This window comes from Lycium barbarum, chromosome 6 (assembly GCF_019175385.1).
Source record: "Lycium barbarum isolate Lr01 chromosome 6, ASM1917538v2, whole genome shotgun sequence".
NCBI lineage: Eukaryota > Viridiplantae > Streptophyta > Magnoliopsida > Solanales > Solanaceae > Lycium > Lycium barbarum.
Genome location: NC_083342.1, coordinates 126029185 through 126099782, shown reverse-complemented (window position 1 = coordinate 126099782; position 70598 = coordinate 126029185). Strand labels below are relative to the sequence as shown.

General features: G+C 36.3%; 6 protein-coding genes across 9 annotated transcripts; 3 read left to right on the top strand and 3 right to left on the bottom strand.

Annotated features, from left to right (window-relative positions):
* Positions 1–13181: 13181 nt before the first annotated feature.
* On the top strand, positions 13182–16112 carry LOC132598696 (pentatricopeptide repeat-containing protein At1g20230-like). Its single transcript, XM_060311716.1, has one exon. It carries the CDS (start codon positions 13429–13431, stop codon positions 15304–15306), a length of 1878 nt encoding a protein of 625 aa, XP_060167699.1. The 5' UTR covers positions 13182–13428; the 3' UTR covers positions 15307–16112.
* A 1171-nt stretch (positions 16113–17283) lies between these two features.
* LOC132598695 (uncharacterized) lies at positions 17284–22707 on the bottom strand. Its single transcript, XM_060311714.1, has 7 exons — positions 22302–22707; positions 19692–19791; positions 19453–19573; positions 19240–19361; positions 17907–18028; positions 17669–17828; positions 17284–17586 (listed from the first exon to the last, which is right to left on the bottom strand). Exons 1-7 carry the CDS (start codon positions 22426–22428, stop codon positions 17472–17474), a joined length of 867 nt encoding a protein of 288 aa, XP_060167697.1. The 5' UTR covers positions 22429–22707; the 3' UTR covers positions 17284–17471.
* A 7667-nt stretch (positions 22708–30374) lies between these two features.
* LOC132598694 (uncharacterized) lies at positions 30375–40560 on the top strand. The gene is made up of 21 exons (XM_060311713.1): positions 30375–30789; positions 32670–32802; positions 33908–34044; positions 34145–34190; positions 34440–34652; positions 34790–35293; positions 35372–35506; positions 35598–35813; positions 35895–35984; positions 36060–36307; positions 36392–36480; positions 36780–36820; positions 37603–37633; positions 37718–37840; positions 37925–38142; positions 38274–38369; positions 38477–38589; positions 38736–38871; positions 38960–39064; positions 39176–39498; positions 40151–40560. The coding sequence occupies exons 1-20, from the start codon at positions 30515–30517 to the stop codon at positions 39374–39376; spliced, it is 3150 nt and encodes a 1049-aa protein (XP_060167696.1). The 5' UTR covers positions 30375–30514; the 3' UTR covers positions 39377–39498; positions 40151–40560.
* Positions 40561–44516: 3956 nt separating this feature from the next.
* On the bottom strand, positions 44517–51860 carry LOC132598693 (4-hydroxy-tetrahydrodipicolinate reductase 1, chloroplastic-like). The gene is made up of 8 exons (XM_060311712.1): positions 51542–51860; positions 51005–51242; positions 49305–49438; positions 49144–49218; positions 48013–48114; positions 45313–45422; positions 45140–45227; positions 44517–44955 (listed from the first exon to the last, which is right to left on the bottom strand). Exons 1-8 carry the CDS (start codon positions 51713–51715, stop codon positions 44887–44889), a joined length of 990 nt encoding a protein of 329 aa, XP_060167695.1. The 5' UTR covers positions 51716–51860; the 3' UTR covers positions 44517–44886.
* A 2064-nt stretch (positions 51861–53924) lies between these two features.
* On the bottom strand, positions 53925–58990 carry LOC132598692 (cyclin-L1-1-like). Of its 3 annotated transcripts, XM_060311711.1 has the most exons (10): positions 58303–58525; positions 57771–57948; positions 57472–57553; positions 57234–57374; positions 56492–56661; positions 55165–55438; positions 54702–55059; positions 54521–54556; positions 54366–54441; positions 53925–54178 (listed from the first exon to the last, which is right to left on the bottom strand). In XM_060311711.1, exons 2-9 carry the CDS (start codon positions 57920–57922, stop codon positions 54386–54388), a joined length of 1269 nt encoding a protein of 422 aa, XP_060167694.1. In that variant the 5' UTR covers positions 57923–57948; positions 58303–58525; the 3' UTR covers positions 53925–54178; positions 54366–54385. The 3 variants fall into 3 exon arrangements, with proteins under 3 accessions (XP_060167694.1, XP_060167693.1, XP_060167692.1); XM_060311710.1 differs by lacking the exon at positions 58303–58525 and adding an exon at positions 58535–58990 and having other exon boundaries at positions 53925–54441; XM_060311709.1 differs by having other exon boundaries at positions 53925–54441; positions 58303–58524.
* A 3952-nt stretch (positions 58991–62942) lies between these two features.
* LOC132598691 (putative transferase At1g60990, chloroplastic) lies at positions 62943–69031 on the top strand. 2 transcript variants are annotated; one of them, XM_060311707.1, is made up of 12 exons: positions 62943–63215; positions 64548–64649; positions 64889–64922; positions 65269–65342; positions 65432–65497; positions 65606–65670; positions 65821–65908; positions 66017–66082; positions 67390–67555; positions 67754–67837; positions 67912–68039; positions 68324–69031. In XM_060311707.1, the coding sequence occupies exons 1-12, from the start codon at positions 63018–63020 to the stop codon at positions 68492–68494; spliced, it is 1242 nt and encodes a 413-aa protein (XP_060167690.1). In that variant the 5' UTR covers positions 62943–63017; the 3' UTR covers positions 68495–69031. The 2 variants fall into 2 exon arrangements, with proteins under 2 accessions (XP_060167690.1, XP_060167691.1); XM_060311708.1 differs by lacking the exon at positions 62943–63215 and having other exon boundaries at positions 64557–64671.
* The last annotated feature ends 1567 nt before the right edge of the window (positions 69032–70598 follow it).

Here is a 70598-nt window from a genome sequence, read left to right as displayed (position 1 = left end):
AGTTCTACGCCCCGTGGCTGCTATGCAAGGGTGACATCTTTTGGTCATCCAGGGTAAGCTACTTGGTCATCTGTGGCCTCTAAAGGACCCTCTTATTTAATTCTATTTTTTTTATTCGACAGACATTATGTAGCCTTCGGGTATTTTCAGACTATGTTTAGCCCTCTTGTACCCTTTGACCAGATTTTTGGGATGTCGTGACATTTCTAGTTATGATAAATATTTAAGACTTTATAACTTCTTCCTATTTAATTTTTCGCTTATTTAACTTGTTATTGGTAATGTGGTTCACCTATGCGAAGGGATAATGTAGGTGCCACCATGACTCGCAAATTGGGTCGTGAAACTATGGGCCCATTGGATCTATAGTTTGTCCTTCTTCAGACATAAGCTCCATAGATGTTTGCAATACAGCAGCCTTATTCCAGGTTGAGATATCAAGAAATCCTAAGCCACCAGCAACTTGAGGACAACATAACCGTTCCCAAGAAATCAGTGCAGTCTTAGATGTATCAGCCCCACCAGACCACAAAAACTTCCTACATAGAGATTCAACCATTTCCACCACTTTCTTAGGCAATATGAAAACTTGAGACCAAAATACCTGAACTGAAAATAATACAGTTTTGATCAACTGCACTCTACCAACATAGGATAAGAACCTTGAAGTCCATGATTTAATCTTAGTAAGCATTTTATCCAGTTGGGGCTTGTACTGGATCACCTTAGTCTTCTTCGATGTAAGGGGAATTCCAAGATATTTAAAAGGAAGTTCCCCTCTTGTAAACCCAAGAGCCTGAAGAATTTCATGTTGCTCCGCTAGTCCAACACCACCAAAGTAAATGGAGCTTTTATCTGTGTTTGTTGTGAGGCCAGAATCAATAGAAAAAGTATTGAAGCAATCATACATCATTGAGGCAGAACCTAGATCACCCCTGCAAAAGAGTAATAAATCGTCTGCAAACCCAAGATGGGTGATACCCAATTTCTCACACCTGGGATGAAAGTTGAAATTAGGCTGGTTCCTCAAGGTCTTTAATTGTCTATTCAGACATTCCATGGCTAGGACAAACGGGAACGGGGACAGAGGATCCCCTTACCTATGTCCTTTTTTAGCTTGGAAAGGATCAGTAGGTATACCATTGATAATAATCGAGTAGGAGACAGTTGTGATACAAGTCATAATCCATTCAATAAACTGGTTCGGGAAATGTAGTGAATGGAGGATCTGTTCAAGGAATGGCCATTCTATAGAGTCGTATGCTTTCTTCATATCAATTTTCAACATGCATCTAGGTGAGATGTGATTCCTTGCATACCTTTAATCATCTCATGACTCATAATGATGTTATCAGTAATCACTCTGCCAGGAACAAAAGCAGATTGGCTTGGGTTAATAAGCACATCCATCACCTTTTGCATTCTTTGAGTTAATATCTTGGAGATGAGCTTGTATAGAATTGTACAACATGATATGGGCCTAAATTCTGACACTCGAGACGGGTTTTGTATTTTGGGAATTAGAGTGATAGTAGTACAATTGATAGCCTTGTATAAGACACCAGTAGAAAAAAAGTCTAAGACAGCATCAATTATCTCCTCCCCTATAGTTGGCCAAGCTTTCTTGAAAAAACAAGCATTATAACCATCACATCCAGGTGCTTTCGATTCGTCAATACCTTTTAGAGCAAGTACTACTTCATTACTAGTGACAGATTCTATTAAGCTCAGTTGTTGTTGTTGTCTGTCCAGTTATCTTCCATTCCTCATTACAAGGGGGTTTATAGTTGGCAAGCTTGGAGCAGCTGAACCAAGCAAGGTTTGGTAGAACTGTGTGATCTCATTAATTATTGCATCCTCTTTTTGTAGCACTGATCCATCAGCAGCCATGAGGCTCTTAATTTTATTTTGGGATATCCTGTTCTTCATATTAGCAAAGAAAAAAGCACTATTTGAGTCTTCCAATTTCAGCCATTGGACTCGTGACTTCTGTCTAAAGATGCTCTCTTCTATATTGTGCCACTTTTCCAGTTGCATTGTAAGTTCCTTCTCGTGCATTAATAGGCCAGGGTCATGATCATGCTGTCTCATATCAGCCTGCAAACTCTCTAGCTGGTGTCCCAAGGATTATATTTTAGTATCCACTCCTCTAAAAGCCTTTGTATTGATCTTCTTGATACCATATTTCAGATTTTTCAGTTTTTGCTAGATAACTTCCATCAACATGCCTTTCATAGGCTTGTTCCAACCCTTTGTGACCACACTCAAGAATTCAGGATGATTAGCAATACAATTCAAGAATCTAAATGGTTTGTGTCCTCTAGATGTGTCATCAGCCAAGGTAATTCTCAATGGAGAATGATCAAAGAACTTTGGATCCATCACATGGACCTCTAAATGAGGAAATAGGATCATCCACTCGGTATTGACTAAAGCCCAGTCTATTCTGCTGAAAACATGACTATTAGTCCATGTGAACCATCTCCCCAGAGTCTTCATTTCATGCATCTCGGTATCAATTATGAAATCAGTAAAGTTCCTGGTTTCTATTTCTTGAATGGGATTGCCACACTGTCGATCATCAACTGAAAGAAATGTATTGTAATCCCCCATAGCTAGCCAAGGCCTCTGTTGTGTTTGGTGCAACTGTCTAAGATCATCCCACAAACATTTCCTATCTGCAATGGTACGTAGCCCATAAATGGCAGTGAAATCAAACACTATTTGAGAGTTATGCACAGTGGCAGCCCCATGTATATATTGGATAGTGGTACTATATACAGTAAAATCTACATAATCAGGATCCCATAATATCCAAATTCAGTTCCTATTACCAGCAACATAGTTGTGGCACCAACACCATTTCCTCCCAAATTTAGCAACTACTCTTCTAGCATTATGTTCCTGTACTCTATGTTCAAAGATAGCAATTAAAGCTACATTATTTTGTCCTAGATAAGCACTGAACTCCTTTTGCTTATAGGACTTATTTAACCCTCTAACATTCCAACTAATCAAGTTCATTGAGAATAGGTCAAGGTAGCAGTACCACCTCTATCCACTCCAGAGCTACTTAGTCCCATCCCACCAATAATCATAGGTTGTGAACTGATGTGGGGTGCATTCCCTATAACCTGAGGACTAAAACCATTTTGAATATTAATATCAGGCTGCGTAGGTGGTTGCGTTCCTTTGCTAGCAGATTTACCTTTTGCAACCCTCCATTGATTCTCTTGAGAAGTAGGCTACTCGGCCAACTCCTGCACTTCTTGGCCAAGTTGAACCTGAGCTGCTGCTTGTATCTCATCTTCAGGCTTTGATACCCACACCTTTTTTGCATTAGGTGCCTTTTTCTTAACCTTAGGAGCTTCTGCTGGAACTGGTTTCTTCGCATTGCAACTATGCCCAATCATCAAGCAAGTCGCACAATATTGCGGTATCCAATCATACTCAATCCTTTGATCAAACACCCGTCCAACCGGGTCAAGGACCTGTTATCACCCGTGTTCAGAACTGTATGAAAGTAGAACCAGAAACTGGAAAAAAAACCAGTAAGTAGAAAAACGAAAACAGAAACTGTGGAAAAAAAAATTAGAAATATCCGAGACCACAGAATTCACTGTGTGTCCTTAAGGAATTTAACCCCCTCACTGTACCCGAGGTTGCGGATTATTTCCTCCCAGGATAAAACGGATATACCTGTCGCAGGAGTGGCGGTACCTCAAACGCCTACGACTTCGCCGAACTCAAATTTGGCAACGAAACACAGTAAGACTCGATAGTTTATTTCTGAAGAAAGAATGCAGAATTTTCAATTCAAGGAAAAAAATCTCAGTAGTCAAAAATTGAGGCATTGCCTCAGTTTATATAGCCTCGAGCATGCCTGTTCAGAATACGCTTGGTGGCTGTTCGGAGAGGCCATGCCTTTTCCGAAAAAATAAGAACATTGGGGAATTTTTTTTTTTAATTTTATTCAGCCAAAATTTAATTAATTACTAATTAATATTTTACGGCGAAAATAAAATAAAAAAAATTCAGAAAATGAAGATTGAATTTAAATAAATTTGGTCCAAAAATATTATCAATCAATCAGATCATTTGACCAAATCCAAATCCGAAGCCGAGCGACGACGACGGCGCGAGGGGAGTCCCTCTTCTCAACCCTTTAAGAGCTAGAGGAAGTGATTTCTAATATAAGCACATAACTTTCCCTTTCTACCACCAATGTAGTACAAAGCTCCTTTTCAAAGTAACTTTGCTTTGAACTTCATTTTCCTTCCATTGTCTTTTTTTTTCCCTCCATTTCTCATTCACACCAACTTAGCTAGCTTCAATCATTAACTAGCTTTAACAACCCCCCACATGAATGGGGAATGGCTATATGATGGAAAAACATGCATGAAAAAAAACTGTGTGATTCGTAAGCAAGGATTAATCGCATCTGGATAAGTAGATTTCTCTTTGAACTTTCCGTAGTGAACATATGTCGGATATACTCGGTCAATCGGTAGATTTGATATCTTTGAACCGTCGAGCTTTGGTGTATACCTAGACAACCACATGTCACACAATTAACCTTTTAACCATCTTTGGTTCTCATTGTTTTGTTCGTTTCAGCCATGAACACTGCCTGGTTCATAAGTGCGTAGAGAATTGGCCTTACAGAATTCTCCTTAAAGCGGCTTTCACTTCACACTTACATAGGTGATTTCTAAATGTGTCATCCCGTAGATACACTATTTGATATACCCCGTATCAAACTTAGAAACCATTAAAAAGCCGTAATGTTTTATCCTGGTACTGAACATTGTCTCATCACGAGAATGGACTAAAAAGTTATTGTGACAATGTTGAACCGTCATCAATGACTTTGTTTGATCTCTTTGAACCTAGATATTGGGATCTCCAGTCTTCTAGGTAGAGTTACCGCCACGATGACTTGTCCTCGGCCAAAGTCCTATTCCCCTTGATGATCTTTCAACCACCTCTCTAGTTAGGCCTTTAGTTAGTGGATCCGACACATTATCTCTTGACTTAACATAGTCAATTATGAAAATTCCACTAGAGAGTAGTTGTCTAACGGTATTATGTCTTCGTCGTATGTGACGAGACTTTTCGTTGTACATAACGCTCCCGGCTCTTCCTATTGCCGCTTGGCTATCGCAATGTATGCATATAGGAGCCAACGGTTTGGGCCAAAATGGAATATCTTCAAAGAAATTCCGGAGCCATTCAGCTTCTTCACCAGTTTTGTCATAGCTATGAACTCAGATTCCATTGTAGAGCGGGCGATACATGTCTGTTTGGATGACTTCCAAGACACTGCTCCTCCACCTATGGTAAAAACATATCCACTTGTGGATTTAGTTTCAGTTGAACCGGTGATCCAATTTGCATCACTGTATCCTTCAATAACTGCAGGATACCTATTATAGTGCAAAGCAAAGTTTTGAGTATGTTTCAAATACCCCAAAACTCGTTTCATTGCCAACCAATGATTTTGGTCGGGATTACTAGTGTAGCTACTTAGTTTACTTATAGCACACGCAATATCAGGTCGCGTACAGTTCATGATATACATCAAACTTCCCAACACTCTGGCATAATCCAATTGAGGGTGACTTTCACCTTTATTCTTTGCAAGAGCAAGGTTCATATCAATTGGCGTTTTTGCAACTTTAAAGTCCAAGTACTTGAACTTTTCAAGTACCTTTTCAATATAATGAGATTGAGACAGTGCTAGACCTTGAGGAGTCTTATGGATTTTAATTCCCAGAATTAAATCGGCAACTCCTAAGTCTTTCATATCAAACTTACTAGTAAGCATGCTCTTAGTAGCATTTATATTAGCAATGTCGTTACTCATTATCAACATATCATCCACGTACAAACAAACAATGACGACGTGGTTCAGAGTGTTCTTAATGTAAACACATTTATCATATTCATTTATCTTGAATCCATTTGGCAGCATCGTATGGTCAAATTTTGCATGCCATTGTTTAGGTGCTTGTTTAAGTCCGTAAAGAGACTTAACAAGTCGACACACCTTCTTCTCTTTCCCTGGAACTACAAACCCTTCAGGTTGTTCCATGTAAATTTCTTCCTCTAACTCTCCATTTAAGAAGGCTGTTTTCACATCCATTTGATGAATTTCAAGACCATACACGTCGGCTAACGCTACTAACACCCGAATAGATGTAATCCTCATTACCGGCGAGTATGTATCAAAGTAGTCAAGACCTTCTCGTTGTCTAAACCCTTTAACAACTAGTCTTGCCTTATATTTATCAATAGTGCCATCAGCTCTCATTTTCCGCTAGAAAATCCATTTGGAACCTAAAGGTTTATTCCCTGGAGGAAGATCAACCAATTCCCAAGTATGGTTGTCCAATATGGATTCTATCTCACTATTGATTGCCTCTTTCCAAAATTGAGCTTCCGATGAAGACATTGCTTCATTGAAAGTTCGAGGCTCATTTTCCAACAAAAATGTTAGAATCTCTGGTCCAAAGGAAGTAGACGTCCTTTGACGTTTGCTGCGTCTTGGATTTTCCTCATTAGGAACATTTTCCTTTGTTTCTTCCCGAGGTCGTTTAGATTCTTTGCTAGACGCCTCACATTCCTTTTTATACGGATATATGGTTTCAAAGAAGTCAGCATTATCTGATTCAATTACCGTATTCACCTGAATGTCGGGATTTTCTGATTTGTGAACCAGAAATCGATATGCCTTACTATTTGTGGCATATCCTATGAAAACACAGTCAACGGTTTTAGGTCCTATTTTTGCCCTTTTGGGTTTAGGAACTTGCACCTTGGCCAAGCACCCCCACACTTTGAAGTATTCAAAATTGGGCTTCCTTCCTTTCCACTTTTCGTATGGAATCGATTTTGTTTTGCTATGGGGCACTCGATTGAGTATTCGACTAGCTGTTAGAATAGCTTCCCCCCACAAGTTCTGGGGTAACCCAGAACTTATTAACAGGGCATTCATCATTTCTTTTAGTGTTCTATTTTTCCTTTCTGCAATTCCGTTTGATTGTGGCGAGTAAGGGGAAGTCGTTTGATGAATAATACCATATTCCAAACATATTTGTTCAAAAGGAGATTCATATTCACCGCCCCTATCACTCCTTATCATTTTAATCTTTTTGTTAAGTTGAGTCTCAACTTCAGTTTTGTACTGCCTGAATGCTTCAATTGCTTCATCTTTACTCTTAAGTAAATAAACGTAGCAATACCGCGTACTATCGTCAATAAAAGTTATGAAGTACTTCTTTCCACCGTGAGATGGGATTGACTTCATGTCACAAATATCTGTACGGATTAAGTCTAAAGGACTTGAATTCCTTTCAACTGACTTATAAGGATGTTTAACATACTTAGATTCAAAACAGATTTGACATTTCGATTGATTGCATTCAAACTTAGGCAATACTTCCAAACTAATCATTTTTCGCAAGGTTTTATAATTGACATGTCCTAAACGTGAATGCCATAAATCATTTGACTCAATCAAGTAAGACGAAGCAGAAACTTTATTATTATTAGCAACAACCATTACATTCAGTTTGAAAAGGCCCTCTGTGAGGTAACCTTTTCCTATGTACATCTCGTTCTTACTTATTACAACCTTGTCAGAAACATAAACACACTTAAAATCGTTCTTCACTAGACGTCCGGTAGATACTAGATTTTTCCTAATTTCAGGAACATGACAGACGTTGTTGAGAGTCACCACCTTGCCAGAGGTCATCTTCAGCAGTATCTTTCCATAACCTTCAATCTTGGCCGTTGCAGAATTTCCCATATATATGGTCTCGTCGGGCCCGGCGGGAGCATATGAAGCAAAGGCTTCTCTAACAGCACAAATGTGGCGAGTGGCGCCAGAGTCAATCCACCACTCCTTCGGATTTCCCACTAGGTTGCACTCAGACAACATAGTGCACAAGTCATCAACTTCATCGTTTGTTTCAACCATATTAGCCTGACCCTTCTTCTTTTCCTTCTTCGGAGCACGACAGTCTGCAGCTTTGTGTCCGATTTTTCCACAATTATGGCAGTTTCCCTTGAATTTCTTCTTGTTGGGATAGTTCCTTGGTCCCGATGCCTTTTTCCTCTTTTTCAGATTAGTTGAGGCAGTTTTAACAATATGTGCTCCGCTCTATGGTTGATCTCCCATTTGCCTTCTTCTCCGCTGCCTTGTTATCTTCCTCGATTCTCAACCGGACGATGAGATCTTCCAGTGTCATCTCCTTTCGCTTGTGTTTCAAGTAATTTTTGAAGTCCTTCCATGAAGGAGGCAACTTCTCTATCACTGCCGCAACTTGAAACGCTCCACTAATCACCAAACCTACACCAAACAATATGTAAGTAATGGTGTACTGAATACTTTCAACAAAGGTATTAACTAGATTTATACCTTCAGCGAGGAGATCGTGGATGATAACCTGCAACTCTTGAATTTGAGTAACAACAGACTTGCCATCTAAAATTTTGTAGTCCAGAAACTTGGCAGCGATAAACTTCTTTAATCCAGCATCTTCTGTTTTATATTTCTTTTCCAACGCATCCCATAGCTCTTTTGATGTTCCCACATTGCTATAGACGTTGTAAAGATCATCCTCCAGTCCGCTAAGAATATAATTCTTGCACAAAAAATCTGAGTGCTTCCATGCCTCAGTTACAACAAAACGTTCATTCTCAGATGTTGATTCCGGCAGAACCGGAACGTCCTCCTTAATAAACTTTTGAAGGCTTAAAGTAGTTAAATAGAAGAACATCTTTTGTTGCCATCGTTTGAAATCAATCCCGGTGAATTTTCCAGGCTTCTCTGCCGGAGCCGGTGCTGGTGCAGTACGACTGGAGGACGCAGCATTGCTCGTAGAACCAACCACGGGGGCTGGTGTGGCAGTAGCAGTAGCAGTAGCATTCAAATTTGGAGTTTGGTCTCCCATTTCTGTCGCAGGAAACAACAGAAAAATTTAATAAACAGTGAATCAGTTTAATTTTAAAAAAAAAACCTTCGAACTGAATCTGTTTTGATAGCAACAAATATAATACACAACGGTGAAGATTTTATTTCTTCAAACCGAATCAATTTTACACAAAACAGATTTAAAAAAAAAAACTTCAAACAGAATGTAGAAAACTGTATGTTGTATACTTGATGAAGTTTTTATATCTTCAAATCAAGTATCCAAATGAGTAGAAAGTTCTAAAAACTTTAATCTCAACCGGAGTATAAATCTGAAGATTTTAGTCTCCAAACAACATACAAGTTCGTTACATGCAAACAACAAAGATGCAAGTTTATTTTATTTTGTGGCCAACACTGTTTTATGTTAAAGAAAATAACTTTTTTTTTCTATAACGTTCTGCAATCGCTAAACAACAACAAAAGAACACAGAAATAATTTTTATAAATTCCTTAAGCTTGTTATCACCCGTGTTCAGAACTGTATGAAAGCAGGACCAGAAACTGGAAATAAACCAGTAAGTAGAAAAACGAAAACAGAAACTGTGGAAAAAAAATTAGAAATATCCGAGACCACAGAATTCACTGTGTGTCCTTAAGGAATTTAACCCCCTCACTGTACCCGAGGTTGCGGATTATTTCCTCCCAAGATAAAACGGATATACCTGTCGCAGGAGTGGCGGTACCTCAAACGCCTACGACTTCGCCGAACTCAAATTTGGCAACGAAACACAGTAAGACTCGATAGTTTATTTCTGAAGAAAGAATGCAGAATTTTCAATTCAAGGAAAAAAAATTCAGTAGTCGAAAATTGAGGCATTACCTCAGTTTATATAGCCTCAAGCATGCCTGTTCAGAATACGCTTGGTGGCTGTTCGGAGAGGCCATGCCTTTTCCGAAAAAATAAGAACGTTGGGGAAGTTTTTTTTTTAACCAAAATTTAATTAAATAAATTTGATCCAAAAATATTATCAATCAATCATTTGACCAAATCCGAATCCGAGCGACGACGACAGCGCGAGGGGAGTCCCTCTTCTCAACCTTTAAGAGCTAGAGGAAGTGCTTTCTAATATAAGCACATAACTTTTCCTTTCTACCACCAATGTGGTACATAGCTCCTTTTCAAAGTAACTTTGCTTTGAACTTCATTTTCCTTCCATTATATTTTTTTTTTCCTCCATTTCTCATTCACACTAACTTAGCTAGCTTCAATCATTAACTAGCTTTAACAGGACCTTCACAGATTTTGGGAGCTCCTTCGTTACATCCATTTCCGCTAGTAGTCGTGCAAAGGATATGCATTCAATTTTAGTTGTACACTCATCTGCATATATAGGGACTCCTAAACCACTACCAATCCGACTCAAGGAGTCCATACCCCAACAGCTTAAGGGCAAGTTTGGAAGCTTAATCCAAATAGGTATGGTTTGAAGTATCTCAGCTAGAAAATTAAAATCCGCCTACCAAGCCTTCGTAATGATTGGTTTCTTCCCTATGGTATACGGTCCAGCATAAAGAACTTCATCTCTATCGGCTAGACAGCTGAATCTCACTAAGAAATAGCCATCATTATGATAACAGATCTTTAGCTTTGTTGCAAAATTCCAGTGGGCTGCTATGAATCTCTCAAGTGTACCTATTGTAGGCTTATCCCCAACAACATATATAATTAGGGCCAATTTCCATTTTTCATTTTCTCAGTCAACCTTAACCTTGCTAAGCACCACAATTTGAACCCCATCTTTAATAGGGTCATACCTCTAGCAGCCATGCTATTCCCACTAAACAGATTCTTCCATTCTCTCTTCTCAACCGGTTGACCAAGATCGAGGTGTCGTTGTGCAGTTTCATTCACCCCTTCTTCATACAATTTGGGATTCACTGCAGATTGAACCCCAACTAGCGGAGCATCAGGTGTTTGGTTCTGAGCATGGCTCGCCACCACCGGAGCAACAGGTGTATTCACCTGTGGTGCGACCACGACAGTTGAGCTTGGAAGCTTTGCAGCTGTCCATGGCGACCAGTTCTCCTGTATTCCAGATCTGCTCTGCTCCGGTCGAACATTTGCTTGTTTCGTTCCTCTCCCTCGGCCATCTTCTTGAGTAGTAGCAGGCCCAGCAGCCTGGTTCTGATCCTTCCGTGGCCTTCCCCTGGCCATTCCGGCAGAGATGCACAAGCAACGTGCACCAGCGTCGGTCGGCTATTGTGCGCCGAGACTATTAATGAGTTTTGAGTACTTGTTTATTTATTTACAATTTTAGTACTTAAGGTTGAACGAGTGATGAACGAGTGACTTTGTAGGTGAAATATCAATAGTTAGAGTGACTTTTTAATTAGAAAATAAAGTTGAGTCTTTCAGCGAAACACTCATAGTTGACCGGCTTTTTTATCATCATCTAAGATATTAGCTATGTTATTATTATTTTTGTTATATGGGAAAGGCAAAAGATGAATCATTTTTCAATCCTCAAAATAAATTGGAAAATCTCTCCAAAAACATCAAAAAGAAAGAAACAAACAAACATCAACTGCTACAGAAAATAAATAGCTCTAACAAAATACTCAAAAATGAAATAAATTCTAAAGGGCATCGAAATATATAGGTTTAATTAAAAGGAATTTTTACTCATTTTAGCTTCTTTTAAGACCTAATTATTAATATTAACTATCCTTTTATTTAATTATATTTAGTAGCTAATTAACTTTTTTAAATTACAAATGGTAGCTGTATCAAAAAATACATATCCAAACACATATATCTTTCTTTTTTCTCAATCACTACCCATTTCAGATTTTTCATTTCTCAAAACTCTAAAAAAATCTCTCTCCCCTTCTTTCAACCACCACCACCATGGCAGCACCGCCCCGCTCTCTCTTCTCCCTCTTCCTCTGTGCTCACCCCTCTCTCTCTCTCCACTGCCCCTCTCTCTCTTCTCCGTCTCCCTTACGATTTCTATTTAACATAAATGTGACAATATATGAGACGGAATTATGCAGTTCCGCATGCCCTAATGAAAACAAGTTGGAACTTGCTCTTAGCAAACCAAAGTAAAATAATATTATAAAAAACACAACAAAAAAGAAAAAGTTTTCACATAAGCAGTCAACTCCATGTAGTATATTTAAGGGATTCTGTTGCACATTATGTTCTGAAAGAAAAAGACAATCTTTGTTGCGGTGTAAATATTAACACTCCTCTCTCTCTTTTCACTCTGCAGATTTGGCCGTGTGCATTGTTGGTAGCGGCGGTGAAGGACTGATTTTGAGATGGTGACGGAGAAGATGATGACATAAAGGTGGAGAGATTAGGGTTTTGTTGGTGATGGAAAGAATAGGGTTTTTTGGTGGTGGTGGTGTCTCAGATTTGGGTTTTTGATGGTGGTGGTATCTCTCAGATTAGGATTTTGGTGGTGTTGGAGAGATTAGGGTTTTTTGGTGGTGGTAGTGTCTCAGATCTGGCCATGTGTATTTGTTAAAAGCCAAATACAAATACATTAAAAAATCTACATCTCACAAATACACTGTTTTTTAATGTATTTGTCTTTGTATTTTTGAGTGCATTTTTTAGTGTATTTTGTTAATAGCCAAACACATTATTTTTTTGAATGTATTTGTCATGTATTTGAATTTTTAGGTCTTGTATCTGAATGTATATGTTGAAATTCATTCAAATACACGGAAATTTGGATATATTTGGCTTCATAGTAATTGGAATGTACACAATGTATTTAAATACATCAAAAAAATCAGTAAAATACATAAAAAAATCACTGAAATACATAAAAAAAAATAAAGACGCGGAAATACATTATGGCAAAAAAAAAATCACTGAAATACATCAAAAACAAAATCACTAAAATACATCAAAAAAATATATATTAATATCTAATTAATAGCTCCACCATTAAAGGCTAAAATCAAGGATCATGTTTTTTTTTACCTTATTTTCATGTATTTGTTGGCAACAAATACATGTGAAAACATACACTATCTTGTCAAAATGTAGCTACAAATGGTAGGAAGCTACAATAAGGTAGTTATTTGAGTAAGTTTACCTAATTAAAATATGTCTCTAAACTCTTACAAAAGAATTAAGTCATAGAATTAGAAAACATAGATCAAAGTACAGGTATTAATCCTGGGAACTTATATTAACTAACAACAAACAATGTAACAAATAAATCTCTTCCTAAGAAAATATAAATTCTTTTATTTATAGCACCTTAGAACATGGAGTGCTAATTTGAATCAAGTTAACACCTCTTGCTATACATTCATAACATACAAGTGCAAAAACTTGTACTAACATTATAAGCAAAATTTGAACAGAAAAACGTAAAGGAGAGTAATCAAATGGAGATGAACACTTCCATATTAAATTGAATCACCTACAAAGTTCAAATTTTCCATTTATCCCATGACAACAGAAACCAACTTCCAGAAAAACAATGTTGAGACTCCTCTTACAACCATTGTACCAAAACTCATTTCCACCATCTACTTACGCACCCATTTTCCAGTTCTTGATAGGCAAAAATCTCCTCAAACTTGGCCAACAAGTACACGCTCACATGGCCATTCGAGGTATTCTTCCCAATGGATTAATCGCAGCTAAAATGGTTGCCATGTATGCCAGTTCAGGTGAACTCAACTCAGCTTCACATATTTTCGACAATGCCACTGAACCCACGTCGATTCTTTACAATGCAATGATTAGAGCACTTACGCTTTATGGAATTACTGAAAGAACAATACAGCTTTACTTAAAAATGCATTCTTTAGGATTACGTGGCGATAATTTTACTTATCCCTTTGTTTTCAAGTCATGTGCTGATTTATGTAATGTTTGGTTTGGGAAATGTGTTCATAGTTTGATTTTGAGATGTGGGTTGGTGTTTGATATCTATGTTGGAACTTCTTTGATTGATATGTATGTGAAGTGTGGTGATTTGGCTGAAGCACATAAACTGTTTGATGAAATGCCTGTGAGAGATGTATCGACTTGGAATGCGTTGATTGCTGGGTATATGAAAGATGGGTTGTTTAAATATGCTGAGGAGTTGTTTGAGGAAATGCCAAATAGGAATATTGTGTCGTGGACGGCTATGATTTCTGGATATGCTCAGAATGGTTTAGCTGATAAGTCGTTGCGATTGTTTGATAAGATGTTGGATCGTGACTCGGTGGTGAGACCTAATTGGGTGACGATTATGAGTGTGTTACCTGCCTGTGCACACTCGGCTGCATTGGAACGTGGGAGGAAGGTACATAAGTTTGCTAGAGAGACGGGATTGGAGAAGAATTCTTCGGTGCAGACAGCTCTTATAGCCATGTATGCTAAATGTGGCAGCTTGGTTGATGCTCGTTTGTGTTTCGATCAGATAAACCCGAAGGAGAAGAAGTTGGTTGCTTGGAATACAATGATTACTGCTTACTCATCTCATGGTTGTGGGCAGGAAGCTGTTTCGACGTTTGAGGATATGTTGCGAGATGGTATACAGCCTGATGGAATCACATTTACTGGGTTGTTATCGGGTTGCAGCCACTCGGGTCTTGTGGATGTTGGTCTGAGATATTTCGATTGTATGAGTTCAGTTTACTCTGTGGAGCCGAGAGAAGAACATTATGCTTGTGTGGTTGATCTTCTTGGTCGTGCTGGTCGATTGGTGGAAGCATATGACCTCATTTCTCAAATGCCAATGGCAGCGGGAGCAAGCATTTGGGGTTCCTTATTAGCTGCTGGTCGAACCCAACGCAACTTAGAAATTGCAGAATTAGCTGCTAAAAAGTTATTTGTCTTGGAACCAGACAACAGTGGGAATTACGTAGTGCTCTCAAACATGTATGCAGAAGCCGGAATGTGGGAGGAGGTCAACGACCTAAGGGTCCAACTGAAATCACAACGCATTATGAAGAATCCTGGATGTAGTTGGATTGAATTTGAGGGGAAAGCCCATTTGTTCCTTGGTGGAGATACAACTCATCCACTGGCGGAGCAAATGTACATGTTTCTTGAGGCACTGCCAACCAAAATAAAAGCAGCTGGTTACATGCCAGATACTACTTTTGCTTTGCATGATGTGAGTGAAGAGGAGAGAGAGCAAAACCTAAGTAGTCATAGTGAGAGGCTGGCAATTGCCTTTGGCATTCTTAATACAAGTCAAGGTACAGTTCTCCGTGTGACAAAGAATCTTAGAATCTGTGGAGACTGTCATGCTGTTATAAAACTTATCTCAAAGATATATGAAAGAGAGATCATTGTAAGGGATGTGAATCGGTTTCATCATTTCAAAGATGGTTCCTGTTCCTGCAGAGACTACTGGTGACTAAAAATGAAGTGTAATTTATCTGTTCATATCAAAATCAATTAACAAACTCAGATTGAGAATTCCTGAAGTTTCTATGCATCACCGTCTCGGAGACTACCAACTGTAATATCAGCCTTGTTCACCGTCCACACTTGGGAGCAAATTATTGGACCCCAGGGGCATTGAATGTTTATTTGTGCACAAGCTGTCTCCTCATTGAACTATCACCCGTTGGTGAATAATAATAAGTCTCAAAATGATGGGAAGTTCGTTTTATGGAGATTTTTGATGTTGAGGGTGAACTGGTGAAGTATCCTTCCTTGAGAAGTGTTGTTTCCTTGGTTTACTCACTGAAAACTGTAATGATCAACTTTTGGAAAAGCCATGCATTTAAAATCTCACAACATGACTGGTTGGAGGAGATGAACTTTATCACAGTCAATTGTATATCAACTTTGAAATCTCCGGTGTTGCTGAGACACCAATACTAGGAACTTGATTTTGAGGATGTAATTGCCGTTACAGGGAAGCTCAACACAGCAATAAACCATTGGACCTGGTATGGCCTTGCGAATGGTGATGCTCTTGTTTACCTCAAAACAAAGAGAAGTTGAATGTGCCTGAGCAATTTGTTAACCAACATATCGTACTTATAGTATAAAGATTAAATTCAACAATTCCTCAATAAGATTGACAAATGGAATGTACTCGAAATATGAGAATGTAGGTCATGGGAATTGAATTTTGTTCAAGGTTTTGACCGTCATTTATAACAGGGAGTATTCCCTGACATATCCAGCAATTGTACATGAGTTGTTCTCTTCCTTGGTTGCTTTTGTATTAACATCAGTTTCGCATGCCCCAAAAATTAGGATGTGCATTGTAGCTAATGTCTCTTTCCTAGAAAAAAAAACGAAAAAGGTATATAACGGAATGAATCGGATTTGAAACTGCTAGAAGGCTGTGGTTGTCATTGAAATAACGCACTAGCATGCAACACATTTAATAAATTGCAAAATGGAAAATTTCCTGAAAAAAGTGTAATGGGGTGAGAGAGGCTCGAACTCTCGACCTCAGGATTACTCAGAAGCTATGAGACCTACGCGCTAGCCAACTGAGCCACCACCCCGTGTTGTTCATAAGCAATTAATTTACTATACTATGGATGATGAAAGTGGAGTCTACACGGAAGATATGTTTTCAGAAACAGGAACTGTGCATTGCAGCTTTCATGGGACTTTTAATTGAAGTACCAAAGATAACACAACTCTAACCCAATAAAGCTCTTAAAGAGTATGAATTTTAATTAATTTTTAAAAAAAATTATGAATTTTAATTAGTTTAAAAAAAAAAATCTGTTGTCTTTTTATATGATTTCTTTGAAAGGAGAAGCAGAGTTACTTTTCCTTACTCCATAAGAAATTGCAATTGGTAGAGTCTATTCAGCTTCGTGTATTCCCTCTTTTGCTAACATACTTACATTAGCCATAAGATGGTTTAGCATTTTATTGTGTTAAGAAAAGTTTACTATTACGTGTCAGATGGTAGATAGACCAGAACGGTAGAAGGCAGCTCTCCCAAATTCCTTTGTTAGATCAGTCAATGTAAGTTTGCTCCCACTTAAAAGATGTTCACCAAGTAAAAATAAATAACACGTAAGACATTTCAGATTGTTCTTGCTGCATTAGCATACAGTGGTTTTAAAGTTAAATAGTTTATTTTTCTTAACTTCGGATGATTTTTTGGTATTTATTCGCATGTGTTATTTGCCTTCCTCGTGATTTGATGGCTTTGCAACAAAATGGGGATAAGCAATCTGACCTTTGCATGTTCAACTTAAGGAATATGAAGTTGGACCAGCAACCATACAAGCACCACCGATACAGTACAAGCTTCACCAACAACTATGACCAAGGCTATAAGCGACTACTGTTAAGCATTCCTAGAGCATGTCTGATGTATGCTACTGGCAAGGCTCACGGTCCAGACATAATCTACGCGGCAACAAACTTCTTTTATACATTAACACGTGATTCGTATACATTGATGAAGAAAGTAGAACTTTCTTTCTGATGAACGGGAAAGTACTAGATTATTTGTTTTCGACACTTGTTTTAGCCTCTTTTTTTCCTGTTTATAGTAAACTAAAAGAGTTTGTGTCAATGAAATAACAAGCAGTCCCCTTAATGGGATTCCTCAACTGCGACACTTGAATAAGTACAAGTGTGACTCTCCATTTCTGCTCCATTTTGTTTTGCTTTACTCCAAGATATTCTCCAACTTTGATATAAACTGATCCTGTAGGAAAGTGAAATTGAATCATGTAAATGACAATAGCAAGCTGAAAGTGAGGATTCAGAGGAGGGAGAGGCAACTGCACCTATTTGGTTCAATGTCCCTTTTCGCAAGCATTAAGGTCAAGAAGACGGGCACCATTGCAGCACATAAATGTTTGAGTGTGTGGCCACTCACGATATGATGAGTCCAGTTGTAGATTGGCTTATCAGCTGCTTCTTCAACCTTTGCTAAAAGATAAAACCCTGCATTATGCAGAAAAATCTCATTTTATATGCTGCAGGAATGAGGTCATAGAACCCGAAGGACAAAAAAATTCAAACCTGCAGCCCACAGCCAATAAGTGGAATGCGTGTACATCGGAGGCAACAAAATAGCCATGAGTGGGATGGCTAGGCATGGTACAAATTGAACTGCCCCATAAGGACGGAGATCATCAAAGAACCTTCAGAAGGAAAATGTACAATCACACAGCAGTTCTAGCTGAATATACCAAATGATCTCAAGGAAAAAGCTCCAGTTATTTACTATGGATCTATACCATCCACTCCCCTCTGGCACACTTAGAAAAATGAAGATGCAAGAAAAAGAAAAATCACATCCAATATATTATAATTTTGGATAAATCAAAACTGGGACTTAATTCAATAATCTTCCTAATCCTAATCAGGCCTTCTACCAGGCTGAAACTCAAGGAAGATAGTTGGTTCCTCTTAAGGACACCTAACTCTCTGCAAGGACAACACGATTGCAGAGGGTAGTTCAGTTTTTTGGAAAGCTGGCAGAGACGGAGGAGTAGATTCTCCCTTATGGAAAGTGAGAAAAGCAGGTAAATTTTCAGTAAAGTAATGCTATAATGTCCTGACCAACTCAGTTACAGGGGAACTTGGAAACAACTATGGAAAGGGAAACCTCTTGAAGTGGCTTACTTACTTGGATAATCATATATGATGCACTGTCTTACACTACCCTTATGCACCTATTGTAAAGGGGCTTCAGTATGTGCAGTAGATATAACTTATGCCAAAGCTGTGATGAGAACTTTAAGCATATAATTTTGCATTGCTCTTTCAAGTGGCAGTTATGGTATTTGTTTCTGAACCTTTTTGGTATCACGGTGGGTGATACCTAAGGATGTTAAAGGTACTCCAGAAAGTTGGCATGGACAGAATATAAGGAAACCATTGAAAGCAACATGGATGAAGGTACCCTTATGCACCTCATGGATCATCAGGAAAGGAAATACAGGTGTTTTCAAGGAAGATCCGAAGCTAAACAAAGTGTAGAATATAGAGGCTTACAAATCTTGGTTTTTGGTTTAAATGCACATTACATATGATTTTGACAGTCTGATGAACTTCATAAATCCTTACATACTCGGTAGTCTACTATTATGTAATTTTGTAGTATACGGTATACCCACTTGGTGTTGCTTTTTTGAGTAATGTAATTGTCTAACTTATCTAAAGAAAGAACGAAAAGAAGGAACACCAAAGGAGAGGACCCTAAGAGCATATTATATTCCAAGGATACACTTCGCATTTCTTCAACTATTTTTGTTTCTTTTTCCTTTTTCTTTTAAAAAGTAACTTTTTTGGGTGTGAGGTGGCTGGGGGTGGGGGAGTTTATTAGCCATTGTCGAAATAAGAAGCTTACCTCCAATACATGATACTAATTACACCGGCGAGAAGCAACGGAATGAGAGACAGAGTTCCCTTTCTCTCATCTATTCTTTCAATAATAAAGATACCAATGATAGACGTAAATGCAACAGTCATCTGCAACAGTTAGAGATAAACTGTCAAAAATAAGCACGCAAAAGCACATGAATAACAGCTTGCACCTAACATTTAGTACTTAATAACCTACTGGCAATCTATCCCACACAAGACGAGCATCATTTGGCTTGAGATGATAGTATGAGGACCCAAAAGCAACCGCTGCCACACCAATATAGAAGCACGTCCAACCCCAAAGCTCTCCTTGCAAGCTTTCGATGCACATGTCAAGTGGAATTAGCTTTAAGTACTAAACATATAAACTAGAATAACGAATCACAAATTCAAAGCCTTAACCATCAGAAAAGCAGACATATGTTAACAGTTTACCTCAGCTTGAAATAATTACCGTGATGGCAAAGTACAAGACCTATCAGACCGATCACAAGGAAAGGGAAATTTGAGACCACATTCAGTGCATTGGGAATCCCTAAAAAGAAAACGAAGGCATGAAAAATTGCAGCAGCAAATTCTAAATGTATACATACCACCCACTAGCCAAGCAAAAGGAAGTGCTGACATGAGAACAGGACTGGCAACATTCTCTTCACAATTAAAGGTAAATCTGATTTTACATATTGTACAATCTAAACTAGGGTGAATTTCTGTCATCATGGAATTCAAACTTGTTAACTTCCACTGCATTGAAGAGCAAAGAGATAGAATATTTCCTATTTTAGCTCAAATTGAAGTTACCAAATCCGAGTGGAACCTACCAAGGTAAATCCGAAAATCTAATTAAGCTAGAAGCTGTTTTTGGTGATTGATAACCTAGAATTCAGTTTGCGTTTGCAGAGATACATAGTGGACACGGAACTAAAAATAGAAAATTAAGTGTACGGACATGGGTGGAGATTTTACCAAAGGATAGTTCACATTTGTCAATCAGATGAAGCATACGCAATTGGAGCTTATCGGCAGAAACAAATCAATTTAGATAGTCCACCGACGTTCACTATGAACCTTTAGGTACTCTTTATGAGAACTATGAACATTATCTAATAGTAAGAAGTCTAAAACAAATTCTTTTTATATACATTCAAACCACTGTTGGTCATATTTCTCTTTATCAAGAAATCACAGTAGGTATACAGAAGTTTTCTCGAGCCTATTCATATTGTGCCTAACATTATTCGATGATACCAGTGGGACTTCGGGCTCTCTCATTTAGCTAGGTCCACAGTTCCAGAATTTATACGCAAACTAAGATCGATAAAAGGAAGTTTTGTAATCATAGTCCCAAACCCACTGTCAAATCCTACTCAGTGGAATATGGAGGTACTTATGGCAGAACAGAAATTCATACACCATTGATTTGTGTTTTGGGGGTACGAAGGCAATAATTTGGCCGAATCCAAATCCTATATCAACTAGTTGCAACATTGGATGACACCGATAAGGATTGTCGATATTTTGAGGCAGAGGCGGATTTAGGATTTAAACTTTAGGGGTTCAACCTTTTAAGATTCTTAGCGTTGAACCCATTATATTTTAAAAGTTATGGGTTCACAACTACTATTTATTACAATTTTGATAAATTTATACGCCGCATCGAAAGTTAGGGGTTCAGTTGAACCCCCATCTAATACGCTACATACGCTCCTGTTTTGAGGCCCAAAAGAATATTAGAAAGAAAAAAGGTTAGTCAAATGGATTAGGTGTCCATGATATTTTACTTGTGATTTCCTTTAACACAAATCCTCAATAGAACTTCCAGTAATAGAGAACGAAAGATTGGTACTGTACCAATAACCTTGAAGCTTTAAGTAAAAAGGGTTGAGATGAGATGTAAAGTGAGGTTACTGTTATTATCTGGATTCTATTTTAGAGCAACTCTAATTTAGAGGTATTTCTCCTTGTACCTCTTTGAGTAACACTTAAACATTAAAGGCGAGAGAACGACATTTAATTCATGTACGTGAGTACTGAGCTTTTCAAATTCATTATGATCATCCATATCTATAGCAGGAGCTAAGTTTACAGATGTACACTATGCCTTTGGTGAAAAATCAAAGGAAAATTCAGCATATAACAGAGAGAACACAAGCATTCTGCTGCTTGCTTTATTTCCCCCGAGTATCTACTAGAAACTTCTACATTTTCTTGTTATTATTTCCTCTTAACCTAATTTAATCATGTAGTCACAAGCCAATCACAGAAGTCCCAGTTCCAAATGAGAAAATCATCATTATTCTGACATGAGATTGGATCAGAACGGCTATAGGTAGTGTAGCATATAACAGATACGAAACCAATTGAAAATATAAATAGGTTATTGCCATTCATCTTTCAGAAACTTGCACACAGGTAGCGGAATACTTGGCCAGAGTGATCCCAGGGGCGTAGCAATGTATGTCGAAGGGTGGTCAGTCGAACACCCTTCGGCAAAAAACTATGCTATGTATATAAGCCAAATATTACTTTTCATACATATATACTAAACCTAGAAAGTATCCTTGAACACCCTTATTGAAATTTCTGACTTCGCCACTGGTTATCCCCATACCAAAGGACACAGCAAAATGAGCTAATATGTTGTTAAAAATGAAGAAATTTAACAATATTAGCACACAGGGGCGGATGTAGGTCGTGGCCAGGGGGTAGCCGAACCCCCTTGGGCGAATAATATTACCTTGTATATACAATGTAAAAATTATTTTTTATGTATATATAGTACATATTGAACTACCTTGACTTCTTCGTTTGTTAACTAATTTATATTTTTGAACCCCTTAGTGTGGATTCAGGCTTCGTCACTGAGCACACTGAATATAAGTTGAAGACTCCGGAGCAACAGTGAACCGACGACTAAAGAACAACAACAACCATATGAATCATGACCTAGAACTCTAACAGTAACACAAATTGAAAGCTAAAGATCCAAATTTGAAAGAATGAAAAAAGCATATAGTAATTAGTAATATTGAATGATGCGTATACCGAGAAAGTTGCGTTGATCAGCAAAATCATGATATTCTTGAGACTGAGGAATTGCTGGAGTAACAACCATGAGCACTATAAAGCAGATGATTGCAACTACCCATGCCCACACACTTCTCTTCCTCATTTTTGTGCCCTAATTCTGATGAAGCTCAAGTTCTGCTGATTTTCTGCTTTGCTTTTTCTCAATGGAAGGAAACTTACCCGCTAAGTCGCTTCACTTTCAGAAAACGGAATTTTCTTCGGTTTAATCCGTGTGAGTTTTGAGATTTTCCACTTACAACTGTTTAGTTAAAATATTTTCGGAAAAGGGTCATATTTACCCTTGTACTTTTAGAAATAGGTCATATTTAACCACCCCCATCCGATTAAACCCGACCGAGTTACATTCTCTTAAATGGGTGATGGATAAAGAATCCTAAGAGCTAGCTTCTTATCAGATATGTTCTATGATAGTGATGATGATAATGATGCTTTCATGAGCTTGATGATCCTATGTTTATGATCTTATTGATGTTATTCCTCGTGTTGCCCCACCTCATGGTATTAATTCTTTCAAGGCGAGACATAGCGACGATGATTGTTCCATAACATAATCGGAGGTTCCCGACCTTACGTCACTCCGATAGAGTTACAGCTTTTATTTGAGCTTTTATGCATGCTTCATGTTAAGTATATGATGATGTTTACACCGTGCCTAGATGGTCGGGCAGCACCGCTAAGGCAGTCGGCTTACTACACCGTGTCTATATGGCACGGGCAGCACCACTAGTGGGCGGCGTGAGATGATTACCCCAGTCGCGGGAGGCCCGGACGCTGGCTAATGATGTTATTGATTCAGACAGTTTATGTATGTATGTGTGATATGTTTTAACGGTAAAAGTGAGCATGCAAGATTCCGCCTCAAGAGGCAAGCTGTTACAGTTACCTTTTCTTTTATGCTTTCTATATTTCCTTATTATGTTACCATATATGCCTTACATACTCAGTACATTGTTCGTACCGACGTCCTTTTCTTTATGGACGCTGTGTTCATGCCCACAGGGAGACGACGCAGACGCTTAGGAGCTTATTCGGTGGATTTGCAGGAGCACTCCACTACTCCGGAGTTGCCACTTCTTGGTACATCCTTTTGTGTATATATTGGGGCAAGGCAGGGTCTTGTCCCGTCCTTATGATTTCAGTCTTCAATTAGAGGCTCGTAGATACTTATGCGTGGGTTGTAGACGTTATGAGACTTCTTCAGTGTATATGTTGTACATCAGTTTTGTAGCCTTATGGGCCTATGTTTATATATGTTTTGGGAGATATTTGGAGGATGTTTCGTGATAAGTCTTGTGTTGAGAATGATATATGTCTAGGTTGAGTATAGTAGATAGCATGTTGAGTGGTGCTCGGTAGTCAGCTCCGGGTACCCATCATGGCCCCTAGTTGGGTCCTGACATGGTATACCTAATCAATTTGATTTTATAGGTTTTGAACATGATCCCGTTACTATGACCTGATTGATTGCAAATGTGCAGGTTCTAAACAAATTGATTGCTCAGCCATATGAGATCATCACTATTTAAGAGGACCTTTGCCTTTTGATAGCATCCATAATAGAAGCAATATTTTTGTTCCTAGCCATTGGACCATGTGCAATCATTAGATAGCTATATTTCTGCTCTAATAGATCTCATGGGAATTTTGCCTCTTTGATGGATAATATACGCTATTGTAATTTATATTATAAGTATTCAACCTTCACAAAAGTGTGAGGACTATAACTATGTACATTGCTTAGCTGATGTATTGCTTAATCCATTAGGTACTTCATTATGATAAGGAGAGCTTCTTAAGAATGGTGATCGATGAGAAATTGAGATTGCAGGAAATCTGTAATCTGAAAGCTAGCCTATACGCTGCGTACTTTTGGGTTGATTTCAGAGATAATGCGAGTGTGTTTATATTTTCAGTAGGTTTAGAAATAAAGTAGGGTAACTAACAAATACTTAAAGAAATTAAAGATAGACTTAAACAACTAAAAAAAAAACAAATCAAATTATTAAGGAATTAAAACTGAATATTGTTATGTTGAAAATAAGAAAAAAGAAAATTTAGATGTTAATACACAAAATAACAAAAAATAACTAATAAAAATATTTAAATATTTTAGAAAAAATTATTAAACACTTATCTATTTATATAATTAAAAATTAAAATTTAACATAAAATATGATGTTATTTAAATTATAGGTAAAATACTAAATAAAAAAAACTATGTTAAATATAAAGTCGGGAAAATGCATAGAGAGTGTGAGTTTACCAAAAAAAGAAAAATAGAGAGTGTGAGGGTATTATACTTTTAATTAATTTAAAAAATAAAATAAAGTAAATACTTTAATGCTAAAAGTGTTAATATCCCAAACAAACATAAAAGTGTAAAAATAAATTAACTTCAAATGTGAAAAATCTACATTTTGTATTAAATATCATTAATAACCATATATATTACGTCAAGTGACAAGTTTAATCGCATAACAATCTAACAATACTAAATGATGTATAACGCAATAGTGAAATACAAGGAACAAAAAGAGGAAAAAAAGTTCAATCAATTTTTAATGTAGAAAAGTAAAAAGAAAAAAAAACATTTGGACTTGAGATGAGATGTTTTTTCAAATTATAATAAGAAAAGTCATACAATATGATAGAATCACATAACTTACATCTTAATAGATATAACTAAAGTTAAAAACAATTATAGAATTCCAAGAAAAATATTAAAAACATAAAAAAAAAAAAATCTCATGTAGATAATTTTATCAACTAAAATTAAAGCTCAAAATTTTCTATTAAAAACAAAAGAGAACGAAACTTTATTGCTTATTGTAATAATATTAAATAATAGTTATTAAACATATTGATAAATCTCATGACAAAATTGAAAGAAATTTTCTATTTATACTTTGTATGAATGCAAATCACAATTTGATATCCAGTACTAGATTATCTTGACGTTAAACAAATATAAAATGAAAAAATTAATTAAAATATCATAGTAAAAAATGTACAAGATGGATTTAGTGAATATGTGAGAATATTATACTTTGAATTAATATTTTAAATAAAGTAAGTAAATAATACTCAAAAATATTATTAATAATTATTAAAAATTGTGGACAAAAGGAATAATAGATATAAATCTAAAATTATTTGACGTGTAAGAAAACACATATCTTTGTTATCTATATCTATATCTATATATAATATAAAGCTAGGCATAGATAAGATGATTTGACACCTCTTTATGACCAGCATTTATATTTATCTTTTATCTCATTTTTTTGCATTTTTCTCCATTTGTGTACATATAATTTACTAACAAAATAGATTAATAAATGGCCCACAAAATGAATAGGAGTAAAAATCAGCCCACGTAGCAATAAATAAGAGAACAATTCACGAAACAATAAATAAAGAAATCAGCCCACGTAGCAGTAATAACATGACCTTAATGTTAAGTTACCGCAAGACTTGGGATCGTTTGGTAACGTTTTCAATAACAATTACTCTTGCATTTAATTTTCACATTAAATTTTGGGAGCAATGATCTTTCAATATTTTTTTTGGCATATGTATATATATGCTTTTCATTGCTTTTCTACGTACACCAATGTATGCTATGTTGATACAAAAACGACTAGAAGTAATATAAAAAGATAGGCTGACTTATGTAGGTAATTTTCTTTGTCTTCTTTAATCTATTTTTTTTTTCAGTATGGGGAGGGTGGATTTGGCTATGGACAATTTGATTGATATACCTATTTGATACTTTTTACTCATGAACGCTGTGAATACTGAATTTATATGTATAAACAAGCATATAATAGTTTAAATGTCCAATAGGTGACTTCTTTAGGATTATAATGATGAGCTTTGAGTGATAACCATTTAATTATTATTTTTCTCTGCCATGATTCTTAATGTGAATATGCAAAAGGAGGAAATTGAAAGATATTCCTTCATTGTTGAGGTGTATTTCTTATTTATCCTTTATTGCGTTATGGTGAGTTTTGAGTGATACCAATGTATCTTTTTGTCCTCTGACATAGGAATTTGAATAGATGATATTAACTTTTTGGGTGTGTTTTTGTCATGATGATGATTTGAGTGATATTTGTTTTTTCGAACATATGTATAAATTGAATTTGCGGTCATTTTATGATTTTTCTTCTAGAAATTTTGGCAAATATGAGAAAAAGGAGTTATAGATTATTTTTAACAAGTAGCTAATTAAAAATAATATTCCTATGCGTTTAAAATTTACTCTACATTAAAATTCTTTAAGAATGCCATCCAAAATAAAGTTTCACATCATAGGAGAGAATGATGTGATTTGAATTCATAACAGAAACAATTCAACAATAAATTGGAGTAAATTAAGGAATTTGTTTGGTTAATTTGAATGATGGATAAGATCCAGTAAGTTGTAAAGCATGACTGCAATTTTGTAAAAAAATCTTTTAGCAAAGCAACAACAAACAACTAACAACTAACAAGCGCGAACTGAGAAGAAAGGTAAAAAGAACAAGAGAAGGAAGAAATAAGAAAGGAAAGAAAAAATTGTGATTCAAACTGCATCCATTACGTGGCATAACCACATAAATTATTATTTTTCTTATTATTTATTCTTTAATAGAAATTAGTAAAAACATAAAATTAGCTAAAATAAATTTTTGCTATTACTTTTTATTTTCATCAAATGCATGACCTTTTTTTATTGAAATCCTAACTATTCGTAGTATGATATCGAGAAATCTCGTTACTATTATTCAAACAAGCATAAAAGTTGTGCTTGTAATTATTGGAATAATTATTAATTTCTTTATTAAAATTCAAAGTTTCTAAATACAATGCCTAATAACTTTCATGTAAAGAGTATAATTTTTAAATTTTTGAATCAAGATTCTTTTTTATTTACCTTTTCTCCTTCGTACAATTGTTATTTTTTTTTTCTAAATAGAGAAAGATGCAAGATGTTACGTAGGATTTAAGGATCTCCGCTAAGATAGCAACGTGATGTAGCAGCTGTTTCTATTTTGGCACTATATTTATTAGTTGTTGATTTTTGTTTTTTATTATATATTTTTAATTGTGATATTAGTTCATGGATAGTGAATCATATTCGTTGATGTTTGTTTGTAGAAATGTATTAAAAAAAATATAGTAAATCAAAGCTATCGTCCTTTCTAACATTATCAATTTTTGTTTTCTTTCATAACCTCGCGCGAAGCGCGATCAAATTCACTAGTTCTAAAAGGAGAGTGGATAATGATATCGCCAAAGTGACAACCTAATAAAAAGTCATATTAATAATCTAGTATTACAAAATAGTTGGTAATATGATAAAGAAAAATAACGTAAGATATTTGATGATCATATGATTTGTTTCCTTTAATAACATAGAGTTGTTGTTATTGTGCGTATTGCATTGAGAAACAAGATAATATTTGCATATTTATAAAAATAAATATAATCTAATGTAGTCAATTAAGCCAAGTCATAATTTAACATGACTAATGCTTTTAACGTCGTCCGCGCATCGCGCGGGTACTAAAATTTGCAAGGATAAAAAAGAAAGACATTCCAAAAATTTATTAGGTACATGAAAGAGAAAATATATTTTCTACATAAATCAAATGGTTCCCAATTCCAAAAGAGGAAATACTTCATCAAGAATCAAACGATTTTCAATTCAAAGAATTCATAATATAAATAATAAAGAAAAATACCATTCATTAGTGAATCAAATTGTCTTCCATTCTAAAAAATATACCTAACAATAAATATTAAAAAATTATCCTTTTTCTGAGCTCTCTTTTAGAAAAGTCCAATACGCGAAACGTAGTAGCTTCGGGTACCTTGTCAAAAATTAAAAAAAAACAATACTAAGACATTCCCAACAACTCACAATGTCAAATTAATTATGATTTATAAGTTGATTTGATTTGACATATATCATATAGTAACAACATTGATCACCAATTCATTTTGGAGTTTCGTGTTTTTACTAGCACCAGTATAATATTACAGTGTACATAGATAGATATTAATATTAAATAATAACCACAAGCTTTACAAATGTGTTTGATATAACGAAAGTTGTTTTTTCACGAATGTTACGTTAAAAAACATTTTCGTAAAACCATATTAATAATAATATTAACACATTTCTTTTAAACTTTTTGAATTCTAGAAATTAATAATAATATATTTTAATACCCTTAATTTATTAGATTTTGTACTCATATATGTATTTTGTATTAATTATTATAAAGTCAACAAAGAAAATCAATGAAAGACATAAACTGTATTTAAAAATAAAATCTCATATGAAAAATGAGATCATCTCATAATATCAGAGTTTAACAGGATAAAATTATGTGAAGGGCCTTGTATAAATAATGATAAATTAATTTTGAAATTTAGAGGTAAATTCACGATAGAAAATAGTTTGAAGGAAAAATTCACTTGCGGCAATCAAGGAACTGAAGCTACTGATGGTGTTCGTTATCATGTCTTACAATTGTTGGACAATAAACGTGGTTACAAAAACATTGGATTTATTACCCCAGAAAAATAGACTAACCTTGAATAATACCATGCGTGAAAAGATGCTTGGAGGCATCTGGAGGCTCACGCAACACAACTGGCGAGTGTTTGTTATCATGTCTTACAATTGTTGGAAGTCGACGTGGCTACAAAATTGTAAAAATAAAAAATAAAAAAAAACATGGCTACAAAGACATTAGATTTGCGCACACGTGGAAATGCGCTTGGAGGCATCTAGAGTCTCACGCATCACAACCGACGAGTAGAGCCAAGCCCATTTCTAAAATTTGTAACATAGATAAACAAGGTATTAAGAAAAATGACATCTCTAGAATTTATAAGGTACATAAAAAGAGAATAAATTTCAAGGCGAATCAAATGGTTTTCAATTCCTCCAGAGGAAATATTCTTCCACAGAATCAAATTGTTTTTTCAATTCAAAGAACTCATAAATAAACAAAAGCATTCGTAACAACTCATAATGTAAATACTTATTTATAATTATAGTTTTGCCCGATATGAAATATATCATATATAGCATCAAAGTGGATCACCCACTCATTTTGGAATTTCGTTCTCTTAAATACTAGTACTTGTATAGTACAATAATGTAAATAGATAGATCTCCGTATTAAATGGTAACCACAAGTTCTCAAAGTGAGCTTGATATGCCCAAAATTAATTTTCATAATTTCTTCCAATATTTCGTCGGTGTAAAAATGATTATATAATTTTAAATATTAATAATATTATTAACGAATTAAAAAGCTATGATGAAATTTTGAAATCCTAGATATTATTAATGTCAGAGTATTCACTTGTGCAAGTAATGAAGTTCAAAAATTTATACACATTTACTTATAAGAACCATATCATTTTCACCATTTTAATAGGAAAATATCATCCGATCAATATGAGCGGTAAGGTACTTCTCCCGTCTCAAATTACTTATCGTTTTATTTTATTTTATACGTTCCTTAAGAAATATTAAATAGGAGGTATTTGACTACTTTATCATTATTTATGTCTAAGTTATAATCTCTCTGCATTAATGTTCACGCTATTTATGTGTCATTCATCACTATTAATGCAACATTCTACTTTAAGGTAAATGAGAACAATAATTAATTGTGTCTTGAACTTATAAAACGATAAATAACTTAAGACAACCATTTTTAATAACCATGACAACTATTCCATGGAGGGAGTATAATTCAAGAAAATTACTTATCAATTAATATTCTAATGGTTTCCTAGAATAACAAATATTTTCAACCAAATTTTATAACTTAAGTGGCAGATAAAAAGTATCAGGGATAATATCAAATCGAAATATTTTTTTTATCAATTTTAACTACTATATTTTTCTAAAAGTATTTAAATAAAAATCATTTTTGAAGAAAACATTACGAAATCAAGTTGACGTATGCCGACGACATTCCGGGCAGTGTAGTAGACAAGCAAAGCCCCGTGAGCGCGCAGCCCCACAATAGAATTCACACTATTCCCTTGGCAATATATAAACCCAAAACCCTGGAACTCCCGCCGCGCAGGGTTTCTCTCCTCCACAGCCGCCTCCATACTCTCTTTCTCTAAAGAGCGAGAATAGTGTAACTATGGCGCAATCACTGGAGCTATTATTGATTCAATTTCTGATGCCTGATAATGACGCTAGAAGACAAGCTGAAGACCAAATTAAGCGTCTTGCCAAGGATCCACAAGTGGTTCCATCATTGATTCACCATCTCCGCACCGCTAAAACGCCTAATGTTCGGCAACTTGCGGCGGTACTCCTCCGTAAGAAGATCACCGGTCACTGGGCTAAGTTAACTCCTCAGCTCCGTCAGCTCGTTAAACAATCCCTAATTGAGAGCATCACCGTCGAACACAGGTCCTTTTGATTCATTAATTATTTTTTCCCCGTATTCAGTTCAGTAAGTCATTGAGCACTTTGCACGACACATCTTGATGATCACTAGTGTAACTTTATTTGCTGAAACTAATTTGCTAGGTGCTGCTATAGAGACTCACATGTGTATTCGTATGCACATTGAAAAAACAACAACGTGGTATTACTTTATATAGTCTGATGGATTAGAATGAACTGTGAGTTCGTGTAATTATCTAATTTAGTTTGAGTAGTTGACTCTGATATCTGCCAATGAGTTTCTGATCAAACTGTAGATTATAACACATGTAACATATTTATTCGCGGTTCGGAGTTGGAACACATGCCTGCTTGATTCATTAATTTTTTTTTAATCTCCATTCAGTCTAGTAATTCATTGAGCACTTTGCACGAAACATCTTGCTATTTATTGATGATCAGTAGTTTCCAGGTTCTCTGTGGAGATTTACATGCACACATTTTTCAAAAACACTGTGGTATTACTTCATAAAGTCTGCTGGATTAGAATGAACTGGGAGTTTGTACAATTCTCCAATTCTTTTTGAGTAGTTTAGTTTGATGACTTATGTCTGCCAATGAGTTTCTGATCAAACTGTAGATTATAAAACACGTAACGATATACAAGGTTTTGCAGAACAAAGAGACTTTTTTGAGCTTTTAATTCAGTGTTTTGGAAGTGAGAAAGTGAGAAGCTTGAAGCGAAGCACACATTTTTTTTTAAACTGAAGTGCAATTTTATGCAAAAACAATAAAATGAAAATTTGCCTAACCAATAACTCAATAGAAATAACATATTATGCAAATCTTTCAATTCTTAAATTAAAAAGTAAGAGCCTGTTTGGATGGGCTAAAAAAAAGCAGCTTATAAGCTGTTTAGCTTATAAGCTGCTTTAGATAAGCTAAGCCAAATGGGCCCAATTAATTTTTGGGCTTATTTTAAGCACAAAATGGCTTTAAGCTGGCCAGCCAAACACTAAAAAAAGCTAAAAACAGCTTATAAGCAACTTATAAGCCAATCCAAACGGGCTCTAAATAATAGATACTAGAACTAGATAGTCAATAATAGAAAACAGAGGAGAAGTAAAGAAGAGAAGAAGAATAGAAAACAGAGGAGAAAAGAAGAAGAGAAAAAGATTGAAAAAAGAGGAGAAGAGAAGAAGAGACAATCAAAGAGTAAGATAAAGAAGAAGAACTTACCTTGAAACCCTAGAATTGGAGGAGGAAGAGCAACGAAGAAGATGCGGAAGTCCGTTGCAATTGTTTTAAAATTTGACTTAAAATTAACCCTTAATTCAATTGAATTTCCAAAAATCTCATTTTTTTCGCAAAAGCGACGCATCACGCCTCGCCTCGCTTCTCCCTTCTTCTGCTGAAGCGAGAGCTTTTCTGATCTCGCGTCGCTTCAGGGAACAAAAGCGCTTGACGTGTCGCTTCGCCTCACTTCACGCTTTTAAGCGCTTTTAATAACACTGTCTTAGTTCATTTTTAAAAAAGATAAAAACTTTTTAACTGATGAAGTCGATTTTGTTCACTTATTATTCTCATAATAATGGATGGAAGAGTCACTGATTTGTCACGCAAGCTGATTGAATTAGATTTGTACTTTCTATAATAATTTTTTTTTTTTTGAAACTGGTAAAGTTGTACTTTCTATAGTAATTTACTCAATGATACATGTGTCTGAAAAACTAGATCACGACCTCTACATTTTTCTCTTTATTTTAGTTTTTCTTCGTAGATGCATTGAATTCCCTTACCTAGATGCTTTTATTAGGCCTCGATTTGGATAATTTTCATGGAAGCTTGGATAGATGATATTTAGCCTGCAAATCATACTGATCTAATGTGATGCTCATTTTCAGTCCTCCGGTGAGGCGAGCTAGTGCAAATGTGATTAGTATTGTTGCAAAATATGCGGTTCCAGCTGGAGAGTGGTCAGATTTGTTGCCATTTTTGTTCCAGTGCAGTCAAAGTGCACAAGAAGAACACAGAGAGGTATCCTATACTTGATTGGCATAACATGTTTTAGTTAGATGAACTCTTCATATGGTCCCTTTCTTTTGCAATTACTGCAATGCAGCTTCTGGGTTGGCATAAATGAAAAGTTTCATAAATGCTATTTCAGATTTGAGATTATCAAAAGTTGTGTCCTGATGGCTTATATACCATCCCATGGTGGTTTGCCCACCAGTCCATCTGAGACAACATTGTTCCACATTGTTAAAAATATCAGACAACATTGCAAACAACTGTTGCCACTTTGTGTTAGTCCTAGGCCCTTATTGCACTTTCTTTTTTAATTTTCGGATGGAAAAACTACAAAGTGGAGCAGCTTATACCCAAAAGTGTTTATTGCTATATGGCAATAAATTCCCTGCAATTGCTAGATCTTATCATTCCGAGGCTATGATGATACTGATACCTTCTGTTACGATTTCCATTAACCATTTGTAACTGTCAAGTGTAAACACCCCTTACCCTCTGAAAAATAGTACTTAGTTTTCCCATCAGACTGAGTATGAAAATTCATTCTGAAAATTCAAAGTGTTTGGCAGTTTCAGCATACTGCGAGCTTTTGTCCGAATTCACGTAACACTGTGGTAGAATGCCTGTTAAACTTTTGTCAGTTCCTTTTATTTTTCATAATGAGGACTGTTAATGGAACTAATGAAAAAAGGGATTGATGACACGGGGCTGAGGGGTGCTCCAATTGGGAAGTGCGACTAAGCAAACAGAATAGCACTGTCATTTTTTTATGAAAAGGTAAAGAGCTGTCTGTATTATAACTACTTCCAGGCTGAAAGAATTGATTCAGCTCAAGTTTGTACTTTTTGAATTCAATCTGCTATGATCAAGGTTTCTTAATATAAATCTGCCTTAGAATTGGTGTTACTAGCTTGTACTGTTTGGAGTGACGAATGCCCTCAACTATAAAACCTGAGCATCAGTAAATTGTTAATCCATGTAAAGAAAATGTTGCAACCTTTCCCTCCCCTTGGATTGGGATAACGATGCCCTCTCTTCCATGTTATGCAATTACCGGTAGGGTTACTTATTTTTAATGGACTAATGGGCGATTTCATTGTTTTGGTGATGCAAGGTGGCTTTGATTCTTTTCAGTTCCTTGACTGAAACTATCGGGAATTCTTTTCAACCATATTTTGCTGATTTGCAATCATTGCTGCTTAAGTGCCTTCAAGATGAAACAAGTAACCGTGTCAGAGTTGCAGCTCTCAAGTAATGTTTGTTTGAAAATCTTTAGCACTGCTGAATCTCTTGATCCAGAACCTACATTTTATAATTCTGAACCGCAACTGGGATTAAATCATGTTTACAGGGCAGTTGGATCTTTTCTAGAGTTCACTCATGATGAGGCAGAAGTGGTGAGTATTTTTTGTTCATTATGCTATCTAAAGACTCATGCAGCTTCCATGTTTTAATTTATTGTAAAGTTTTTATTTTCAAATATTGTTAGAGCAAACTTGGCGTAGAGGCGGACCATGGTGAAATTGTTGGGATCACATAAAAAAAAAATTGAGTCTTGAGAAAAATTAAGAATGCCTGTTAGTTTTAAAACATCTTAACTGCCATCTTAGCCTGAAAATGTGTCTGCTCCTGTATCCTGCTTGCAGGTCAAGTTTCGAGAGTTTATCCCTGGCATTTTGAATGTGTCAAGGCAGTGTCTTGCTTCAGGCGATGAAGATGTTGCTGTGCTTGCTTTTGAAATATTTGATGAGCTAATAGAATCTCCTGCACCTCTACTTGGGGATTCAGTTAAAGCAATAGTGCAGTTTTCTCTTGAAGTTTGTTCAAGTCCAAATTTGGAGTCGAACACACGCCATCAGGTAGGAACATGATACGGTTACAGCTTTGTGAAACTTTTGGTACTTGGATGTTGTGATGTTCACATATGTTTTTGCCTGTTCGAGATCTGTTATTGGTTCGTAAGTGTTTTACTTTGACTTGTTGGTTCATTTTTCAGGCTATTCAAATAATCTCGTGGCTAGGGAAGTACAAGTCGAATTCTCTTAAAAAGTACAAGCTAGTAACACCAATTTTGCAAGTAATGTGTCCATTGCTTGCTGAATCTACAGACAGAAGTGAAGATGATGATCTTGCTCCAGACCGTGCTGCTGCAGAAGTAATTGATACCATGGCTCTGAATTTGTCTAAACATGTATTCCCACCTGTTCTTGAGTTTGCTTCTTTAAGCAGTCAAAGTCCAAATGGGAAGTTTCGGGAAGCTTCAGTTACTGTTTTAGGTGTTATATCTGAGGGTTGTTTGGAACTCATGAAGAATAAACTGGAACCCATTCTACACATTATCTTGGGGGCTCTGAGAGATCCTGAACAAATGGTGAGAGGAGCTGCTTCATTTGCCTTGGGCCAATTTGCTGAGTATCTGCAGCCCGAGATAGTTACTCACTATGAAAGTGTCCTCCCGTGCATTTTAAATGCCGTCGAGGATGTATCTGATGAAGTTAAGGTGCGAACACGCTAAGACATAGTTAAGTCCTTCCGCTGGTGCCTATTTCTTCTAAAAATGGTTTCTGTTCCCGTGCAGGAGAAGTCTTACTATGCATTGGCCGCATTTTGTGAGAACATGGGTGAAGAAATTCTTCCTTTCCTGGATCCTTTGATGGGAAAATTACTTGGTGCTCTCCAAAGTAGCCCTCGTAATTTGCAGGAAACTTGCATGGTAAGTGTCTTTTCAGATGGTTTAGAAATAGCTTTTTTCGACTCTGAAGTTGTGTCACCCCGTCACAACCAATTTTCTCCTTTTATTGCAGTCTGCTATTGGTTCAGTTGCATCTGCTGCTGAACAAGCATTTGTTCCCTATGCTGAAAGAGTTCTAGAGTTGATGAAAGTTTTCATGGTGCTTACAAATGATGAAGACCTCCGTTCACGAGCTAGGGCTACTGAATTAGTTGGGATAGTTGCAATGTCTGTTGGCCGGACAAGGATGGAACCAGTTTTGCCGCCTTTCATTGAAGCTGCAATTTCAGTGAGAAACTTTATAAGCTCTTTACATTTAGGGCTGCTTTCATATTTACAAACAATTCTTGATAGTTAATGATGCTATCAGGGTTTTGGTTTGGAGTTTAGCGAGCTTCGAGAATACACTCATGGTTTTTTTAGCAATGTAGCGGAAATTCTGGATGATGGATTTGCTCAGGTACCACTGATGTTTTGGATCTTTATACATTTAAGCATGCTGTTTTCTCTTCTATAACTTCCTCTTTTGAAACAGTACCTTCCGCATGTCGTTCCTCTGGCATTCACCTCCTGCAACCTAGATGATGGTTCTGCTGTTGATATTGATGATTCTGATGAAGATGAAAATGTTCATGGATTTGGCGGAGTGTCATCTGATGATGAAGCGCATGATGAACCTAGGGTTCGTAATATCAGTATAAGAACTGGTGTATTAGATGAGAAGGCAGCTGCAACTCAAGCCCTTGGCTTATTTGCTCTACATACAAAGAGTTCTTATGCGCCGTATCCTTTTCTAAATACATACAAAAGCTTATCTTGTATGACATTGATGCTAATGGTTTTCTGGATTCCTTAATGTAACTCAAGTTACTTGGAAGAGTCACTGAAGATTTTGGTGAAGCATTCTAGCTACTTTCATGAGGATGTTCGAATGCAAGCCATTATTTCTCTCAAATGTGAGTAGTAATGGGCTGCTTTCTGTTGATTTCATCTTAATGTTAGTATTTTGCTTGTTGAATGCTTGACCTGCGGCATGTATTTTTATATGTTGTATAACATGTCAATCTGTCTATAGCCGTTTCATGTGTTATTAGAAACTGGATTTTGAATATGTATATGCGATTAAGTTTACAGGGTTTAGAAGTTTCTGATACTAGTTTTGCTGTGGTAATTTCTATGATGATGCCATTTTATTTTCAAAACTACTAGAACAAGCTAGAGCTATGTCCATAAGCGGTGATCTCTTTGATTGCAGATATTTTGATAGCTACACAAGCAGCATTGCAAGGTCATAATGTGAGTGATGATCTATCTCTGACATCATTTTTTTATTTAGTTTATCATCTATATCTGCAAGCAGTTGATGCTTTTTATTGATCAGGCTTTTTCAGTTGAGGTATTACATGACTACTCTTTGTGGTGATGCTATTAAATATGCACTGATACTTTTAAAGCTCGTAGTAATGCACAGCAAGTCCTGGATAGAAATAAGCATCTGAAAACTAATTTAGTATAGGTTGAGCCATTGAAGTAATTGTGCTGCCCTAGGCTGAAGTGTCACACATTTTATTATTTAATTACAATGTCTATGCAGTGTTATCAAAAGCGAAAAGCGCGAAAAAAGCTCTAAGGTCAGCTGGGGCTTTAAGTGCGAAGCGCATATAAAGCGTGGGCTTTAATGAAAAAAGTGCAATGGTGCAAAAATACAAATATATATATATATATATATATATGTTTAGTCCAAGATTAATAATAATAAGCATGAATAACAAATATATGGACAAATAAATTGTAAAAATATTAAGATAAAGTGAAATATCAATCATTTAGTGTCACCTCCTCAAGAGAGGCTCATTGGCAAGGAAAAGTATGTCTTAGAGCCTTGATGACGACACTGAAGCGCACATAAAGCAAGGCGAAGCGCTCAACATGTTTTGAGCCTCGCTTCAGGGCTTAAGCGTGCTTAAAGCGCGCCTTTGATAACACTGTCTATGTAAGCTGTCAATGAAATTAGTAGCCTATGATAATATTTATGATTTTAATGACTGCTTCATCTCTTTTTTTCCCCTCTTTGACAGGAGGGAATGGCAAAGATAAAAGAAGTTTTTGGTAAGATTTGTCTTCTTCGTGTCAGTCATATAATCTGTGATGCAAATGTATCATCCGAGTGTTTACAAATGTTTTGCTTTGCAGATACTGTAATGAAAATTTATATAAAGACAATGACTGAAGATGACGACAAAGAAGTCGTTGCGCAAGCTTGTATGGCTGTTGCTGACATCATGAAAGATTTTGGTTACATGGCTGTTGAGCCCTGTAAGTGTGCACATTTTGGTTCCTTCAGGTTCTCCAGTCATTAAAAATAAATTCAGGATAAACTTGTGTTTCCCATCTTTATAGATATCACTCAGCTTGTTGAGGGAACTTTAGTTCTGTTACGTGAGCAGTCTGCTTGTCAGCTCGTAGAATCAGATAGTGAAGCTGATGATGACGACACTGAACATGACGAAGTGCTAATGGATGCTGTTTCTGATCTCCTCCCTGCATTTGCAAAGGCCATGGGTTCCCATTTTGCTCCTATCTTTTCAAAGCTGTTCGAACCTTTGATGAAATTTGCAGTGAGTTTGGGATGCTCCCACCTATAATTTTTTTTTGTCAAGTTCTCAGACTCCCATCTCATGTTTTTTGTCCTTTGCCTTAGAGATTAGTTTAGTCACAGTGTTTCATTGCATAACCCCTGCAATTGCAGAAAGCATCGCGCCCACCTCAAGATCGGACCATGGTCGTTGCAACCCTTGCAGAAGTTGCTCAACACATGGGTGCTCCTATTGGTGGTTATATTGATGTAAAATTTTGAAAACTAGTTAATTGGTTCTTTTCTTCTCCTCTCCAACACACACACATATTTTGATAGTTCTGCAACTGAATTGAGGAACATTAATCATCCTTCAGACTGTGATGTCCCTGGTACTTAAAGAATTAGCTTCAGCAGATCCTACTAACCGAAGGAATGCAGCATTTTGTGTTGGCGAGTTGTGCAAAAATGGTGGTGATGCTGCTTTGAAGTATGCTTTCACATGCACACCTTGTTTACCTATCTACTTCTGTTCCTAATATATGTTCTGAGTTTGTGGAGTTGTAGCCACTGATATATTTACCATTTACCTTCTTTGTTGGTACATCTAAATCTGATTTATTCACTTTATTCTAGATATTATGGGGATGCTTTACGGGGCCTTTACCCATTATTTGGCGAAGCTGAGCCAGATAATGCGGTGAGAGACAATGCTGCTGGTGCGGTGGCAAGGATGATAATGGTTCATCCAGAGACAATCCCACTGAATCAGGTGTAGAATCTGACCTTTCTATTGTTTTTGGTGGTGAAGGTTTCCCTCTGTTTGCTATGGTCGTTATGTCTTCTCGTACTTTCTTTAGGTGCTACCTGTTTTCTTGAAAGTTCTTCCTCTGAAAGAGGATCATGAAGAATCAATGGCAGTCTACAGTTGCATATGCAATCTTGTTTTGTCGTCTAACTCTCAGGTATTTTCACGCCTTATCATAACTTCACGTTAATTGTCATTCTCGATTCCTTTATGACGTGGAATGTGATATTAAACACGTCTTTACTGCTGTTGTTTTGTTAATATGCAGATCCTATCTTTGGTTCCAGAGTTGGTTAATGTTTTTGCCCAGGTTGCAATGTCACCTGTTGAAACCCCTGAAGTCAAGGCTCATGTCGGAAGAGCATTTTCCCACCTCTTTTCGATTTATGGTCAACAAATGCAGCCTCTTCTGAGTAATCTTCCACCTGCACATGCTAATGCCCTTGCAACTATTGCACCTCAGAGCTGACATGTAAAGAGCCTTTAAGAAGAGCAAGTTTATCTGGTGTTCTTGAAATATTAAAAGATCAGCTTATTCTTTAGACATGCATCCATGGTGGAAGAGCAGCTAATTAGGCTGATCGCGTCCAGGTATATAGTTATTTAGACCTTTGCTATCATTCTTCCTTGCAACTAAAGGTTCAAGATACATGTGCTTATAAAAAAAAAAAGAGATTCAAGATACATGTCAAGTAATTCATTTTGACCAGCAGTTCAGATGTCATTATTTTAATTCTATTATTGATATGCTTTTAACAAACCTGAGATATCCATAGTTCCTACTTAACTTGGTTAGTATCATCTACGTTACTGGTGGTTTGTTCTAATTTGTGTTCGGTAGATCTATTTATGTTTTCTTGTAGCATGATTTGTTCACCTTATAAAAAGATGTTTCATTTAAGTATGCATGTATGAACAGTTTTTGCTCATGTTTGCCTCTTGTATTCCAAAACCTCCTCCGAAAACAACTTCATGTTTAATTTAGTCTCTGCCTCTGAATATCCCATTGACGCTGTAATAAAGATTGAAAACAAGTTTGCTTTGATATTGTGTCCACTATGCTTTGTTACCTCATAATTCCTTAATAGCTTTTACGTGTAATGTTCCGTTCCTTTTTTTTTTTCCCTCCAATAATGTTCCATACTGCGAACAAGTCATAAATGGATACAGACTTAGTTCTGCTGTATTTGTCTGTCAGAGGTGATTTACTCAAGATTTTGCATTTTTTGTATTCACTTTGCAGGTTTGCGTTGTTTTAATGTTGGTCAGGTGTCAAAGTTTTCCATGGAGATGCAATATCTTCCATTTTGACATATTCTATAGAAGAGTGTCTTTTCTTTCTACTTTCAGGCTGAGGGATGGAGGAGAGCTGCGGTAGGGATGGGGTTTGTTAGCCATTTTGAGATTGTTTTATTTTATTTATTAGTTATAAGGTGTCAAAGAAAGGAACTAGGAAAAGAAAGGGCTGCTGGAAGTTATGCTGTGTGAGGTTTCTTATATTATCTATATATATTCTTTGTTGAAAGAACTTCAGTGTGTATATGCACAATTCTTTGATGTTTGTATAATTTACGACTTATTTTTTGAATTGAAATCTTGTCATAGTGAATGTGTTCACATTGTAGGTCAATCTTTAAGATCTTTCGGACTGAATCTGCTAGTTGAGCCTTTAATTTAATGAATTAAATGGCACTGCTGATTGATTTTTTTCTCTTTTACTTTTCTTGTTTTAGCTGCAATTAAAGCATCATGCTCTTGGTGTTTAGGATAAATAATTCTTTCCACCCAAATCAAACCACCTCACCCCAGAAAAAGAAAATCATTGTTTATTGAGAATATGAAGTTGTATATCAAAGTTTGTGTAATTGTTGGTATTGTTATCAAAAGCTAAAATGATATTACACCAATGTCTATTTTCAAGTTACAACAGGGATTGGTATCAAAAGCTAAAACGATTTTACCTCCATATTACAATTTCAGCTTTCAGCCCCCCCGAAAATTGAACACTTCACGTTTAAACTGATTTTATGTATCTGAGTACTAGAAAAGAATTTCACTTCACCATGGTAGGATGAAAAGTGAAATCGGTGATCCAATGAAATAAGCTAATATAGGTGCTATACAATTATCCTTTGGTGATTGCAGAACAAAAAAGCTAGAAAGCATTGTAATAATTGGAAAGACTTGAATTATAAATGAAACTTATATTTCTAACTGAATTTGTTCCCTGAGAGGAATGGTGATACCGCAGGAAAGAAAAGCTTTAATAACAATTTAGGCATATCAAGTTCAGATTACCTTCTTAGCAAGGAAAAGTATAGTATCAACTGTGCCATCTGCATAGATAGATCTACCACAAACAGTGTTGAAATTCAAAAGAAACCCTGAAAAAGAGAAACCAAGTTACTGTTTGTTCAACTTAATAGACATTGGCCAAAAAAATAAGAAAAAGCAAAGGATAGACAGTATTACGTTCTGTCTGGTGACCCATGGTGGCTTATGGGGTTAAGGCATTGACCCCAACCTGTTTATTATCAAAAAGAGTAATTACATGGAGGAGGACATAGACCATAGCCTCCAGAACAAGATGAAAGAAGTAGGATGCTATCCTAGTATACATTTTGAGCAAAAATATCAGCCCAGCTTTGGAAGGCATCTCCTTCTCAGTTGAAGTTTGAAAGAAAGACCAAAAGGATGCTATACACTTAGTTAGCATAATTAGCAAATATTTACTAAGCATCATTAATAACAAAATGATTTTTCCTTGGCTTGAACCTGAAATTTGGTATGCCTAACTTCTCCAAATTCAACAAGGCTTTAGCAGAATCCGGGAGAAGGTTGACATTGTCCATGATGGTATTGTGAAGGATAGATTCCCCATAGTTAGCCTGGAGATTGGCAATTTTGTTACCCTCTCTGTAAGTATGAACAAAAATAAAATTGGCTTTGTTTGAGAATTGGATAATGTGATCAATGGTGTGGTGAATCTGCCAAGGTGGCTTCATTTTGTTGTTAATCATGTCGATAATGACTTGAGAGTCAGTCTCAATAACTACATTGGGTAGTTTCATGTTGATGCAGATCTTAATGCCCCGAAGGATGGCTTTAGCCTCTGCGACATTGTTACTACAAGTCCCATAGTTTTCAGCAAAGGCCACAACAAAATATCCCTCACTATTTCTGATGATTCCTCCAACTCCTGCGCTGCCTGGATTGCCTTTACTGCTTCCATCTGTATTGAGTTTGAACCATCCATTGTCTGGTTTCTGCCACCTGATTAACTTACTGATAACAATTTGTTTGGCCATCTCAATGGATTTACACAACTCAAACCAGTTAGTAGGAAAACTAAAATCAGGAAAAAGACTGTTAAGAAGCATTACCATTGTATTGCAAACCTGTCTAGTGATGGATCTGGGAGACATTTGAATATATTCTCAAAAGTTGCTTTACATCTACTCTTCCATATTTCCCAGTAGATAATGGTAGGTAGACATTGAATAAATGAGGCATGAATTCTGTTCTTAGTATGAGATAGCCACCAGGACATGAAGAGTTTTGCCTGATATCCCCAAGTCTGATGGTAATGCCACAACTTTGACTGTACAAGGACCATATTTGTTTGGCAATATCACTTTGGCAAAACAGATGAAAAGTGTTTTCTACCTTGTGGATAGAACACCAACAACATATTGAAGGATTGTTAACATTAAATCTTCTAACTGCAACATCAGTAGGGATTTTATTCTCAATCAATCTAAGGGTAGAAAAGGAAATCTTGAAAGGGAGCTTCTTATGCCATATCATGGAGGCACTGAATGAGTGAGCTCTCTGAATTCTTACCTTATGCCAAGCAGTCTTACAAGAGAAAACACCTTTGGTATCAATAGTCCAAATAGGCTAGTCATCATAATTATAATGGATCTCCACCTGTTTGACTTCATTAACAATATAGAAAGGAAGTTCTTCATTGAGAAGAGGGATGTTCCAACCCCTCTCATCAAAGAATTGCTCAACCATAGTATTTTTTGGGGCATTGTGATAGTTAATGAGTTTAGCTAAGGCACCTTTACCAGACCAGTTATCCCACCAGAATGAGATATTACCTTTGCCAACCTTTCATAGGTGATGTTTTCAACATCTCTTTTGATATCCATAAGCCTCATTTATTGTAATTAGGATAGTTCCAACGTTCATTAGCAAGTGCGCTAACGACAATGTTTCAAACATTTGAATTTTTAGCAGTATGAACTAGTGCTAGGAGTACCATGCCAATGCTCGAGCATGGATTAATGGGATTTAATTCCAAGTGTATGTTTGACACTTGACTAAAAGAAACTAGACGGTCTATGCTAGAAATATATTCATTTGGGGACGTCACGTCCACAACACTTCATATCCATAACCCCAAACATTTTATTTTGGAAAAAGGGTCAAAAATGCCCCTTTACTTTATTTTAAGGGCTAAAAATATCCTGCATCACAAATTTGAATCAAAAATACCCCTCCCGTTATGAAAGTTTTCAAATATATCTCTGTCTTGATGGAAATCCCCAAAATAACCGAATTTTATTTTTTAAACTCGCTCCATCATTTAAACCCGATCCAACTTAATTAAAAAACTACATCCCCTTCCAATTCCCTGAAACATAATTCTACTTGTCTTCAGTTAATTCCGCTCAATAAATGTCGGCCTATCGTTTCACTACTTACTAACTAGCCACCCCAAATCCATTTCGGGCTTATCATTCTCCAAACCCACATCCCATACTCAATCAGATAACTTTCTAGAGGGTTGTTTAATACGCATACTCCTTCTAACTGCTCTAGCTTGGCATTCGGTTTTAGCTTCTAACTGTCCAATTTGCCATGTTCGAAATACATTAGTACTTGTTTGTTACTTCTATCATTAAGAATCTAAGCGCATCAATTCTTTTTCTTGATAACCGAATGTGAAAAGATGGAGCGGAATTAAGTTGGGGAAATATGGCCGGGGATAGTAGGTTTGTTAATTAAGTTGGATTTGGTTGAAATGATGGAGCGGGTTTAAAAAATGAAACAGGTTATTTTGTGCGATTTGGGGAGTTCTGTCAACAACGGGAGGGGTATTTTTGACCCAAATTTGTAATAGAGAATATTTTTAGCCCTTAAACAAAGTAGAGAGACATTTTTGACCCCTTTTATTTTTCAAAAAATTCTCAATTGTTAGATACTCATGTTTGTGACATTCTTTGGTATTGACAAAACTCATAGATTGCACCCTAAACTTATCGGGTACTTTCATTTTGACACTTGGACTAGGCCTAGTTCAAGTTGCTCTTATGCCATCCAAAGTTTGTACCATAAACATTTTTCGCTGGCATGGCATATGTCTCGGTACACAGTTTCTGAGAGCGTGAGTTTTTTTTTTTTTTTTTTTAAGAAAGAAAATTTAGTATAGATAGAGTGAGAAATAAAGGGAAAACTGTGATTATCACACACGAGCTTTGGTTGGGAATTTGTAATCCTATGACCATATATAACTTTGGTATACTATTTGATTCTACGCTTAATTACAATTATTGAACCAGATAACTTTAAATCAAACTTATTGATTGAAAATCATGTAATAATCTCAACAGAAAATAGCCGAAACTCGATGCAAGGTGAATATTGTACTTCTCGAAAACATTGGGAACCTCCTATAACATCCTTTCTCTTCTGGTAATACAAATGAAAAGGGAAGAAAAAGCATACAACAAGCTCTTCAAGAGAAGCAAGCATAATGCTTGCATGGAGGCTGGAGCTAAACCTACTAGTCATAATAGAATCTTTATATTATTTTGATATCTGTATCTTAAGAGTCATTCAACTACAGATCCGAAAGCTGTTAGATCCACTGGAAGGGCCAAAGCCAACAAAATTGAACCCACCAATCGTTTCTCTCCATTCCGAGGTCTAAATGCTATACACCCTACTCCAGCATATGAAACTCAGCTGTTATCGCATGTTCCCCTCTCGCAGCACATCGATCATGTCGTATATCCGCTTCTCTTCTTTCAACTTCACCTATACTCAGAAACACCCACTGTTTTACTTTGGTGATTGCAGAATAAAAAGCATTGTAATAATTGGAAAGACTTGAATTATATATGAAACTTCTATTTCTAACTGAATTTGTTCCTCGAGAGGAATGGTGATACCGCAGGAAAGAAGCTTTTATAACAATTTAGACATATTAGGTTTGGATTACCTTCTTAGCAAGGAAAAGTATAGCATCAACTGTGCCCTCTGCATAGATAGATCTACCACAAACATTGTGTTGAAATTCAAAAGAAACCCTGAAAAAGAGAAACCAAGTTAATGTTTGTTCAACTTATAGACATTGGACAAAAATAAGAAAAAGCAAAGGATAGACAGTATTACGTTCTGTCTGGTGAGGTCAGATGGTACATGTGGAAAGCATGGCCTAACAAGTGTTCTTCGGGGACACCAACCATCTCAACTTGTTGCACAGGATCTCGTATTAGTTGTACCTGATAGAATATTTCATGAAGATAACTGTTAATATATACTCTACCTTTTAAAATACAAGTAATATAGAAGAAATCAATATCAAGGCTTGAGAGCAAATTGAATTTCTCTATATGCTCCAACTCCAATAGAATTTTGATCATTATATTATTCAGAGAACCAGTTTGGATTCATGCCGGGACGCTCAACTACAGAAGCCATCCATCTTGTAAGGAGACTGATGGAGCAGTATAAGGAGAGGAAGAGGGACTTACACATGGTATTCATCGACCTAGAAAAGGCTTACGACAAAGTTCCAAGGGAGATCCTACGGAGATGCTTGGAGGCTAAAGGTATACCTGTGGCGTACATTAGAGTGATCAAGGACATGTATGACGGAGCCAAGACCAGGATAAGGACAGTAGGAGGAAACTAAGAGCACTTCCCAATTGTGATGGGGTTGCATCAAGGATCAGCTCTTAGTCCGTTTTTATTTGCTTTGACGATGGATGAATTGACGCGGCAAATTCAGGGTGAGGTGCCATGGTATATGCTTTTCGCGGATGACATATTCTTGATCGACGAGACTCGTAGCGGAGTCAACGCTAAGCTGGAGGGTTAACGTCAGACTCTGGAGTCTAAAGGATTCAAACTGAGTAGGACCAAGACAGAGTACTTGGAGTGCAAGTTCAGTGAAGCACCTCAAGAGGCTGGCGTGAAAGCGAGGCTTGGTATTCAGGTCATCCAAAAGACAAGTAGTTTCAAGTATCTTGGGTCTATTATAAAAGGCAGTGGGGAGATTGACGATGATGTCACACATCGTATTAGGGCAGGGTGGATGAAATGGAGGCTCGCTTCCGGAGTGCTATGTGATAAGAAGGTGCCACCACAACTTAAGGGCAAGTTCTACAAAGTGGTAATTAGACCGACTATGTTGTATGGGGCGGAGTGTTGCCAGTTAAGATCTCTCACGTTCAAAAGATGAAAGTTGCCGAGATGAGAATGTTGAGATGGATGTGTGGGCACACCAGGAGAGACAGGATTAGGAATGAGGCTATCCGGGACAAGGTGGGAGTGGCTTCGGTAGAAGACAAGATGCGGGAGGCGAGACTGAGATGGTTTGGACATGTGAAGAGGAGAGACACAGATGCCCCAGTGCGGAGGTGTGAGAGGTTGGCCATGGATGGTTTCAGAAGAGGTAGGGATAGGTCGAAGAAGTATTGGGGAGAGGTGATTAGACACGATATAGCGCAGTTACAGCTTACCGGGGACATGACCTTAGATAGGCAGGTATGGAGGACTCAGATTAGGGTAGAAGGCTAGTAGATAGCAGCGTTTATCCTTTCATATTAGTAGTCACATTATCGCGATATAAGTTCTTGTGCTTTGATTTCTGCTACTATTTGTTATTCTGTATTTTGATTATCTTATTTTATCTGTGATAGCTACTGCTCCTTTACAAACTGCTTCATCATGGCTTAAGTCGCTTTAGTTATTCTCATTTTCATATTGCTTTGAATCTCTTGGCCTTATCTGACCTCTTTTTATGCTTTTATGCTTTCTATTGAGCCGAGGGTCTTTCGGAAACAGCCGTCCTACCTTGGTAGGAGTCAGGTCTGCATACACTCTACCCTCCCCAGACCTCACGTTGTGGGATTTCACTGGGTTGTTGTTGTATATTATTCAATTTCATTCTCTTTTCCTCCCAAAACTCGAAGAAGGTTGAAAATATATTAAACCTTTTACCTTTAGTTTCATTCTCTTTCCCTTGCAAACTTGAAACATAGTGAAAATATTCAATAACTGGGCAGTCTGTACCACCACTTAAAGATGGAAAACCCATCTCAGGCAAGGCTAATAGAACACTTATGCCGTGCAGGAAATATAATTTACTTTAGACTTTTCGCTGGTATTCAAATAGTGCGATAGATTTAAGAGAACTGGTGAGTTCTGCTAGATGAATGTCCAAGAAAGAAAGAGAAACATAAATCTGCAATTTACCTAGAGGAATGTATGTCCCAAGAAACAGGTCGCAGCAGGGATCCAGAAACCCCAAAGCAAAATGGCACTACGAGAAAATATAGGAAACAGATGGAAGAAGACATGACATAGGAGCAAGTAGCATCACAATAAAGTGCCAGGGACAATGACAGCTTTGGAAGAAAAAATAGTGGATGTACTCCGTACTCTATTGTTTCTGGTAAGCTATTTCCTATCAATTTGGCTGCAACATAGACCTGATACTCTCCATCAATGACCATGAATTCAGATGCTTCACTCTAGAGCTGTGAGGCATAAGAACTTACACAAAGCAATATAGTCAAGCTTTTTCTCTGCGTTATCAGATTCTTTCCTAGTTAAGTTGGGGGTATTAAAAAATAGTCAAATTGTGCAAAGATGAACTCATGTTTGTAAAAGCATGGAAGACCACGATCAAATAAGTAGAATAGCATTATTTCATAAGAGAGTTTAGTCAAAACTGAAAAGGATAAAGACCGGACGAACTAAAATAGTAAAATGGAAGAAGGAATTGAAATTTGGGACAGGAGGATATGGAAGAACATGATACGTCAATGTTTTATCGTTATTGAACAAACAAAGCAGTAGACACACCTGATCCAAATCAAAAGAAACGCCTAGTTTCTGAAAGCAAGAGATAACAGCCTTCGCAGTTCCAGAAGTGTCCAATTTACTTGCTTGATGAGACTCCATCACCTTATAATTTGATAAAGATGGTCAAAATTCAGGCTTCAATCACAGGATACTATAAATCAAACTGAATGTTCTATTAACACGTTGAGATGAACAAGACCGCCAGAGGATCAGTAAATGAGGAAATAATAAAGGGTAAGCAAAGAAGAAAACAAGATGCTCTATGAAGGCACAGATAATTTTACATGGAATAAGCATGAGGATTGTCCACTGTATGTCAAATCAGAAGCAGAAAATAATAAAAGAACCAATCCCAAGAAAGATACAGTCTTTAAATTGCTGTCTAATCCAGGAGCATGCAAATAGTAACCTAAAAGAGAGGAAACGATGCCTGGTGGGTACTAAATGATCTAGTAGGCGTTATGGACAATATTTGGTTGAAGTTGAAAGAAAAATAATTTGAAGATGAAGTTGAAAAGCAGTATTTTGCAAGTCATTTCAGACCCCTTAATGCTCTGCCTGTCTGTCTCCATCCATTAACTGTAAGAGGCAAACCAAAACCCCAGTTGTAAAAGGAACAGCTGCTAAAGAGCTCTTCATTGAGTGAGGAACAGCCAATTTAATCGCGCAGCACTCAAGATGTAAATTTGTATACCGGTTATTTACTGCTTAATCACTAGTACAATTCCACTGTCTGCTGTACAACTGATCTTGCGAGCACTTCAAAGAAACAATCAACGAGTTCCAGTTCTTAATGGTGCAGTGATCTTCAGAAAGTAATTACCAATAGCTTTAACATTTTTATAGCAACATTGAATTCAAAAGCCGTTTGGGTCTCAATATGCAAATCTCCGGATGAAAAGAACTTATGTTAACCTCATATACATGTCAAGGAAAACAGAAACTGACATATCAATGCAAGTAAAGCAACTAAGCACCTTTTATGGTAAAAGAATGAAAGCATGGACAAAATATAGCAGCATTTCAAATCACTATGAAATTTTTAGTTATCATGGTCTCGATAAGAAACATTGACTGAATATGAAAGAGCTTGGAAAACAATGGTCAACTCGCATGGCGAAGGAGACAAACCTGTAAACTGTACCCAGAGAAAGCTCCAGGGAATTGTTCTGCCATGATTTCCATGGCTGCGAGAAAAGCCACCACCTAAAACAGAGGCAAACATACAGGTATACCTCCTGTTAAATTAAGGTATACTATTAAAAGAAAATAGAAGAGCAAAATGTCTAAACCTGCTTTCCCATTTGTGGGGAGATCACAGCATAAATTTTTGAGTCTGCAACTGTTTTGTACAGCTTCTCCCTATCTCCACCAGTTGTTCCCATTACAAAAGGCACTCCAACTTTACTGTATAATTCAGCATTATCTGCAGGTTCATAGTGGCAACAAGAACATTATAATGGCTATGTCAACAGAATCTTCAGCAAAGAATGCAATAGATATCATTTTGGTGCTTTTGTATTTTATGTACCTCATTCCACACCCTCTTCTGCCCTCCACTGAAGACATGTGTAATAGATATCTCAGGGACCTACTTATGCTGGTAAATTTAATTTACAATAACCTCAGCATCAAGATGATTGTATCTATACAAAAGAGCTGGGCTCATCCCTCTGAGTATGTAGACAATCTTTTTAGTCCATTTTATCAAAAATCATTAGAAAACTTCCCCGTACACCAAAAAATTTAAGTTACGAGGAAATTCACACTTTACAAGTGAAATATTCTATGTTGTACTCTCAACACAACTGTGGTTTCTTTCTAACAAAATTGTCCAAAATATTCATAAAGGAATGGTTTTCCATGTCTGCCTATAATCAATAGCTTCTGCTGTTGCCAGCTAATCACTGCTTGCTTCCAAGCATTATTCACTGAATACCATAAAGGTTCCAAAACATACACAGAATTCGCTAAGTTACAATGTAGCAGACTAGCAGGATATATCATACAGCAACCCTCACAAATAGAAGGAGAAAAAAAAAGAGAACCTCATCTTCTGTGCAAGTTGTTTGTATTATTAGCCATGCCTCATGCAAAAGCTAGCCACTGAAAAGGACATTTTTGTTGGGGCTTTTGCTCTCCAAAGCATTCTCCGTAGTCGCTGAGTAGATACACTAATTTCCTGTTTCCGCTATTGTCCACATTATTCTGCCCTCCCCTTCACCTATTCTTGTGCAAAGATAGTTCTTTTATGTAAATTTCTCTACTTCTTCCATTCCCAAGACTGAATATCTCTTCAACAGCATACTCCCAGGATAGACTGCCCTTGCTTCTTGTGATAAGGTCAACCAATGTTGCTAACCTTTTTATTCGTTCTTTCGATAACCGAGAAATCGCCGAGACTAGTAGCACACCGTTCAAAATCGGTGGATAATGGACCCAACCCTCTAACTTCTACACTTAAATACCATGCTTTTGACTATGGCAAGGTTCAAAACTGTGATGTGTGTGCCTAACCAACACTCACGTGATGAACTCTTACCACTGGACCAAAGCCCAGGGGGCAATGTTGCTGATCTATTGTCTATGATAACACGTGGATATGCTTCCATCAAGATAGTGATCCACACCATTAATAACGAAACAACATTTATAAGTAATAAAGCCCCTCAAATTTTAGATAGAGCTTACTACAACAGTAGAATATGTTCTTTCTTCAATAGGACCGTTAGATTGTTTGATCCTTATTTCCTTTTATTTTCATCATCAATGATTCAGCAGGTCTAGAGTAGTTCATAGAGAATAATTGACCTTAATTACAGATGAAGTATCATTGGCATCAAACACGGTATATCAAAACAATAAGAGCAATGCATATGTCACGTATCAGAACAGCCAAAAGATAGTGATATTGACAGAAGTCAGCAGATTGAAACTGAATTGATGTATGTCATTGGCATAAAAATGTAAACTTTTTGACTCTTTATCTTACCATTCACAGCAGCAGGCACGGTGTAGTCCACTACAATTAGATTGGGGTGTTCCTCAAAAACAGAGGAAAGTATGTTTTCCCTATCTGAAGGACCATGCACAGTTATCTCTTTTCCGCCCGCCTCCACAATTTTTCCTTCATCTTCTGGACCACTAAAACATACAGACACAGGTTGAAGTCCCGCAGAGATTGATGCTTCAAGAACTGCCCTCCCCATTTTTCCAGTACAACCATTCACCTTTACATCATCAAACAAAACCCAAAAAAATAAATTTGAGCTTAACCAATCTGAAGTAAACAGTACTCACATATAACATTGCTAAGAACTCAAATTCATGCCCAGTCTATAGCTTAACTTTTGAAGAGACTGCCATATTTGCAACAGTTTTAGCCGGTGTAATTAAAAGCTATAATATGGCTACTACTTGAGCAAAATATTAAAACAAGAACAGCAACATATCCAGTGTAACCCCACAAGAGAGGTCTGAAAAATATTAAAACAACAAGTAATACTAGATAATACTGCAGGGGAGGTACCATTATAGGAAGTGGTGATTTAACTGAAGTCTGAACATTTTGTCCAGGTGTAGAACACATTTTTACTAAAGATTTTCGACTTCTGACAAACCCATTACAGCCATTTTTGTTGCTAGGATTGTAATGAATTGCTCCTCCATGGATATTTACAGGAAGTTTAATGACAGCCCACATTGTGTTTACAGAGAGAGCAAATTGGAATGAATGACACCGTGGACGGATGCCAGAAAGCGTCTGCCGCCAACTTTATTTGAGGTTTCTTCTTTGTTAGGTTTTTGTTGGGTTTAGGTTATGGAGTACTAACTACTTTTTATTATTATTCAACTTTGGGTTTGGCAAGGATAGCTCTTTTCTTCTTTTTTACTTCAATAAATTATCCTTTTATAGAATAATAAATAAATGGTACTAATAATCAAGCGATTTTATAGAAAAATTTAAGAAGTTTCCACAAGTCTATGAAAATTAAGTAAAAGAACATCAATATAGTATCGTAGAAATAAGTGAATTTTTCTGTTTACCTGCAAAACTTACTAGAATATAAAAGATAGAACCAAATCTAGTATGACAATATTGTAAGCATAGGTTGATTTATTTGAATCTCTTCAAGTACATGGTGCAGCAAAAAAAAAACAGAAGTCTGTCTTTGACTAGTATTTTCATATTTGTCATTTTAATATGCGAAAACTTGCAAATTAGTATTTCTATGAAAGGGGAAAAAGAATCCTTCATCACTGAGCGAGCGCAACAACATCTATCGAGTGTCGATCATGGTGTAAATTTTAGTCATGATATGTCAGAATTCAAATTTACTGTATGACTTATGAATGATAAGCTGAAGAAACATTTTAGTTAATTTTCCTTCATGAAATGCTTATGAAAATAGTTTTACTTGTACAATTACAAAAGGCATTGTTTAAATAAGAAATCAGGTTTTAGTGTCAATTTTTTTGTTCCTCTTATCCTACTTCAATTTGAGTGGATGTTTCGCAATAAATATAATTTGTTTCTTACTTGTCGAAGTTCGGAAAGTTTCTGGAGTTTGAAACTCCACAAGTGAAATAATGATAAAATATACATAAGTTTAAAAATAGGTGTCATGAATGAAATAGGTATGTGAAAAAAAAAAAATTACTTAATGACAATGTACCGCCATGGAGTTCAAACAAGTCTTACAGTTAAATAGAAATATCGAATTTATTTTAAATTGAGTTGAGACAGTAGAATATGTTAAAATTTTACTTTTCGAATTCTAGCACACTATAGCATAATGGAGCTTCTTTACCTATAGAGGAATTTCGAACATCACTATATTATAATGGAGTTTCACTTGTAAATGTTTCAAATTTTCACACACTATATTGGTGATTTTCCATGTTCAAGGTAAGGATATTTTTGTTCAAATATTTTTTCTGTAGTAAAGAATATCTAAACATTAAATAACTTTAGATAATGACTAAAGTTTAATTACAACAACATACCCTGTGTATTTAATAAGTAGTAGATGGTTAAAATGGAACCTACCTATAGGGAGGGCAACAAGGTAGCAGATGTACTAGTGCGATGACTCTTGAGTTTTTGGAAAAAGTTTGTGTATTATGATAACCCTCCTTCTGTAATGGGTTTATACACCCAAGACTATCAAAGGACCAAAGATTGTAGGATATCCCTATGTTTTTGTAAAGGCTCCTATTATATACTCCTTTTAAATCAAAAAAAGAAGAAAAAGAAGCTGATCTGGAGGATGTCCCTATGTTAGTATTATTTTGCATTTGCCTAGTGCTATAAGACTGGTTAATGAATTGTATCCCCAGGTGGTTGCTGTAACATGTAGTGAGGATATTAACGGACAACATGTTCTTTCAGAAGCATCTGTCTTGTAATCTATCGTATTTTGCCAGGGGAATGGTAAAGCTTTAATAAGAGTTTCAGTTGAGCTATTCTTTTGATACTTGCCGCGATCTTTCAATTTAAGTTTGGAACGAATGACTAGGTTTAAGTTTTGACACTTGATGGCTTTTATGTTCATTGAGCAGGAACAATGATGAATTCCGTATTAAAGATTAAAGAAACCAGAGAACTAAAGTGTCCCTTGGATTTTACTGAGAAACCGGAAGTTCTGAAATAAAGGTAATTCTGACCTCTATTGATCAAACTTTCAAGTCAGTGGAAGAATTTCTTAATCTTAAAATATCCATTTGACTTGTAAAAAGTTTGGAAGAGCACATTAACCCGAAATCTTTACTGGACATTAATATTTCATGTCAATGAGCGTTGCACTGCATATAAAATGATAGCCATGTCCTTTACTCTCTCTCTTTGTTTTTTTCTTTTCCTTCTCGGAGAAGCTGAAATTTCAGTTATGTTAGTCTTTATGTAACTGTAGTGCAGAAAGCTAACAATCTTGCTTCAGTTGTTAAGGAGTAAATGTTAGTGCAGTCACAATACATTGGGACAACAAAGGTATGTCAATCATTCAGAGGGAACTAAACAAAAATAGTTAAAACCAATGACTCGATTAAAGAGACCCTGGTATATACATCAAGGTGCGGTACAGTTTCACCAGGAAGGCACTCCCAGCTATATGCAAATAACTGCAGCTACGCTCCATAGAGACGAAAAAAAAATTGGCATGGTAACCTGCAACATCAAGCCAGAACATGTTTTTAGGTTGCTCAACAGGACGATGAGGGGTCCAATTTCAACAGCCGGATATACCATTTCCCCCAATTAATAAAATCCTCTATATGCAGACTGATGAATCCGTGACGTGTAATTTAAAAGAAGCTTTAATGGAGCAAGCAACTACTTGAAATGGTTGAGTTACATTTTCTAGGCCGTTCCAAGCTAATGGTGTCTACGACGATCCTTCTCCCGTGATGAATAAGACTGGTAATCACGATCTGCATACACAGAAAGTTGTCGAGTAGAGTCCATCAGGAGTCGGGACTCAAGAGCAGACAAAAGTTCATTGTTGTTTACCTCGAGAAGAGTGATGTTTTGGTTTCTCTGAGTGACCTGCAATATTTAGATCAGCTTGAATAAGTCCAGCCAGAAAAACTAGCCAATCAGACATAGAAGAGTCTGGACATTAAGCATTCACAAGCCTCTCTGAGTTTTGAGAAGTTTAGAATTAGACAATCATGAATCAACCAGAACTTACCTTTGTCTCTTGAACGATGACTCCTGTCCTTGGATTTTTCCCTGTCCCTTTCAAAGTCGTCTCGCTCCCTTTCCCTGTCAGATTCCCTTCCCCTATCACGTTCACGAGACTTTAGTCTTTCCTTATCCCTGTCTCTGCCCCTGTCCCTCTCTCGCTCCCTGTTCTTTTCTCCACCAGCATCTATTCTATGGTCAGCCTTTCCAGGCTCTTCTTTTGACTCCCCTTCTGAAGGCATGCTTTTAGAGTCATCATCGCTCTTTTTCGAGTCCCTCAACTTATCAAGGGCAGCTTTGGTTACTGCCTCCTTAGCCACTACCTGGTTTCCTAGTGTACCAGTATCTTCATTCAATGAACCTTCCTATAAATAAGGGGGGAAAAGGGAGGGGGGTCGTTAGTATCAAAATGGACGTGTTCTATAATATAGCAGACGGCTATCAAATTGAAAGACCGGTGAGTGCTTTACCTTAGATACAGGAAGTGATGGCGAGTCCCTTGATCTGTTTGATGTAGCAAAGGAGCCTCCTTCCTTGCATACAGGAATGTATTGTGCTTTTGAAAGACTGTAAAGATGAGCGAGAACTCTGCAAACTTCATCTATACCAGCCTTGTCTGCATCAAATGCTTTCCACCAAGGAGGATTCTCTGGGAGGGGCACTTGAAATCTACGGGCTGCAACATATACAACTCCACAGGCCACAACCTCACTTTTGAATCTTACACACAGTGTTGTGCGCAAACTGCTCATAAACAAAAGCACCCCGGAGTGTTTTATGGTTAGAAACACTATCATTTCTGGGCAATGAGCTAACTAGAATTTTTAGGCCAATTGATTATTGATCACTGCCCAATTAGTTAAGCTTCATCCAAGAGTACCATGACACTTGTTAGAAGAAAAATATAGAAGCTAAAAGAAACAGATATCTTGATGAAAGAAGTAACTTTCCCATACATCCCATTAAAGGTATGAAAAAAAATTAAACAATAGGGATACCCTGGGCCAATCATTAGCTTGCACAATTTAGATAATAAATTAATAATGATGGAGGTTTTTCTGATTTTTCTTCTTGATTTGTTATACAGTACCTTTATGTTGCCAAAGAAGTACCGTACAGCGGATGCCATCTTATTTACAATCTTCAACTATATGTTAGTAACACAAGGAAAAGTACGTAAGCAGCACCTGGTTTAATTTAAAACCCGCAATGACATAAATAAAACGAAAGAGAAGGCTATATTTCCTTTATTTGGACAAACGAATAGTGTGTGAATATGATAGGATTACTCACAGCATAGAAAATTGGGAATGGAAAAGGAGAAAACATTCTGAAAGAAAAACAACAACCAAAAAGCTTTTCCCACTTATAGTCTTTTGTTTGAATAGATCCCGTGAGAACCCCAACATCTTTCTTTTGCATCAGTTACATGACCATTTCATTTTATAGGACAGGTATGGATCTTGAAGACTCTCATATATTGATCATGCCACACCAAAGGTATGAACCAAAAGATATAACTACTATCAAGCTAATATCAGAGTATATGCTTCCGAAAAAATAGATGGTACAGCTTCTAAGTGTTTCAAGTTGGCAACACAATAATATAGAGAAAGATGGCCAAAACGCAAACATAACTTAATCAATTTTAAAGTACTGAGCATTAAATGTTTACATTAAACATAAAGGTAATCAGGTGCTATTATAACTTGTAGCAATAAGAAATACTTTCTGTTGTCAACACCCACATAAAAGAACATATTCAGATAATCATAACAACGCCTAAACAACACTCACCTGTCATTAGCAAGATTCCAAGCTTCTTGTCTCAATTCTGCAGGTGTTCCAAGAGCTGCGAGGTAGTTCGATATAAATTTATGAGGATGCTCGACATGGCAGATGAAACCCATCTCCTTCAAAAGATGCCTCTCTGTTCTGATTAGGTCTGCTTTCAAATCAATATATTTCTGCAAGAGAGATCAAAACTATTTGAAATGGAAGCACCCAAGAAATGTATCAACTCGATGTCTTTACAATATGCAGAAATCCCCCTAGTAAACACCAATGAAATGTAAGAAAATGCAAACTTGGTGGGCACAAATGCATCTGAAGGAACCCCATCCCTCGAAAAAAGAAAAAGACGGGTAAAAAGGGAAGTTGCAGATGTACGATTTTACTCATGAATTAATACATAAAAAGTTCGCAGTGACACCATCAGTCTCTATTGCAGTCTTGCGACTTGCAACGCATCAAAACTTTAATCTTATCTAGGGGAAATATCACTAATATTGTAGATAAAAAGTTGTGTACAACTTTCAGGAAAATTACATGTGCAGACACTTTCAATTGGGTATTTCAGGAACAAAAAAGAATAATACTGATATAGAACATACAGTCTCAAAAAAAAAAAAAATCAGTCTCAAAAAATACTGATATAGAACATACCAAGAAAAGTAAATTCCCCAATACATCAATGAGTAAAGCAAACTAACATGCAGATAGAAATAAATCTTTTCTCAAAGTAAATGAGATATCAAACCTTCGAAGATGTATCCAGATGTTCAATAGGTAAGTTTTCTCTCCTACATTCCATTCTGTGGAAAACAATAAGCACCTGCCTTGCTTTTCTCGGGCTTTCTTCGAGTTTTGATGCAAGCCAAACACAACTAGCAGCAACCCTCTGCAAGTTAACACAAAAGAACCACACCTCAGTATGAATAACACACTCTTTCTTTTGAGAAAAGTCAGAGTTGGGGCAGAGGGAAAGAGAAAGTAACCTTCACATTAAAACGGACAAATGATTTCTTGCAGTAAAAGCGATGAAATAATACTTGACCAGTGGCCATTACAGCTTGGGGTCTGCAAATTATAGTGTTAAGGAGACACCAATGCCAAATGCGAAAAGTACTACAACAACAACAACATACGCAATGTAATCCACAAGTGGGGTCCAGGGAGGGTAGTGTGTACGCAGACCTTACCCCTACCTTCCCGAGGTAGAGAGGTTGTTTCCGTTAGACCCTCGGCTCAAGGAAAAGCAACTATCTTCATATTAACTCATATAAAGAAAGGATACAATCTGAGCAAAATCCCACTTTCTTGGATCAGATCACAACCATAGATTCTAAGTGTCGTTTCCGTAACTTCATCAATTCCATCTTTCCTAGAAGGGGAGTTTATAAGCTGCTCCTCTTCTAGATAGAATGTGTCTATTGCCGTGTAAATCATAGTTGTAACTTCAAGAATCCCCTAAACTGCAATAAAGAAAAAAAAAATTGGTAACCCCATATCACCAAACTGTATAAACAAATACTGTATGAGAGAGCATATATCAGTTGCACAAAATAAACTTTTTTTTTTGTATAAACAATTCAGGTAAATAACACCTACCACCAAAAAAAGAAAAGAAAAAAAAGCATACTTTTTTTACCCTTCCCTCACATTCCAATGTATTCTACCATACAAAATTAAGCTATAATCTCCTGAATTACAAAGCGGGACAAATATATTAACAAAGAATTGACTAACTATAAGATTTGGAACCGAGAAAGGAAAATACCCACAAACCCTAAAATCCTAATTGTAAATATATTCAATGATTAACTTACATGGAGTAGAGTGGAAGAAACTGCTGTGCCCCTAATTTCTTTTTTCCAACTGATCAAATATAGCTTTCGAATTTCGGGTACTTTGTTTTATACGAATACTATTATTCTTTTGTTTGTTTATTTATTCTTAGTGGGACTAATCTGTATATCCAGAATAGGGGAAGGCAAAAGAATGATATGATGAACAAAATCTAAATTTAAAATTATAAAATAAAAAAGGCTACAAACTCACAAAAAATGTTTTATGCCGTGGAGTTTGAAAATTCAAAGAGCAAAATAAAACTGCCAACTAAAAAAAGCTAAAACTTCCTCCTAGATAATGCCATAACTGTGAACTTTTAACAAAAAGATGAAAAAACTAAAAATAAAAAATATAAGAGAAAAATCGAAGCAACACGTCAAATATATTTCAAATTTGTATTGAATCACGTTATGTGTTCGAATTGTTTGTATAAAACATTAAATAACTATGACATATGGGTTTGATCGAAATGTTATTTTATGACTTTATCTATATGATTTGTTCCTTATGGATTTTATAGAGACTGTTATTAAGTATATCACATTAAAACAGAATGTAACTATTTTTCTCAACACACTTTTGGCTCTCTTTGGTTGAAAAAGAGGGAGTTATTTTGGGATAAACTTTTTCAAATGAGCTTAAATTTAGGAACGTGGGAATTGAATTTGCATGCCTTCTATTTGGGAGGTGGGTTTCAAATTTAGGGTTCTTTTTCCTCCGATTTAAAACCAATTATCTCTTCTCTCCTTTTTTGGATTTTTATCGTCTCTCTCTTTTTTTTCTCTTTCTCACATCTATTTGTATCAGTATTTTCTCTCCTTTGGTGATTACTGGATTCTTCATACTGGTATACGTACCTGCGCGATGCACGGACAAAATTAAAAGAATATTAATCATATTAAAATGTGATTTATGTGGTAGCCAATTTAGTGTCCAAGTAATTCTTTATTAAAGTTAGTGTTGTTCGTTTTTTGAATCATTTTTCAATATTTCTTGTCCTTTGATTTTTGTTATTATTTACTCTCTCTTGTGCTTCGATTAGTATAATGTTGTGTTGTTGCCATCATTTCCTTTTCCTATTTGACTTGCTTTGTTATTGTTATATTCTGAGTCGAGAGTCTATCGGAAACAGCCTCTCTATCTCCCAAGGTAGGGTAAGGTCTGCATACACTCTATCCTCCTCAAACCCCACTTGTGGATTACATTGGGCATGTTGTTGTTGTTTACTCACTTTGTTTTTGTAGCGTTGTTTACCCCTTAAAAAGGTAACAATTCAATTTGTGTGTGGCTTAAAGGATATGCGGTTTGATTCGTTTATAAAGCAAAGGAATAACAATAATGGGCAAAGATTAACGACAAGAAAGTAAAGAGATGGCCTAAGTGATTTGAAGAATAGCACGACGTCTGGTCCGAATGAAGGCTTAAGCACTTCGAGTCCGAACCAATTTGTATAACTTTTCTATTGCCTTTGATGTTTACGGAGCCAAAGGAGTAGGGTTTTTCATATAAGTGTGCGGAAGAAAGTAAAAATAGAGATCTCTTCTTATGAGGGTTTACCTCTTTATTTATAGTACAAGTATTTGAGTTTTACATGATAATTAAATCAATCATGGGGATAATGATTCCCTGAATCTCAGGCTTAGTAGCTATATGGCACGTTGTGTGAAGAGAAATCCGCAACTAGCCGAATTTCTCGGGCTCTTATCAACTTGAAACATAACCCTTTAGATCCCACTGCGTCCGAATGACTGAGTCTGAAACGTTCCTGTCCAACTAGTCGAGCTCGTCCTGACCTATTGCCCCTCGTTCTTGCTGCGAACCTTTGACTGTTGGGTCGAGAACCTAGACCCCAGTTCTTACCGTATACAAGCATAAATTTATAATTTTGGGGTTCGTGATAAAGTTCGCAATTTATATATAACAAACGAGACATTCTAGTATCATAAGCATTCTAATGTGTTTCTTTTGTAAAGTATTAAAAGGTAATAGAAGGGCATCAATATTTATTTGTTAATGAGAAGAATTAGCGTGATTTGGAACCGATTCTTTATCACTGACTCAACTTTTTTATGGAAATAAAATAAAGACAATTCAATAGTCTTATAGAAACATAATTCTAATTATTCTTAATTAAAATAACTAGAAGATTAATATGCTCTATTTACTTAAAAACTAGTATACTTGCCCGCGCTTCGCGCGGTTAAAAAGTTTCTTACACAAATATAAAAATAGTTGATTCAACGAAAGCAAGATAAAAATAAACATACAGTAAATTAACGTAGAAAAGTCTCCGCATTTAGTTTAAGTTTTTTGTTTCTACCAAGAAATTAAAATTTTACAGATAGATACGCAAAAAATAAAACATGTCAATAAGCATAACAAGTGTAGATGTACTAAAAAGTAAGAGAGAAATATGGGGATAAATAAAAAGTAAAAGGAGATAAAAACATAGCATATTTTTGTTACCCTCGAACCTCTTTGAGAGCATTTACTTGATGTAAACAAAGAAAATGAAAATCTCAAGAACATTCCAAATGCAAAAGCACGAAGTAAGCAATTTAAGAAAACTAAACATATATACATGCCGATTAACAGAATTAGGGGGGGGGGGGGGGGGGTTGGTGTAAATGCAAGCTCTAAAAATGAGGTAGAAGGTTCGATAACTTTTCAAAAGTAGACCTTAAAAATAAAAAATAAAAAAATTGACTTAAATAAATAAGATTAAGACCTAAAAGTAATTAATTAAAATGTTTTAAAAAAAATTGAAAATTATTGTGAGGACTACAAAAGTCCTCAGGTTCGATAGCTTTTGAAAAGTAGACCTTAAAAATAAAAAACAAAAAAATTGACTTAAATAAAAAGATTAGGACCTAAAACTAATTAATTAAAAAGTTTTAAAAAATTATTGTGAGGACTACAAAAGGCCCCACATTTGCTCTTATATATAATAGTAATATGATAACAGAAGTACCGAACTGAAAAAAATAATAATAAAAAAAAATACCGAACTTAATCGAACCAGTAATATTACACCCTATCTTGTCTGGTTAAAAATGGATATGTGTTGGTATAAAAAGGTGGGTCGTGTCAAATGATTCCAAAGAGATGGCGTCTCACTGCTACACTGCAAACTTGTTCTTTTCTTCATCATCCATTCTTGGTAACCATAGACTCACTCACTTTGGCATTCCCTTAGCTTATATGATGAAAGATAAATAACATGAAGGTCATTCCGACATGTATTCAAGGACATCTTAACTTGTCAGTAATTGACTAGATGGGGAACCCGTGATCCGGTATCCAATTAAAAGACCTATACCCATAGCGAAGGGTATATTTCACCCTTTCTCAATAGCACCGGGGTATATTTGGCCCTTTTCCGTTCTTCATATCATCAATTTCACATAAATAACTAACAATATTTTCAATATGAAGGAGGATAAATTTTACTATGTATTCATGAATCTAATTAGAAGGAGTAGTCGGGCTCCAATGCGGGTATCGGATACCGGATGCGAAATAAAAAAATAAAATCTTGTTCCTAAATCCTTGTCACCTAAAGCACAATAAAAGTTATAGGTCTTATTCTTTGTAGTCTAGTATCACCAATGACCAATCACCACTTAGACGCTCTGCATATTCTATTTTTCTTTAGTCAGCAAATAACTGTAGATTTGCCTATATTATTCATAAAATTGAATGTCGGGGCGATTAATAGTAAATCATAATAAGACGAGTATTATAATAAGAAAGAAAAAAAATATATATATATTAAAAAAAGGGTCTAATATCACCAAGCCCCCACTTACAAATTCTGCATATTACAAATACAAAAAAATTGCATGAGTTTTATAAAAGAAATACCTTCACCAATTCAAGGAAGTTGATGTAAGTTGTAACGGATTGCTTTCTCTAACATGGTGACCAAATCAACCTGCAGTAATATATATCAATCCAGGATTATGAATTTGCTATAAGATTAAGTAACCGTCAGAATTAATGAAGAAAAGGAATTTAATTAACCCTATGAACGTACCTTGTAATTCTTGTAGTATCTTACGGCGTTCACTTTTACGTTCTCTACGATTCTACAAACCAACATTTCTTTTCTTTTGTTTTTAAACGCGCAATTCAATAAATGCAAACATTTTATAGTTTCTTGGGAAAGGAGCGATGCAAACCGTGGCTGCTTCTCCTAGATTACGAATGGGTGGAATTTTTAAAGGATGTATGACATTTAGAAGAAGAAGACAAACCCCAATGAAGGAACAAAATATGTAACGTAAACCTAAGCAGAGACATTGAAGGGCTATTCAGTTACCAAGTGGCTTTTCATAATGTTTAGTGGCTTTTCACAGTGTTCTGTGGCTTTTGGATTCTTCAGTAATAGTTTGTCATTTAGTAACGACTTTTGGGGTTTTTAAAATTTATAAGTAATTAGTAAAAAAGTACCAAAAAAAAAAAAATGAGGAAATAGATAAATAGGAATGGAGGCTTTTTAGATATGCCGCGTCAGCATATATATATATATATATATATATATATGATAACAGAAGTACGAACTGGAAAAAGTAAAAAAAAATAAAAAATAACGAACTTAATCGAAGCAGTAATATTACACCCTATCTTGTCGGGTTAAAAATGGATATGTGTTGGTATAAAAAGGCGGGTCGTGTCAAATGATTCCAAAGAGATGGCGTCTCACTGCTACACTGCAAACTTGTTCTTTTCTTCATCATCCATTCTTGGTAACCACAGACTCACTCACTTTGGCATTCCCTTAGCTTACCGGACTTTCAGTCACGATGCGAAGATTAATAGGCGGCTTTCTTTATCTTGTTCTGCCCTGCCGTTCGACCTTTCTCCTCCTCCCATCGACCACGATCTACTCGTAAGTATCATAATAATACCAAATTTATACATTGTTGAATGAATCCAAGTTGTTGTTTCTTGATGTTTTTGACTTGGTAATTCTTGATTCTTGAAAGTCAACTATGTGAAAGAAGGTTGATTGTGGGCTTCTATCAGAGCGTAATTATTTCTTTCCACCTCCTTTTTGTGTATTTTATGTAATTAGCTTGTTCAATCTACTAGGAGTATCTTTCTGTGTAAGTTTGTTAGTACCAAATATTCACATTATTGAATGAATCCAAGTTGTTTATTAGTGTTTTTGATTTGGTAGTCCTTTTATTCTTGAAATTCAATTGGTATAGCATGTGGGAACAAGGTTGATTGTCACCTTTTATCAAAGCATAATCATTTGTTTTCCAATTCCTTTTTTTGTATTTTATGTAATTGGATTGTTCAATGTACGATTTTGCTGTTTATTTTCGATTATTAATCATAAAGCTTGGAACACTGAGTAAACTAGTGAATCTAATAACAAAAGTTGTCCTAGCGGTCGAAGAGCCAACGCTAACTGAGGTCTGAAATCCAGTAGTGGGAATACTAGGTTATTCTTTCCATGTGTCAAAGTCTTGGTGAAGTGAGTTACCCGATACTTGGATACCTGTTATGGTCAGAGACAGAGGCGAATCTAAGATTTCTAGAATATGGGTGACCACTTAACAAAGAAGGAAAAAAAAAAAAAAGTAGCAAGTGGGAATTGATCCCTAATCCTCTAGGTAAATAACTCAACATTTAAGCAAGTGCACCATTCAGCCTTTTTGTAGCATGGGTGCCAACATTTAATATTATGTCAATTCTAGAAAATATATACATAAAATATCTAGTTTTACGGGGAGACCATGGGTTCATGTGCCCCGTAAATTACATGTAAATTTGCCCGTGGTTGGAGGTAGTAGGTACCCGGGACTTGGTTGTGGTGCACTTGCTGATCTGGACACCACTCTTATTGGAAAGAAAAAGAGTATAAAGTTACCAACTTTCAGAACCTCACCAAAGGAAACGCATTATTTTTTTCAAAAGAAAAAACAGATACTCCATGTAATAAAGAGGGGTTTGGGGGAGGGGGGATGGTTTGTGGGTAATTGGTGCCCTCCAGCCAATGCCTCCATTTACCCTGCTTGGGATGTCTCACTTCAGGAGGCAGTTAGACTTAAAATACTTTTTTTTTTCTGAACAATGAGGATACAAGAAGGAAATGTTGTTATGCCTCCTAAATGTTTCCTGATGAACAAGTGGAGGATGAGATTCAGTGACCTCATGCTTTACATGCTTTCATTCTTGGTTTCCTAACTCTTTCTTCTTTTGCTGCCTACAGGATACTATGACAGTTGCCGGGGCAAAGGTATCAGAAGATGGGGTAATAGCGACATTTGATAATGACGACGAGGCATTAGATGCTGCCGAGAATGGCGTCGCGGTGTGTATCTAGTTTGATTCAGGTTTCTTGGTAATTTTAGTTATTTTTTTCCTGTCACAAATTTCCTTGTCTTATGAATTTCATCTGTTGATTAAAAGATTGTAATGGTCCAATTTTTTCCCTATCGTATGTTGCTGTTTTTACTGTGATATCTGGAATTAAACCTGGCTTTGTGAAGGAACTTGAATACTGCTGAGATTAGTCTTAGCGACCTGATGATATCTTTCATTCTGTTCTAGGTTGTGGATCTTTCACACTACGGTAGGATAAGAGGTAATTCATCCACACATTTTCATACTGGAAATGGTTCCTTTTTCCTTTTATGAGACAAAAACTCAGTTTAATCTAAACTATAGATGTGGAGGAATAGAGATTAGGTTAGTTGTTTAGTATATCTAAAATCCATTATCCACATTCCTCTTCGGTTTTATGCTTATTTCGTAGTACAATTCATGTGGATAATGGATGTCAAATTTATGTTTAACATTTGTTCTCATGCTAGCTATGTATTATGGACCGACTGGAAATAGTTTTTTCTCTTTAGTTGGAAATATTTTGGAGGCTACTCATTCATAGTTGTTGTTTCAGTGATCTATGTTTGTCTTTTCCTTTCACACAGTTAGTGGAGAAGACAGGGTTCAGTTTCTTCACAACCAAAGTACAGCTAACTTTGAAATTCTTCATGAAGGGCAGGTATTTACTTGGTTTAGGCCATTCTATGTTGATGAAAATAGCAAACTCCAATGGTGTTCTGCTCTTTATATTTGATGTCTTGATTGTAGGGATGTGACACTGTTTTTGTGACACCAACTGCTAGAACCATCGATATTGCCCACGCCTGGATTATGGTAGTCCTTCATAGTTCCTTTCTGAGAATTGGTTTCTTGTGCCTAAGACTATTATGTTAAGACTATTATTGTTAAGACTATTATTGAAATGCATCTTACATTTCACAGAAAACGGCAATCACATTGGTGGTCTCTCCAATGACCAGGGAAAGAATAACTGATATGCTTAAGAAGTATGTCTGAAACTGGCATGCTTTTGCTCTGGAATGCTCTTGCTCTTGCTTATCTACGCTTGAATAGTTTTTTGGGGCCTAACCAGTTGTGTTTACAACTTTACATTACTTACCTGCTGATTTAACAATATGTCATACTTCTATTCATAGGTACATATTCTTTGCAGACAAAGTTGAAATTCAAGATATTACCGAGAAAACGTCCTTGTTCATATTTGTAGGGCCTAAAAGCAACCAGGTAAGAACTGTGTCTAGTTTAATCATCAAACAGAGTGATAATATTTGTTATCTTTTCGTTTCTCTTAAAAGCTAAAACTAACTTTTGTATGTAATGGCTTACAAACAGATAATGGAAGCTCTGAATCTTGCTGACATAGTTGGACAACCATATGGATCACATGAGCATTACAGTGTAATTGGATTCTTCCCTCTCTAGTTCATCTTCTGGACAATTAATTAACTTTCTCTCTTATTTTAGGTTTCAGTTTTCACCAAACTTCGCGTCTTGAAGTAGATGCTGAATCACCCTAATTAAATTTAATATGGCATACATACATATATATGTCAACAAAATATGAAGAACCTTAGACCTTTTTGGTTTATATTTGAACTGTGTGATTATTTGATACTCCTTCCAACCCATATTGTTTGATCTACGTACTATCTTAGTTTGTGCAAGATATAACTTCTTTCCTCAAATTGCAAAGCCCGCCAATCTTAAAAAAAGGTCAAATTAACATATCATGATATCACTTCCTATCATTTTGTATTTAATGTGACTTCTTCATGCTCCTTTTGATCCGGAGGGAGTATTTACTAAACTGATGGATATAATAAGTTATTTCTTAGATTCCATTAAAGTACAAGTCACATAAAAGGGATCACAAACTTCTCAAGGTAGGGGTAAGGTTGTGGGAATACACTGGGTTTGTTGTTGTAACCTAACCAAACAACTATCTTGATAACAAAAAGATTCAATGTAAAATGGTGATTAGATTGTGTTAAGTATCCAAACTTGAACAATGATTTCCAACGTTCTTTTCTCTTTTTCAAAGGAGAGCATTGCTTTTGAACACATTGAAATATTCAGATTTCATTGCATGATTAAGAAAAATGAGTATTTATCTATTTAGTTGTCATTTCCAATTGCAACCTCTTAAGTCAACCTTGTGCGCATTCATGACTGTTCTTGTATTGTCAAAATCAACCTTCTCAATGTAGAATATTTTACAGTTTCTCTGTCATTTGTCTGCAATATCCGCAATTAATGTAACCCTCAGGGGTTGGCCTGGTGGTAATTGGCTTGAGCCTTGGGGTTTGCTCCCTTTCAAGGTCTCAAGTTCGAAACCCACTGGGTGCAAACAATTTCTGAGGGCCATCGGACTGGGGTAAAAACCTTGAATTACCCGTGGTGCACTTGCGGGAAACTCCTTGCCGAGGGCCTGTGCACCCCCGGGATTAGTCGGGGCTCAAAGAGACCCGGACACCCGGTGCTTAATCAAAAAAAAATAATATCCGCAATTAATGTCCATTCTTACCACTGAAGTACTTGCTTGCTAACTTCTCTCCTGTTTAGCTTCTTCTGGTGTAGTTGTTTTCATGTCCTATATGTTGTTAGATTAATTGCAATATCTTGCACATATCATCATGCCTTAGCTTTCCAAGAAATAAGAGGTTTAACATTTTACTTTTTCTTATGAAATTCATTAACATGTGAAGGTAAATGGAATGCCAATAACTGTGGGAGTAGGAAATATAATCTCTGAAGATGGTTACTCACTACTGATGTCTCCAGCTGCTGCTGAAACGATCTGGAAAGGTCTTCTAGGTCATGGCGCCATCCCAATGGGTTCTAATGCATGGGAAACTTTAAGGATACTTCAAGGTAATTACAGACAAATTGGTTTTATCTCTTTCTATTGTTAATATTCCAGATAATATCTTCTCTCGTGGTCATGATTCCATTGTGTTCTTCCCACCTGTTATGCTTTAGGTTCATGTCCTCAATTTTCAAGCAATCAACATCCCGTCTAATGTAATTCCCAATATTGATCCAGAAAGCTTCGTGTCTTAATTCATGCAGGAAGACCTGCCCCTGGTAAAGAGCTGACAGATGAGTTTAATGTTCTGGAGGCTAATCTGTGGAATGCTGTTTCTCTGAATAAAGGTTCCGGAGCTCCTATTTCTGTAGCTATGCTTCCTTCTGTTTATGGTTTCTCAAATATGGGAAATTAATTTCAGGGTGCTATAAGGGCCAAGAAACCATTTCTAGGCTTGTAACTTACGATGGCATCAAACAGAGGCTGTGGGGAATACGTACATCATCGCCTGTGGAACCTGGTAGTACTATCTCAGTCAATGGGAAAAAGGTTTGAGCTTTTCTGATTTTCCAATTGATTGTTTCAGTCCCTATTGTAATAGCTACATTGTAAGAAATTGTATGTTAGCACATTAACCTGTTTCATTGTTCTGTCTTGCAAATAAAATGCATAAAAAATAAATAGTGCCTCATTGAAGAATTGTCTAAGACTACTATAATTGTGATGAACAGCAGCCAATACATGGCATGCCCCTTTTGTCCTGTTATTTTATAGATCCTAGTATGTTCATTTGGAAGGAATTACCAGAATGATGGTGCTATGAACTTTGGCAGGTTGGCAAGGTGACGAGTTTCACAACAGGTAAACGAGCATCTCAACCCCTCGGACTTGGCTATATTAAGAGGAAAGCTGCTTCTGAGGGAGACACTGTAATTATTGGTGATGATGTTGAGGGTACAGTTGTGGAAGTGCCTTTTCTCGCTCGTCAAATCCCTCCATCGTAGAGCTCAATATAGGCAGCATGATCACTGCTCTCTGTATCAGCAAATGCAGCATACGTGATATTGCCTCCAAAGCAGGCTTATATGTTTAGCACATCGACAGTGTGACATCTGCTATCTAATTTGAGAGTTTGTCCCATTGATGGCTCTATTAAAAGCTAGATGGTGCCTCCCTGGAAGACCTCGTAAAGCCATTTGCCAGTACTCGTGAGCCATAACCTTTTTCTTCACTGAAGTTGTGCACATGCTGACCCCTCAGTCCGCTTACAGAAGAAAGCAAATCGGGGGGCTTCAGTACCTACACATGACACACTATAGGGGTGAGTGGGGAAACGATTCTCATGTAACGGATTTTTAGTATTTTCACGAATTCACCCATCCTCTTAGCCCCCCTGAACAATTAACGTGGTGATTTTTTAAAATCATAAAGCCAACAGTTTTTATTTTCTATGATTCTCTTGATTGAACATATACTGATATTGTAGGAGACCTATCAGGTATCTTATCAACCAGAGGCATTTTTTCTTGCCATTTCTTTAAGTTGGTCAAATCCTTTACCCTTGAACTAAGTTGGGGCAATTCACAGTAGTGCCGTTATTTTGGGGTAGTCTTTAATTTTTTTCCCATCAAAATGAAGCATTTTAACTTTTCCTTTGCCTAAAACCTCAAGGTTCTGGGTTCGAATCCCTGCTCAGGCGAAAATAATAATAAAAAAAATCACTACGCAGAGTTTTGCATGCAAATGAGTTTTGAATGCAAAATTTTGTCTTGCGATTTTTTTTATTTTTTTTACTGAGGTGGGGTTCGAACCTAGAACCTCGGGTATTAAGCGAAGAAAAAAATTTAAAGACCACCAATTTGAGGGATAAAGATTAAAGACCACCCCAAAAGAAGGGTAATCCGCGCAAGAAAATGACAAGTTTCTCCTTATTGGAAATTGATAATCGTTCCCGGTTGATTGGGAATTGTCCTCCATTTGGTTCGGAATTTAACTAATATAGCGCATATGACAAACAAACTAGATTGAGGCCATGTGGAACTTCTTAAATAATGGATCTCAAAGTTGGCCAAGGTTAAATTATGATTTTAGGACTAGAGATGTTAGATTAGATCATGTACAAGGATAATTACTACACATATTCAAACATCATTCCTCTCTTCTCTTGTCCTTCCGACTTCCCCAAGACCAAAAGCAAGAGGTGTTGATTAACATTTTTCTGTTTTCTTTTTTATTGTGTAGCTTTTAATAGTACTATAAATTAGCACGTCAAAAGGAGATATGGCTTATGCTAAAATGTGAATATGACATTGGGAGACGATTTGCCTTTGAGTTCGAATTTGGCCCAGAGTGTGGGGGTGCATGTTAGAGGACAAATTTTATCAGTGGAAGTGTTGGTAGAAAGTTTGAAAAGGCTTAAGTGAGATCTATTCTTTCTGAATAAAGGATAAGAAATTGTTTTCACTAGGACTACCACCAGCTAGCTATTTAAAAAGTGAATGATGATACTTCTATATTTCCTTGATGTTTTTTTTTTTCATTGTGCTCCCGCACTGCAATCTGATTATATTCAGATTCGCATCGCAAGACTCATTCGGAGAAAGCGGTCCCCACCAAGGATTTTTTCATATCTAGAGCTTGAACTGAGACCTCTGGTTAAGGGAGGAGCAGTCTCATCCGCTGCATGTAGGGCTGGAATAAATACCGAAAATCGAAAAATCGGACCGAACCGAACTTCAAGAAACCGAAACCGAAAGAACTAAACCGAACTAGTTTGGTTCGGTGTTTGGTGTTCACTTTCAAAAAACCGAAACCGAAATTGCCGAACCAAAATTTAAACCGAAATTTATACATTATAAAAAAAAATTAAAATAGTCCAGACCCATTAAGTTTAAGCCCCAAAAAAACCCAATTGTAATAAGCTCTCTTTTGCTTTTGTATCCCTAATTTTCCACTTCAGTTGAGAAAATCAAATATCTTTAACAAAGAAAGGTGACTAGGATGTGTTTTTAGGATTAATGTATGTCCTTTATGTGTTTTCTTAATTATTCTTACTGTATGTATATAACACCTAGTAATCCTATATTATGGTTATAGTTTTCTGTTCTC

Coding starts and splice junctions, on each gene's coding strand:
- LOC132598694 (XM_060311713.1), top strand. CDS start 30,515: ATGGCGCAATCACTGGAGCTATTATTGATTCAATTTCTGATGCCTGAT. Junction 35,814..35,894: donor TCATTGAAGCTGCAATTTCA/GTGAGAAACTTT, acceptor TGATGCTATCAG/GGTTTTGGTTTGGAGTTTAG. Junction 36,481..36,779: donor AGCCATTATTTCTCTCAAAT/GTGAGTAGTAAT, acceptor CTTTGATTGCAG/ATATTTTGATAGCTACACAA.
- LOC132598691 (XM_060311707.1), top strand. CDS start 63,018: ATGGCGTCTCACTGCTACACTGCAAACTTGTTCTTTTCTTCATCATCC. Junction 67,556..67,753: donor AACTTTAAGGATACTTCAAG/GTAATTACAGAC, acceptor TAATTCATGCAG/GAAGACCTGCCCCTGGTAAA. Junction 67,838..67,911: donor TGCTGTTTCTCTGAATAAAG/GTTCCGGAGCTC, acceptor AATTAATTTCAG/GGTGCTATAAGGGCCAAGAA.
- LOC132598692 (XM_060311710.1), bottom strand. CDS start 57,922: ATGATTTACACGGCAATAGACACATTCTATCTAGAAGAGGAGCAGCTT. Junction 55,439..56,491: donor TGGAATCTTGCTAATGACAG/GTGAGTGTTGTT, acceptor GTTTATGAGCAG/TTTGCGCACAACACTGTGTG. Junction 54,442..54,520: donor AAAACATCACTCTTCTCGAG/GTAAACAACAAT, acceptor CTGTGTATGCAG/ATCGTGATTACCAGTCTTAT.
- LOC132598693 (XM_060311712.1), bottom strand. CDS start 51,715: ATGTGGGCTGTCATTAAACTTCCTGTAAATATCCATGGAGGAGCAATT. Junction 49,219..49,304: donor CCCCACAAATGGGAAAGCAG/GTTTAGACATTT, acceptor CCTCTGTTTTAG/GTGGTGGCTTTTCTCGCAGC. Junction 45,228..45,312: donor CTGACCTCACCAGACAGAAC/GTAATACTGTCT, acceptor TCTCTTTTTCAG/GGTTTCTTTTGAATTTCAAC.
- LOC132598696 (XM_060311716.1), top strand. CDS start 13,429: ATGTTGAGACTCCTCTTACAACCATTGTACCAAAACTCATTTCCACCA.
- LOC132598695 (XM_060311714.1), bottom strand. CDS start 22,428: ATGAGGAAGAGAAGTGTGTGGGCATGGGTAGTTGCAATCATCTGCTTT. Junction 19,362..19,452: donor TTGTGTGGGATAGATTGCCA/GTAGGTTATTAA, acceptor TAACTGTTGCAG/ATGACTGTTGCATTTACGTC. Junction 17,829..17,906: donor TTATTGGCTGTGGGCTGCAG/GTTTGAATTTTT, acceptor TGCATAATGCAG/GGTTTTATCTTTTAGCAAAG.